Source organism: Oxyura jamaicensis, chromosome 1, assembly GCF_011077185.1.
Source record: "Oxyura jamaicensis isolate SHBP4307 breed ruddy duck chromosome 1, BPBGC_Ojam_1.0, whole genome shotgun sequence".
NCBI lineage: Eukaryota > Metazoa > Chordata > Aves > Anseriformes > Anatidae > Oxyura > Oxyura jamaicensis.
The window spans coordinates 113,864,646-113,936,218 of NC_048893.1; the positions used below are offsets into that span (position 1 = coordinate 113,864,646).

The 71,573-nt window shown below is 41.6% G+C and overlaps 2 protein-coding genes across 2 annotated transcripts; both read right to left on the reverse strand.

Annotated features, from left to right (window-relative positions):
* Positions 1 to 281: 281 nt before the first annotated feature.
* On the reverse strand, positions 282 to 32,433 carry LOC118160882 (programmed cell death 1 ligand 1-like). The gene is made up of 6 exons (XM_035315949.1): positions 32,298 to 32,433; positions 29,883 to 30,032; positions 9,121 to 9,204; positions 8,657 to 8,706; positions 3,759 to 4,103; positions 282 to 2,602 (listed from the first exon to the last, which is right to left on the reverse strand). The coding sequence occupies exons 3-6, from the start codon at positions 9,126 to 9,128 to the stop codon at positions 2,532 to 2,534; spliced, it is 474 nt and encodes a 157-aa protein (XP_035171840.1). The 5' UTR covers positions 9,129 to 9,204; positions 29,883 to 30,032; positions 32,298 to 32,433; the 3' UTR covers positions 282 to 2,531.
* A 13,211-nt stretch (positions 32,434 to 45,644) lies between these two features.
* Positions 45,645 to 59,447, reverse strand: ICOSLG (inducible T cell costimulator ligand). Its single transcript, XM_035315947.1, has 7 exons — positions 59,316 to 59,447; positions 56,394 to 56,434; positions 54,259 to 54,621; positions 53,447 to 53,731; positions 51,700 to 51,876; positions 50,513 to 50,548; positions 45,645 to 48,212 (listed from the first exon to the last, which is right to left on the reverse strand). The coding sequence occupies exons 1-7, from the start codon at positions 59,327 to 59,329 to the stop codon at positions 48,202 to 48,204; spliced, it is 927 nt and encodes a 308-aa protein (XP_035171838.1). The 5' UTR covers positions 59,330 to 59,447; the 3' UTR covers positions 45,645 to 48,201.
* Positions 59,448 to 71,573: the final 12,126 nt, after the last annotated feature.

The window sequence follows — 71,573 nt, forward strand, 5'->3', positions numbered from 1 at the left end:
GAACAACAACAACAACCAAAAAACTATAAATAAATTATAATTCCATACAGTGAGCCTGAGGTAGGTGTTTTGATTAAGAGTTAGTACCATTATCTGTATAGCAATGTAAAAATATAAAATATAAATATTTTATATTTATATAAATATAAAAAAGCAGAGGCCACAGAGACTCAGATGGCAGTAGCTCTTTGCAGTGTGGATTGGCATGAACCACAGAACAGCCTTGCCAAAGCTGGTACCTGCAACCCATGCTGAAGGCAGTACAAAGACAAAAAGAAAAAGATTTTGAACCCCTGACTTAAGCAGTACAGAGGTTTTTCCCCTATAGCTGTTCAGGTCAAAGTCCTTCTCTGGGAAGACGTTTTCTATACCAGTTTTTAGGCAGCTCCAATTGATGTGGTATCTCAGGACCCGCAGGCAGTGGCTTTCAGAGTGTTTTACTCGTCACCAGTGTGAGCTTTTCCTCCTCCTCTCTCTAGAAGGAGCATGATATATTAATGTTTAAAGAGCAAGTTAATGTCGGGAGTCCTCAGTAATGCTTTGAAGTAAATGTGAGGTGATAGCAAGTCTCCTGGAGTCTTGTGACCTCTGCCAGCCCTATGCACTTCCCTTTGTCCCGGAAATAAACTTAAAACACAGTTTCTATTAGCCCAGAGGGAGTCTCCCAAGACATGGTGACAGTAAAGTGACAGTAAAATCGGGCTCTGTAAAATAATTATGAAAAAAAAAATCAACCCAGCAAATAAATGAATAGAAAAGAAGCAAAGGTGAAACAGATCAAAATTGTTCCAGTTTTATTAAAAAAAATAATAATAATAATTAAACATCTGCTGATCTGGTCATAATGACTGCACAGCGTGAGAACTGTTTCTGCATACAGCAGCCTTTTTGCTCTCAGCAGGTCTTTAAACTTTTCTAAGTCCCTTCCAAAATAGCAACTAATATAGAACAAATTAATTTCCTGCCTTTCTTAAGAAATTTCCCCCGCCCCCCCAAAAAATACGCCTGTGTGCTGTGCCTGTTTTTTTTGTTTGTTTGTTTTGTTTAAAGTTTTAAAAAATAATGTTGACAACAGGAAATATTTTTCTTTTTGCAAAAACTTATGTTTTGAAAGTTAAGCTTTTGTTCTTTCCGCCATCCACAACATCCCCCCCTAAAATCCAACAGCAAAAAAGCCTTCAGATGTGTAAGGTTTGTGATTCAGTTTATCCTACTGTAGCAAATTTGAAACACTTTCCCTTCTCCTAATCTTTTTATTTATTTGTAGAAATATATTTTCATGGTGAGCAACTATTTCTATTGAGAAAAAGTTGTCAGAGAGTTTTCAGCGAAGCCAAATATATATAAAATTATCTCCTTTAAATATAGGCATTTTTATGCTCACCCTATTTGCATTTCATTTTGAAAAGGTTTCCTATTTCTGATGGAAGGTAACAGCTAGAGGTGTTCTAGCTCCTGTTCTGTTTGCTCTTATGATGTTCTCATGTAGTGTTGTGTCACTGAAGGCATACGACACCATCTTATATGTAATTTCATGTTCTATGAAGACCTCTAAGCCAGTGAGAGGAGTTATATTAGGTCTAAAAAAGACATTTCCTCTAACTTTTACAATTGTTTATGGCCCGTGAGGTTTTAAGCTGAAATCTTCTGCATGATAATGATGAAACACTTCAACAGTTCTCTTCCTTGGTTTCCATTTGAGTTTATTGCCACCCAGTCTTGTTGCAACATCCTACTGTGGCTGAACATACTACATTAACTTTAATATAATGATCGTCATGTAATTGATTGTATCTTTCAGCTACGCTAAGTAAAATACAAATTACAGCCATTAATTTTTATATGAGAAAGTGTTACAGGTTTGATGACACCAATTTAAGATTTTGTAGGGCTGTTATGAATAATTTGACTTACAAGCAGGATTTTTAATGGGAGATTTTCTTGACCACAGCATGTCAGGGCTGGACATGTGCTATATCTTCTGTGTTATATCTGCTCAAGAAGTGTTTGTAAATGACCTTACTACTGTTACTTCTCTGTAATGATTAAACCTAGAATTTAGCATATGCCTCATATTTCAGAATTTCTGTCAGATGAGATCTACTTAAATTTTCCTGAAGGACCTTATGTGGAGTCGTCATTCTTGTATTTTTAGCACATTTATTACTTTGTTTACTGAAAAATACCCCCAAATCTCTTGATTTAGTAGTTCATTTATACCAAGGTAATTTACAAAGGTCTTATCTCCCAGCATGGAGTGGCTTCCATGTTACTTGTGTTTTATTGATCCTTATGGTGCTCTTAATGGTGACTGGCTTTATGGACTGGGGACCACTGGCACTTCAATATTCCTCTTCCTGTGGTCTAGGTCTGTGCTGGTGGTAAAGGTAATTTTTCCCTATCTGAACAGCTGGATCTAAGTTTGTATTTTGCTAGAAGTGTCTTGGACTTTCTCTATTCAACACAGTTTATCAATCTACCAAATTCAAACTAACAAATTTAAATTAATTAATTTAATTAAAGGCAATCACTCAGACACTTAGCATGTTGAGGACTGTTGCCTTACCAGAAGCGGTATGTTCCTCCCCAGTGCTAGATTGAGCTGGGGAAAAAACAAAACAAAACAAAAAAATCAAAGTTATTTACTTAACCTGAGGAAAAGGGTGTCACTAATTGATCTAAGGGTTAGCAGTTTTTCTGAGAAGGAATATATTTAATAAATAAATTCAAAGTTTAAGTGTGATTACAAAATTAAATCAGAATAAAAGATGCTTTACTGCTCCCAAAAATGAGATGATGAAAACAATTTGGTTCTGCATTTTTCAAAAAAGGAAAAAAAAATTGATTTTGAAAACTACAAAACATTTCACTTTTAGATGTGCTGAACAAAAGTATATTGCTTTACATTTCAAAAGTATTTGTCTCTTGAGAATTATGTGATTTAGAACAAAGATATAAAGGGTGTAAATGTCTTGAAAAACAAATCTTTTCTGTTTTAAGCTGGATGAAAAGTGTGTTGTTGACTATAATGAAAATTTCCAGCCAATTTGTACAAACAACCTTAACAAACTATGATTTCTTTTGACTTTTATCCCCTTTTTAATTTTTTTTCAGTCAGTCAACTGGTCAAACCAAATACCCAAGCATTCTGCTAGCCATGCTGGTAATTCAAACATGTTAGCTCAGCTGTTTGGCATTATTCAAGTGGGTGTTATGGTCTTGGTCATTTTCCTAGGGAAGAAAAAAAATATTCTCACTTCATGAGTCCAGCCTTGCCACAGCTACAAGGCAGAAGGTAATTAGCACCTGGCTTCCTGTCATCTGAAAGGGTATTGGCCTGGACTTTGAATTGCCAGTGGTGAAGCTAATCCTGCTTCATGGACCCAGGTACAAACAACAAAATGAGCTCTCCCATCCCCCCCGGGAACAAGGTGGATCCAGAACAGTATGGCACACCAAGTAGCTAAATGCTTAAAAGCCTAGAGACCTCATTAATGTCTCCTGGACAGGGAGGGGGAAGAGCCAGGTGGCTTGCCCTCAGAAGTCCTACTAATTCTGTGGATATGCTGTGCTGAAGCGAAGATGTGTTTATTCTTCTTCTCCCATCATATTCTTCCAGTAAAAGCAAGGAACAGAGTGAAACTGCATGAAGATTTGCTTTAAAAACTGAACTCATCCAACAACGGCCGTTATGTATGGCTTGTCTGCAAGAAATGCTTCCCTCAACCCCTTCCCTTTGAACTAAACAAAAGTCTTACCTGATACATTGAGCCTAATTTTAGATTTCTGTGTTGGGGTGGGGTGATTCCCAGACTGCTTAGAGATGCAAGAGTATACAGCCGTGTCCTCTAGCTTGACATTGGAGAGCTTAAGGGAAAAGTTGCCGTGCTTCACCTGGTCCAAAAACAGACTGGTTCTGCCACTGTAATATGTATTCTGGAACTCTGGCTTATCTTCCCCATTGTGGAAAAAATGCACTATGTTAGACTCTATCTGCCAGTAGAGCATCAAATTGGAAACATCCAGTTCACTGGGAGAGGTGGTGGCACAAGGCAAAATGACACTTTCTCCAACAAATGCATGGCACATTGTGTCTGGTTGACCTGGAATAAAAACAGACAACTTTCTCAGCACACAACAAAGCTAGAGACACCAAATTTCCTGTACTTTTCCTTCCTCACATTGTTACTGCCTCTCTTCTCAGCCTTTTCCTCCCTTTTCTTCTGCCGGTGTCCTCCTCCTCCCAGCCAGGCAGGAGGCAGCACGTGCTGTGTTGGGACTGAGGGCTACTTGTGCTCAGTGACCAGCAGGACAGATGTTGCTGCATGCAAACTGCACCCACTTCATCAGCGTGGGTGCTGCTTGAATTTGTTTCCTTAGCTGGTGATTTTTCTCCCCGCTGTCTATGAATAATTTATAATATTTTTATTATAAATTTATATATTTTATATATATACAAATATATAAATATATTTTATATATTTATATACTTTTATATATTGAATAATCAGATGAATTAAGCAGTCATTTCAAAAGGGGAGGAAGGGATGTGGGGATGTGAAGACAGACAGATGTGTTTAAACAACTTCTGGTTTTGGAGGAAGTCTGGCTGAAAAAAAAGGAGAAGCATGAAAAAGGTGTTGCTGTTGTCAACAGTCCTGGAGGAGTTGGATCTCCCCTAGCTCCCCTTGTCACCTACCCCATCACGGCTCTAGACTCGTGAATAAGGTGCAGGGTCCCCCTTGAAGGAGACTGACCTCCTGAAGAGGGTCTGACAGAACAGGGCTCCTTTCTGCAACTCTGTCTGGGCGCACTCAAGGCTCCTGCTAACGCTTGTGTCTGGGCTTCTTGTACTCTTTGGGATATACTCCCAGCACCCCAAAAAGGCCTGCCATTCTCTGTCTAGCTCCTTTTCCAAGGCCTCAGGGAGACGGGCTATCGGTCTCTGGGTATGCTCTGTACATGTGGCCTGTGTGTGTCTGGCAGAAACGTTACCAATCAATTCCAGCAAACGCAAGAACCTCTGTGAACGTATCCTGCTGGAGAGCAAACAGGCAGGCAGAGCGGGAGGTCAGGTTTCTCTGCATTTCTAGCTTTTTTTTTTTTTTTTCTTGTTTGTTTTTAAAGAATAAAAGCAAGAGTTAAAGCATGGACAACTAGGTATTTTCAGCACAGAATTAAATTAATGCTTTGACCAAACCTGTTTCGCAAAACGATGTTATAAATTAAAACACAGATGAATTAATTTGGATGGGAAACTTTGGTCCCCAGCAGGGAGCAAAAACAAAAGCAGCATGAGTTTGGGATTGTGCCAGAAAGAAAAGCTACATCTCACTGTGAACCAGCTCAATCTGTTTTCATGGCCAAGGTTCTGAGAAGCATAAGGGGTAATTAATCAGACTAAATATAGAAATAAAATGTTCTTGGTGGCACTGTAGCCACTCCAGTGTTGTAGGCCTGTAAGCCTGCATGTGTTGGGCTGAAGACCAAAGAGAGCCCCAGTTCCCTCTTGAGGTCTCTGATACTGGCCAGGGCTCAGCTGGTTGCATGCTGAGGGCTACGTTTCCATATTTATCAGTGTCTGGTTTGAGGCTTGTTTGTTCTCACATTGTGTCCTTCCAGACAGACATAAAAGCAGAAGGAAAAGTATCATATGGATCACTAAATCACGGTGCAAAGTGAGTGTCTTCTATTAAAATTTTTTCACCGAACATCCGCTTTCCTTAGGTTTGCAGATTTTCAGCTGAAAATCCCAGTCCACTTTTGCCCCACAGTTTAAACCTTTAGCTAAAAAAAACCACAGGGACCAAAATTTCAGTAACATCCAAATAATCGTCTTATTATTTTATTTATAGTCAAATCCAGCACCCGCTGCACTGCATGCTAACTGCCAGAGGATGTATGACCCTGCTTTCCCCGAGGTGGTCACCTCGGCCCTGCGCCCTGCAATTAGCAATTAGTGCTGTACCCTGGCACTAGCCACCCTAGCCATACCCAGCACACCTGGAGGGCCACCACCAGGTGAGGAAGGGCGAGGAGGGGAGAGAGCAGCCTGAGACCCAACCCTCTGCACCTGGGGCCCCAGGCAGCTGAGCAAGGCTGTGCTTGGTGGTCTCTCCAAGGCAAAGCTGTGTCTGAAAGAGGGCTGTGTTTATTTCTGACCATGGTTGGCTACAGTGGGAGGATGAGTGTGTCTGGAGCTGCTGCAGGTGTTTTGTAAGCCCAGGAAGAAAACCTGCAGAGGAGCTTTTTGGTGGGGGGAGTCCTGTCCACAGGATGCTATTAGGAATGAATCTGCTAGCAGTGTACTTTGTTGCACATAGATGATGAAAAGATTATCCCAAAATCAGCAAAACTTCTTGCTTCATTTGGGAAAACAGACAAGCTTTTAATGAGGGAAAGAGTGGAAAAGAGTGCCTGTCTTATCTCTGGGTTGTGCTCACGTCTAAATTTGATAGTGGCTTTGGAAGTGCATCAGTTTACTTTTTGTCACTGAAGTCTTTTTCTGAAGACAGAGGACAGCAGTGTTCAGCACACCTAAGCCTAGAATAACTCTTCCTTTCTTGTGTGAGATGACACACAGACCTCTTAATGCTAGCAACGAGTGTGTAAACACCTATGGGGTCCAACCCGCCCTGCCCTAGGAGGAGGCTCTGGTGGAGTTGCCTGGGGCAAGAACAGGTGACTGAAATCTGGCTGTAATGAGTTAATTAACAGAGCCTCCCGGTTCATGAGGTCCTTCGTAGATGGGAAGAACTTCTTTGTAGATGGAAAGAGTTTTGATTACGAGCTGAATATGAAAGCCAGTCTTGAGAAGGAGGCTGAAGTTATGCTTAAGGCTGATGAGGTGATATTTGTTAAGCTTCTCACTAAACCCCTTGATACAGCAGAAGGCGTGGAAGCAGATTTTCCTGACCAGAAGACTGAAGAACTCGTTCAGTGAGCCCCAGGGATGGTGGCAGCCTGCTGCTGGGGCATATGGAGCGGGGTGAGCAGCACTCATCTATCTACCTGGAAAGCTCGGTGTGTGTGGCCTTGTGCACATCTCTATGCTGGCAAAAACTTGTGTTGGCACACAGCTTGCGCTTGCTTGCAGGTGTGGGACTCAAACACAAGGTGAGACTTGGTTTTATTTCATGGTTTTGTTCTTTTAAAAGCAACTTGAAGTTTAAATGCTGGCACATGGTTCAAGATTATCAAGGTGAAGTTAAGAGTGGTAACTTAGCCAATTCATATGATTTCCATGATAAATAAATACTGCTGCTTTGGTATTCAAGGTGTGGTACAGGGAAGCTCTTAAAGACATGGCTCTCCTTCCCCTCCTGAAGATGATCTGTGGCAACTATCTCTGTTTTCTCAGTTATGTATTGGTTGTACCAGAGGAATGTGAGATGCCGGGAGGAGATCCAGGATTTATACTTTGTGGAAAAGGGCCTGGAAGCAGAAGGCTCTTGAATCCCTCTCTTCCCTACCCACCTGCAAGTTCACTCTGGTAATGCTAGTGCAGTTTTGATGCTAGACAGAAAAAAAAGTTACAGAAGTAAAGGGATAAGCAGAAAAATGTTCTGGTGTTAGAAGTGTGGCAATGGGAAAATGCTTGTGTTTTGTTGAGTGAGTACTTATGAGTTCAAACTGAAACATGTTACCCTGACAAGGTAATCTTGTATGCTTCCTTACAGGGTAGTGTCTCACCTATATACCAAAGTATTTGAAGAGGGGTAGGAGACTGTTTGCAATCCTAGTTGCTTGCTTAGAAATACTGAATTTGAACACCCTTATTTAAAGGGGAAAAATGAGCCACTTCCATGGCTCAGAGTGTTTACAGGTGCACTCATCTACTGAAAGACCATCTTGAGTTGCAGTAGACTTTTCACAGAGCTCTACAGAAACATATGAAAGTTTTTTTCCCTAAAAATGCTAACTGTGCTTGTAGAAGAGAGGGAGAGACCACTTCCAGATGATGTGTAACCTTCTGGGCCACTACAGCACCTGGCAAATGGAGGGGCATTTCTGAACAAATGGAGGGGTCGACCCTGCACAGAGGTCTTAATATTGCTAAACTTAAGCTTCAGATACAGAAGTTACAGGGTGTTGCCCCTGTAGCTTGTGGAAAACTCCCTTACCAGCGCATGCTAACATATCTCTTTAATAGGGAAGGTCATGATATATAATGCCAGAAGCCCAACTCTGCTAGAACTTGGCAGTACGTGTGCAAAGATTCAAGGGGAGAGAGGTTTGGTTGGCTCCAGTCCTTTTACTTGCCCTGCTATCCCTGTAGAAAGCCAATTATGAGTTTAAATAAGGAATAAAAATGATACAAGTAATCTGAGTTTGTGAAGAATGAGCTTCCAAACCATCCTTAATATTACAGAAATGGTGGAGTGCTCTAAGGATGTGGTCAGGATGAACTTTATAGGTGGAGATTTGTAAGCCTGAAACACCTAAACCTCATAAACACCTATTTTAGATAAACTGTATCTCAAAGTTATTGCCTGCGCTTGTAAACCTTGCACTGTGATGAAATAAATCCATAGTAAAACATGGCACATACTTGTTCTGCTCAAAGATTCCCAGTGGATCATTATGATAATTGCAGTTTAAGTATTTATGTGTAAATATTTCCAGAACTCTTAGAGATGTATTATAGTATATTTACCTCTGGGTAGAGACGCAAACAGCAAGCAGGCAACTGTCCAGAGAGTCTCCCTAATAAAATGAGAGAAATAGGAATGCTGAAAACTTTGTTAGAATGCTAGAGAAGAGTTCAATGACATTTTCTTTGGCATAATTTATGCTGTTTCACAAATTCCTCAGCTGTGAAGAAAATTTGGATGCAGAACTGGATGGCTTAAAATTCCTGTCTTGCTTTGTTGTCTCATTTTGGTGTGTGTTGTAAATCCTGCCTGCAGATCTGAGCTTTCTCAGTGGTCATAATGGGATGGGGCTTCAGTTATAAGTGCAAGAACCACAGCACCCTCTCACTTTCTCATGTGGTCAAAGCTAACTGCATATATGTATCCATAGTTTACTCCTGAAATTATTCTCTATTGGTAATTAGGCAAAATTGTCTTTGCCCACAGACTTCAGCTGCTTTGCAATATGAGGAAAAATATAGCTTACCATTTCATTTTTGTGGCTTCCCACCTCTTAGGAACCCTTCCACGTCACTGACTTCACCAGGCTCTCCAGCTGCTCCTTTTGTCTCTACAAAAGTAAAAGAGTGAAACGTGCTGTAATTTTTGTTGCCATAAGCATTTCTCTAGAAGGGAATAGGATATTTAGTAGTGCTTGGTTTTCTGTGGTTCATTCTTTCTTCTTTCACTCTGTGTATACAATACCAGGAATTTATTTTCACATGTCGGATGGATATGAGTCATAAACCATGCAGTGACCTGCCCTGAGCTTTCAGCCCACTGTACAGGATTCTTGTTCTATAGCTGGGGAGATGAAAGAAGGTGGTGAAACCTAGTGAGTATCATAATGATCAAGAGCAGTAAATGCTGTACCTCAGACTCTATCAAGTATGGCCCAGGCAGCATATCTACCAACAAAACACAGTTTTACCCGATAAGCCTGTAGGGGAAATACTGATTAAAAGAGCTTCTTCTTTGAGGAGGCTGTTAAATAAGGTACTTGAGGGGAAAAAAAAAAGGGGGGGGGGGGGGGGGGCAAGGAAGAAAAGGAGTGTCATTTTTGGCTTCCTCACCCATCTTCTCAGCACCTTGAAGCTTAAGGAATACAAATATCTGATTGATGTTTCCTCTACAGCGTCCTCCAGAGATAATACGGTGAAAGTAGTGGCTTGGCCAAGGTCCTCTTCTCTTTCCACTGAGTCAGCTCTGTGAGGGAAAGGTGACAGGGCTGTTCTTGTACCTGTTACTTGTGGTGAAATCTAGTGAACCTTCTAGTGGAAGGTGTCCATACCCAAGGCAGGAGGGTTGGAATTAGATGATTTGTAAGGTCCCTTCCAACCCAAACCATACTGTGACTCTATGAAATGGTGCTTCTTGGGGTAAGAAAGATCCCAAATGCAACCCTGGGGGAATCCGCTAGTCCCACAAGGGCTGAAACTTTTGTGCTCATGCTCTAAAATCTAGTCTCAACGGCTGAACCTCTGCGCTTCTCTCTCACTCCTCATGACAAAGCCCTAGTTATGCTTCATTTACCAGCCATTTCCTGATACAAAGTGCAAGCCATCTGGCACCTTCTTTTAGAGAGCTGAAGATGAGCTGGGATTCCTGCCCTGGCCCTATATCCTGAACTGTGAAAGGTTGAGCTTGGGCTGTGACATCCTGATGGATGTCTTCTTTGTTGGAAAGCTCAAGGCATCTCCCAGGCAGGTCAATGCAGCTCTTGTTGTGGTGGAGGTTAGCTTAGAGTTGAGCTCAGCATGTATGACTGATGTTTGAGTGCTGGTGCATTGCTCCATGGTGGTTTGAGAAGAGCAAGCAGGTGAAGTGTATTGGCTGACACAACTGGTGCAGAGAAGGATTTTTTTCAGAAGTCTAAGCTGTGAAAACTGTGGGGAAAAAAAGCTGTAAACTGTGAAAATCTTCCCCGTTTGAGTTTTTCAAGGATTAAAAACAATGTGTCCTGCATATTTTGTGTGATCTTCTCCTGTGGTTACCTCTGCCTCCGCTGTAATGGTTATTATTTCAAGCCAGGATATGCGTTTATGCAAAGCGAGCTTATTCCATATGTGCTTCCTTCCTTTAGAAAATTACACTTATACACTGACAGTATCCTCACTCTCAGTTTTGTATGGGTGTTCTGCTCTACATAAGGCTGCTTTACAAAAACACCAGCAGCAAACTTATCCTGGCCCTGGGACAAGAACAAAGTGAACCTGGAAGGACTGGGGCCCCATGCCAACTTGCTGCTCTGCAGCCATGAGGTCTCTTGCTGGGCTGAAGGAAGACAGCTGGGTGGCCAGTGCTTAGCACCTGTGCTCTGCAGTGGTCCAGCACCTGTGCTCTGCAGTGGTCCTGCAGCTGTGCCCATGCTCTCAGTTGGCAATGGGGTGTCCTTATGATATCTCTTATATAGAAAGAACTCAAAACTTGGTAGGTGTGGCCAGCTAGGATGTCTGTGTATACATATGGTAGCAGCAGACAGGAATGACCCTAAAGTCAGAGCCCCAAGAAGTGATGTAGTTTTTTTTTTTTTTAAGTTAGTCCTTTTCTAACAGTTTTGATTTTTGACTCAATATCCAAATGAAGGCTGTTGTTCCAGCCAAGCCAGCTTGTTTTGCATCACTGGCTTTGGCTGGTTTACTCCCACAGAGTCCCCGTGGAGTTTCTGCTTCTCACAAATGTCTGTACAAAAGCCTTGGTTGAAAGAGAAGTGGGATCAGACCTGAAATACCAAACTACATTGGAGTTGCATGTGAATGTTAATCTTTCTTTTCACCCACGTGCTTTTGTTACTTCCCTATTAAGTTTAGGCTTGTGCATAAAGAAAGAGCAAGGAAGGTCTTATTCTATGTATCTTGTTTCTTGTCTCTAACTATGGGAATGTTTAAGACTGTTCCTGCTGGAGCACCTGGTCCTTAATTTATCTCAATATACTGCTGTTTATTTGAAATAGTACTTCTTTCTGGATTGAGCTGACACTGCTTGAAATGGAAATGTCTATGCTGAACCCTCACTAGGCTTATTCTCGGTATGCTAAAGAGGAGATCTCTTCCAGTCTGTGCAGTTAAGCTGGTGTAAGGTGTTTCAGTTATCACATGGAGCAGCATCTAAAGTGATTAGTTTGCTCTTTCATATCCCTTTCATATCCATTTCTTTTATTTTTAGTGTGGGCTTAAATGAGTTGTAAGAAACTAATATATAATATTTGTTTTATGACTTTTTTTTTTCAAATTTAAGTCAATCCGTTTGCTATTTACATTTTAATCTGACATTAATTATTTAGGCATGTTAGGCTAAAACAATTAACTGAGTAAGACTTTTCAATGAAAAATAATTTCCAGAAGAATGAATACCTCTTTTTAACATGATAACTTGCCTAAAGTAACTAAGGCATGTGAAGTGATTAAATCATATGATTAAATTGCAAAACTTGGAACTTCTTGGCAACCTCTTTGTCGTGACGTAAACGTTAGATGGGTGTGAGGCCGTTTACTGAACATGTTCACTCAGCCTGCAATAAAAAGAAATCAACCAAGTAGGAAAATAAAATGTTCCACATGCCCACAGACTAGCAGGGCTTTGTCACAAAGAAAAATGATTCAAGCTGCTTCTGTCCTCCAGGAGGAGGGGAAGGATACTCACTGCTGTAAGGGGGGGAAAAAGTAACATTTAAACTCTCCCGGTAAAATAAGGAAATTATATTTTCCAGGAGTGCTCTGTTAACCCTGGAAATAGCATTGCTGCAGTGTGTTAGGGATGCTTCTCTGTGAACAACTCTGCTGGCCAGGACAGCTGGGAGAGCAGGAGGGGAAAATGCCTTGGGTAGAAAAGCTGTGCATGAGTCAAGAGCCTGTGCCGTGTGCAGATGGCTTTCCTTTTCTCTATTGCCTTAAGCCTTTCTGTGAGTTCTGTGGGCAGCTGTTTCATCAGAGGCCAGCAGTGATGAGTGACACAGCTGGAATGTGACCCACCTGTGGTTGTACCATGGGGCAGCAACTCTGGTAGCTGAGCAGTCAGGCTATGCTACCAGAAAAAAAAAAAAAAACAAAACAAAAAACCAGCTGGTTTCAGCTGTGAAAGCTCTTGCTGTAGAAGTTGGTGATTTGGGATCTAGAGCAGAAAGGATGTTTGACCTGGGAAGTCGCTCTGGGAGGGAGGAAGGGTGGCTGGCTGGGGCAGAGAGGAAGATGCTGCAACTCTTTTGACACCAAGGAGGTACCTCTGTGAGGTGCTTGCTGGGTACGACACCTATTTTAAAGCTGCTGTGGGCTATTGAGAATGCAACATTTGCATGTTATATTAAAGGGACCAATCTGTTTGGCATCTTTTCCACTTGGTTCGCCAACTTCCAGCGCTGGCTGAGTAGCACAGGTAATTAATTCTGATGGGCACGGAATAGATGGTGGTACAGGCTGGGGCAGGCGCCAGCTGGAGGAGACGCCAGCAGTTCTGGAATGGTTGGCCAAAAGCACTTAGCAGATAAATGAAAGCCACTGCCAAGAAGGAAACAGCTCCTTATGCACCTGGCAACATTTTGCAGCTTAGTCACTGATGGTTTCTTCTGGTTTTTATCCCATATGCCTTTGGCTTTCAAAAATAAACTTATGCTAACTGACTGTTGCTACTCATGCTTGGGGGGGGGAGGGAACACCTTTCTCCCTGTCTTTGAGAAATCCTGAGAGCACCCTGAGCTGAGAAATGTCACCTTACTGTTCCTCATACACACCCAGGCAATCTTCTGTCGCTTCTTTAGATGTTGTCTATGTAACCATGCGGTCCTTTTACCTTTGCTAGTAGAAAGCTGATGAGTGATTTTTACGAGCAGAAATTGTGACCTGTCTTCTTGAAGAAAGTTCTTGTGATGCAACAGCCTGTACTGAAACTGCATGATTATTTCTGATCTTATCTGAAAGAAACCTATAAACAAAATGAGGCATCGTTTAGACAGCTGTCCTATAATTAGTCGAAGGAAAGAGTTCAGGGACATCAATGAGGGACATGCTAGCATGTATCAAAATATGACCATAGCTTTCTGCTTTAAGGTGTCAGCTGTTGAAGTAAATTACCTTGATTTAGAAGTCATTTTCTATGGATTTGTGAACAATGGCAAGTAGTATTTATGTAGCTGAACTGTTGTGTAATTCACCCTCTCTGATCAAGGCAGTACGGGAAAAAGTGACCTTTGCTACCTGGGGGAATGTCCCGACCTTCAGGCTACAAAACGTGCTGTGGTGACAGCCAAGTTCTGGAGGAAGATCTTGATCGTTAGAAGTGCTGTAGTAAATTTTGTGCGCTTGTGAGACTGCAGGCTGGTCTGGTTTTAAAGTTTGTTTGCTTTAGTAAGGTTTATAGATGTTAAAACTATCTGAACTTGTCCTTATCTGCTTCTCAATGAAGCACGGTGTACTCTATCCATGCGTCCTTTCTTTTCCCTGCCTGTGCCCCAGTCACACCACCTATTTGCAGAGGTGGCACGTGGTGGGTGGAGAGCTGGCTTTGGGCTTGCCTACGTTTTCCTGTGCTGCTGGAATTTCCCACTGCCAGTTTAATGCTTATCGTGAGCACCAGTCAGGCTCTGGGGACTGGAAGATTGTTAACAATTGTATTATCTACTCTGAAATGTTATTCCTTCTTGGTGATTCATTCCAAGTAGAGAGCTGTACCCCATACAGAGTCTTACAGCAGGAGCTTCCATCTATTCTTCCAACTTTGCATAAATAGAATAATAAATAAAATAAAATGTGGGGGGAAACAGGAGATAAAGTTTACATCTGATCTAAGCATGAAGGATCAAAAATTTCAAACATCTTACCAAAATTTTGAAGGAAAACAACAAAACTCTGGATGTGTCAGGCCAAAAAAATACCACAAGTTAGCACACTCTGTCTGAGTATTCCAATTTCTAGCCTTTAGTTTTAATTTCATAATAACATTTCTAATAGCTCTCAAACTAAAGTTGTTTGCGGCTTTGCAAAATGGGAAGGGTTCAGGTGACCCAGTGGGATTGATGCTAAATGTGGAATGTTTCATTTCAAGTTTCAGAAGGAAGGAATCACACTCCTGGTATGCAACTAAGTAGATATCAACACTGATCAAATGATGCTACAGCCTTGTGGTTATTGGGTAGTTTCAGGTTATGTTTGGCCTGACCGAATTCTCAGGGAATTAAGATCTGTGTAATCCCTATTTCCAGCACTCATTTCTGAGGAATTTTGTGTCTGCCACCTGTTTGCTTCCCTGGGGTGAAGGTCAATCCAGGGACCAGAAGGATGTCTGTACAGGGATCTATGAGGCATTTTGTGTCACTGGCTGTGTGGTCCTGTAGGTAGTTTTGCAAGGCAATTGTCAGTGACGTTTAGGAGTAGGCTTGCATCCTGTTCTCTTAAAACCTGTTTTGTCCTTTATGTAACATAACTTTTGTGCTAGATTTAGCAATGAGTTTGGCAAGAGAACACCAGCGCTCTGCTGAATGGCAAGGCAGCACCTTTCATTTGTCTTCTCTGGGTAAAGGCTCTTGACTTAGGGGGAGCGATTTCTGCACTCCAACCCCTGAAGAAGTGTTCCCAGCCCTGCCTTATCCCGTTTTGCACGTTGTAAGCCCTGATGGGTTTCTGAATGCTGCAGATTTGAATCTGTCCAGATGAAAGGTCAGGAAACACAGCCTAAGCAGCATGTAGTGTGTCCCACCCTTTGCCTGGCCTTGTGCTCGCTGGGTGAGGCTTATTCCCTGTGACTGGTGGTGTGTGGTGGTCTCATGCCCTTTTATGAAACTTCTGAAGAGAAACCAGAAAGTTATTGTTCCTTTTTGTAATGCCTTTCTGACAGCTCCCCCCAAAGTTCCTCTTTCTCTCAATTCCTTTTTGCTCTTCTGAGAGTTTCCAGTGCTCTTTATTTACCAGTTCCAACAAAATGATTTTCTCTTTTCATGAATAAATTACTCTTAGGAAGAATAAAGAACTGTTCTTCCAAGAGATTGCAGTTACACAAGAGAGGCTCAGATGTGTGGTTTTTTGTTTATGTTTTTGAAAACCTTAGCTTTAAAGAGCTACATCAGAATTGATGATGCATAGAGGTGAAGGTTCCTTCAGCTGACTAAATGTTGTGTATGTTTTCTTGTTTTGAAGGCAGTTGCTGTCCAAATATCTTATTCTAGTACTCTCTGGCTGATGTCTTATTTTACTTTTTTTTTTTTAATTTACTCTGAAGATAGCAGTATTGTGGAGTACAATGTTAACACAGAATAAGGATCTTAATTCTTCATTCTTGACTGTATGATCTTCCTCTGGCATTTGCTCAAACTGACCCTTATATCAGCGGCATTGCCTGATTCTGGATCACTGTTCAATGACCAAACAGCTAAGGTGATGCTTAGATTCACCTATATGACGAGTCATGAAGATATGAATAAGATAACAGATGTCAATAAAACTATTAATTGCATTAATAAAATACCGATTGATCCTGGTATTTCCAGACTGGGAGATGTGAAGCTAGTTGTGAAAATGAGACTTGATTTTGAAGAAAGAGATGATCCAATTTGTATTAGTAGCACTGCTTAGGACCTGACAGCTCAACTTCTGTGAAAGTAACTCTTAATATTTCCAAGTTTTTGCTGGTCATAAGCTGAGGAGAAACATTCATAGGCTGTGTTGGGGTAGGAGAGAAGGAGGTGAAATCAGGTTATCTCACTACCATTCTTCTCAAGTACTTGATTGCTTTTTTTTTTTTTTTTTTCTTTAGGCAGTGTGCCAAATGATACGAATCCCTCCATATAGCTCCTCATAAAACAGAGTCAAGAAAACCCAAGATGGATTGAAATATGGGGTTATTGCACACTGAGGGGGAGGGGCTGACAGGTATTTCTCCTTGCTCTTTGATGTCTGCCTCATGGTCTTTCTCTTCTGCTGTAGTTGTGATTTCTTTTTAAAGGGCTTTCAGCAACCTGGTTTAGAGGCTTTCCATGTGAAACAATTTTCTCAACAAAGGAGTGGTCATCTGATGTTGTTAGTCTGCCACTTGTAGAAACATCCCTACTCTGAAATATCTGCACCAGGTTTCAGTTTTGCAAAGAGTTTGCAGCTTCATCACTCAATGGGCTGAGCTCCATTTCTGCATCCACAGTGAAAAAACAGAATTATTTGAACTTACTTATCCTTTCTAAGTAAGCCCCTGCAGAAGGATGGGGATGCTTCACTACATGCACAGAGCTGGTGCGAGCTTCTTGGAAAAGCAGGCAGAGGAGAGTGCTGCTGCAGGACATCAGGGGCAGGACAGAGCAGGGCAAGCATCCCACAAACAGGAGAAGCAGGGCACTGCCTTTCCTGACGGAGGGACAGGCACTGTTGGAGCAGCAGCTGCTTCCCAGCCAGTCACCAGCCCTCTGGAACAGCGGGGTTCTTGGTGATTTAAGCAAGAGCACGCTTTGCCTGTGCCTCAAACTGTCCACTGATGCAGGTGTGTAGTCTGACCCCAGCACTCTGCCTAGCCTATGACTTGTCTCATCAGTCTTTAATTTCTTCCGTTGCTTACCAGCTGATAAGTCTCTTATAGCTCATGAATACAATTCCTTTTATCTTTGTTCTCCATCTCCTCTGCGTGGCATTGTGACAGAGTGCAGCTGAAGGGCCATAAAACTTAGAGAGGATGTAACTTGACAAGAGCCAAGTTCCTGAAGCTGAAGTAAGAATAATATTGGGCTTTTTATACTGTAAAGCAAGAAAGTAGTGCAAAAGTAGTAGTATACAGTACCAAAAAAAGCCTTTTTTTAAACAGTCAGCGTTTAATAATTTCATAGGTATTTGTAGTGATAGCCTTAGCTGTGTGTTGCTCAATACATTATATATTTACAAGGTTCTTTTCCCTGCTTCAGTCAGCAATTATCTTTCACACCAAGGCAGGATTATAAAACCCCCTCAGTAAATGTCATCAGTCCAAAGAAGGAAAGAGGAAAAATCCCTCACTTTTAACTTTCAAATTCATATAGTGGATAAAGCCTGGTCACAGGGTATAGGGAGAAAGGGAAATTCTGAGGGACTTTCCTAGGAAGCAGAAGGGAAACTATTTCAGGCTTGAGAGACTGCTTTGTGCTAATGGTCTAGTCAATAGAATGTCTTTAATTTCTGTTCGATGTCTTGTTTAGGAGGAAGTGCAACACACTTAGCTCCAGAGAATTTCCAATCTCCTAAACTACTTTCCAATTCGGTAGAGTGAGAGCTGGGAAAATCCTGCCCTTTAGATGCTTATATTTGTTGGCAACTGTTGCCAGCAACAGGCACAGGGTTTATGAAGGCTGCCAGTTGGTTTCCTGGAGTGAGTCCTCTCTCCTCTTGGTGGTTTTTAATTCATGTACTGTAGAAACCACCTTTCTTCAAGACATGATATTAGTGATGTGTATATATACAATTCCACACAGATACAGCAGGTAACTTTTTCTATCAGACCTCTTAATAGACAGTGCATCACCTTCCTGAATTGTGACCCTACCATACACTAGATCGTTTCCAATAGGTGAGAGAAAGCTGTAGAACAAAAGAAGTTCAGAAGATAGCAAAACTTCAAAAATCGTTGCAGCAAAACTGAGCGTCAGAGGTAAATGAGATTAATTGGTAGCTATAGCATTTCCACATTGGGCATGGAAGCGTAGGAAATGGTGGGTCTGAAAATGAAAGCTCAGCATGCTAGGGTGAGAGGAGAAAACGAAACTGAGGTTAACCAAGGTCATTGTAACACTTCATGGCCCTTCCCAAGAACATGGCGTTAATTTGTAACTGAAGTGGCAAAGCTCAGTGCTGGGCACCTCTTGGAGGTCTTGAGAACCCAGAGGGTGAACTCAATGATAAGTGGTCTTCTGAGCAGTGGGAACTACCTGAATCACATCCTGGATTATTTTCCTGAACTACAGAATACAACCTGAATGGTTGCTTATAAGTGTGTTCAACATCATAATTTTTTTCTAGTCACAGAACAAATTTCAGGATCAATCAAAGGTGTTAATTAACTCAATGATGTCAGAATCACTGAACCCGGAGGAGCTCATATTGGCCTGAGCTGTTGGCTCCGGGAACATTGCTTTATTAAAGCAACAGAGAAAGTGTGTGGGTTTATTTGTTGATTTTACTTTATTTCTTAATTGTTGGCAACAGACCTGCAGCTGAATTTATTTGTTTTGGGGAGGTAGAAACTGTTTACAGAACAAATTTCCCTTCGAGTAGTTCACACCATGTACCCAGTACCACCTGTTTCCTAAGAAAGTATCTCGGATATTCCTGCATGTTCTGGTGACGACTTTTCTTACACAAAGCGTAACAGGTAAGTGCAGTGAAAGCAAATAACTAAAAAAGAAGAACTGTTTTCTAGGAGACTCTTGTCACCTTCTCCATAGTTGCACAGTGAAATGCATAAAGCACTTGTGGTGTGTAAAGTTTATTCTAGTGAAAACATTAAGTTCTAGTGATTCAAGGACTCTTGAACCAATGACAAAAATTGTCAGTTGCCAAATATTGCAGGCTTTAAAACAAAACAAAATAAAATTACCTACCCAGCCCCTGTTTTGTGACAATATTTATGAATATTTTACTTTCAGTCAAAGCAGAAGTCTACACAGCCTTTTGAACCAAGGTTTTTTGGTGTCAGCACTGAATGTTTCTAGTTAAATGGCCCTGATACAAATGCAAGAATGTTGATGTCTGATTAACTTCTGTCCATCAGAGAGAAATAAAAATAAGGTTTCAAACAGGAGACCTTAAAAATGCCTGTGAACACTTTGTGCTTGTTTTGCTGTAATTTTTCCAAGTGGAGAGCAATCCTATATTGAATTAATTGGAAGAACATCATACAATATACGATGTAGAATAATGTTGAGATGCCCAAGTTATTTTGCACAGATGTTGGAGGAGAGGAATGTGGACTACTGGCTTGAGAACTGAGGTAGATGTATATAATATATACATACACATCTGTCTGAAGGAAATATCTTTAACAGTTTATATGACTAGGAAAAAGGTGCACTGGGGTCATAAGCACTTCGTGCAAGCCATATACTCTGGAATTTTTCTCAATCTTCTTAAAGCTTTCAGACTTTGTTGATGTTTGGTTCAGATCTAGTTCAGCCAAATCATTTTACAATCTAAAACCAGCATCTCTCACACATTGTAAACATCGCCAGATATTGTCTCATTCCTGTCCTCAAAGTCCTTTTGTCAGTTATCAATGTAATAGCATTACTCTCCTTCCTCCCCCTACATCCCTAATCATGACCACACAAGAAGGTACTGGGTTCTTTCCAAAGAAGCAAGGTTGGGGTTTGGAAGAAAAGAGAGGAGCTCCTTCCTTTCAAGGCACATTGAAAGACCATTTATATTTCTTTCCTGTAGATATTTTTATTCAGATCCTTGATACAGGAAGGAAGTGGCATCCTCCTCCTTCTCTAATAACAGCACTCTCTTCTTCTGATGGATATGTGTGGGTACAACTAACTTTCCGAAGTTGCCTGGTCTCTTCTATAAGAAATTGTGGGAAACCTACTGAAAGTGGTTTCACTTTCATAAATGGTGTGTGTGTGTGTGAGTGTTGGTGTGTGTGCTTGTTTCCCTCTTTCTGTGGTGGCTCAGTGTCTTGACACTCCTACTAGAGACTATGCAGGACTTCACCGGAGTTCCTGGTGAATGATTTTTAGGTGAGGGCTGTACTTTGCCTGGAGTGCTGCTTTTCCAGAATTGAGAGAACTCTGTTCTTGAATATATGTTTTTTTTTGTTTGTTTGTTTGTTTTTGTTTTTTTTTGTTTTTTTTTTTTCCAAATGAAACAATAATGCAAAACCACAGGGAATAATAATAATAATAAAAAAGACTGCTTTGCAATGGAAGGGTCTCTTCCTCTGGGGAAAGCAGAGGAACAGGGTAAGATGGAAGTCATGGTTTCTTGTGCCATCACATTTCCTACTGCAACACTTTTCTGTGACTTCATTTTCCCATTGCAAATCAGCACTGGCAAGATTGCAAACTCTGATATTCACAGGGCACAACTGACCTCCTGCTTCCTTGGCTCCCTGCTTTAATTTTCTGCCCTGTGGAACATCTGGCTGTTGGCTTATGCACTAACTGATAACAGGTTAGATTAATGTACTCCTAAACAGTGACCCTAACAAACAGTCCTATGACAGTTAAGGCAGTGAGATAGTGAGCTTAAGGTTTTTGGGCCCAAAGTCTGTCAGATCCAGTTTCTGTTTTGAGGCAATAACTTTTGCTGTGCTTTGGGAAGTAATACCTCAGACAAGTTTGGAGCTGTTACAGGCCAACAGAAACCAGTGTCCCAAGCCTAGCATGCTCTGAAGAAATCACTACTCAAGTGTTGGACTTCATGGTTTCTTTTCTTCCCCAGTAGCATGGAGTTGATTGAACTGCCAGAGATGGTGGCGTGGTTTAGCCTTGGACTTGTCTATGGGCTACAAAGGGTGCTGGGGAGGAGGATGAAGAATTAGAAGGGTGCTTTGCTTGATCATATAAGGAAAAAATATAAAGACTGAGAAACTAGCTTGTGAACTGTTCATTGCATCTTCAAACCATTAGCTGGTATTGATCTTTCTGGATTGTGAGAGCAGAAGAGAGTAAAAATAAGCCAGTCTTTGAACTCATGAATTAGAAGATGAGAACCCAACATGCAAATTAATTACAGGACTTATATCCCCAAGCTATGTTGAGGATATAAGTCCTGAAAGTTGCTCTTAAGGGTAGAGATATTTTAAAGCAGTCTCTGGTTTATTCTTCTATGATGATATAGCTCAGTGATAATGGAGCTCTTTTAGCAAATTGTTTCATTTTCTCGAAAGGAGCTTACTTCAGCTGTGGTGATATAACCCTTTCACCAGTTACTGTGTTTAATACTACAGAACATAACACTTGTCATCTGAAAGTAGGCCATAGCTGAAAGCAACCAGATGGTGTCAAGTATATGAACACTATCCAGATGTCTTGTCTACTGCCATCAGATGCTATTACAACACAACTGGGTTATCTTGAGTGTTGTGGTGGAGAGTGCTTTAGATGTGGCCCTGGGCCCAAACAAAGTGCCTTAGCAATGAGTAACAGGATTAACTTCATAGAACTCTGCTATAAAGGCAGCTCGCTGGCTAGGTAGCCAGGCTTCACCTATGCTGGTAGAGCAGTGCACAGGTAGCTGCTGTAAGGTCTCTCTTTCATGTGCCAAACTTAACTCTTCTCAGTGTCAGAGATACTGAACAAAACTGTAATGTGTTTTTGCAGTTTTAAATGTGAGGTTAAGTAGTAACTTGTAAAGAAAGAAGCAGTTTGTGCAAAACCACAAGCTTTCATACTGTGAAACACCAGCCTGACCTCTCTGTGGTTCTGCACTTTCATTATCGGAAACCCCCTGTGAAAGTTTAGGTAAACTTAAACTTACAATATATTTCCAGCCAGCCCAAGTCTGGAAACAGAGGGTATAAACAGCACATCCCAAACAAGGCTTGCAATTTCGTGTGTTAGCACTGACCTATATTCCGATCTCTAGACCTCACCTTTCATCACGGAAGAGGTAAATTCTGTGATTATATTATCAACCTCAGCAGACAAGAATTATAGATACAGACAAACATCTATGCAATCAATTAATTGGTCTAAAGCAAAATAATGTCAAATCTTGTAGGAATATAGTTTTTGAAGTAGGGCTCTCTTACTGAGCCCCCCAGTTCTGCAAACAACAGTATCTGAAGTAACAGCATTTAGCTTCACTAACGTTGGTGAGAGGTCTTGACAGTGTTCTAGCTGAAGTACGCCTTGTGTGGCATATTCCCCCCTTCCCACCACACACGCACATCCTTTAAATGCATACTCTTTCCCTTCTGCTGGCTACCACCTGGTGAAATACTTTCTGGTGGCATTTCACAACAGGTTTCCCCCTCACCCCTACGATGATGCAGGCCCAGTAGATTCTTCTGCAAGGGCTGAGCAGGCTGTAGATCCCCTGGATGGTGATCTAGAAGCCCTGGGTGTAGCCAGAGGAGCAGGCTTGGTATCTACAGAAGCATAACAAAGGTACAAGCTCTTCTGTACAGTGGCAGGTGCCAGTGGCACATCTATTTTGCCACTCTTCAAGATCTAGCCTGGAGTTCTGCACAATTAATGAGGCTTTGCATCACCCAGATAATAACTATGCTTAGGAAATCCAGGAATGTGTGGGTTGGAGCGTTACGGTGGTTAGTAGGTCTGTGCCACTGATTCTGGAAACATTAAGTATATGTATTGCCCACCAGTAAACTGCTAGCTGGACACATGATGTGCCTTGGAATATAAAGGGCACAAAGATGTGCTGTGGTGTTCTAGCAATTCCAAAATTCAAGAGGTATGTGCGAGTGGAAATATTTGATGATATCTCACAACTCTGTCTCCTCAGGTATCTTATTCTATAATGTCAGCCATTATAATTGTATTAGTTTATAATAAATACTACAATATAGTTATAATCTGGGAGGTAACCCAAAACTGAGCTGATAGCTAGGATTTTGTAGTTCTAGGGCTGGCCTTCTCAAGTGTTTCTACCATGACTTAAAAAAAAGAGAGATGACTTAAGAGCCATGACTTAAAAAAAAAAAAAAAAAAAAAGCATGCACCCCTATTGTGGTATTTTGTAAAAGTTGTGCATGCTCAGGGTCTTCTGACAGTCTCTGCCTCCGTGTTCTCATCAGGTGAATGTTGTACCCAAATCAGATGACTGAAATCTAAAATTTTGTTTATATTTACAGAAGACATGCTAAGGACAGCAACCATCAATGAACAGCCCTGCTTTCTGTAAGTGAGAGCAAAACAAGAAAAATACCAGTCAAAAGGATGACATTTGTTCTTCTGAGAGATTGTCTTGGTTGTCTTCAGGTTTCCCTAACTAAAATCTCCTGCTACTCTTGTGAAAAGGACTAGTTTCTTTATTTGGTCCTTGCAAGAGATTTATTTAAAATCATAGGGCAGATAATTAAAAATAGTGTTTATCCACATGCCAAAGCCAGAATCTAGAGGCAGGGCCATAGCTGGGTAGGGTCTTTGGCACCATGTAGTAAGCTGTGAATACTTTGATAGGATTGAAGGCTTGTCCAGTCTTGCACATCTCAAAGTACTTGAGTGTTTTGGGGTTACAGTCAAATCCTCCTAAAATGCAGTGCTATTCAACGTACAGCTGTTACTGCTAGAGTAAACAATTGCTTTTCTGATTTGTCATCAGATTCTAGGACAGTAGACCCTTCTAGGGACATGTCTAACAAAGCTGTAGCCAAGAGAAGTTTTGTTATTTTATAATACTACTTGGTTTAATAGTGACAGATGTAGCAACTAAATGAGTTTTCCTACTTCTGCTGGGAAAAGAGGTGCTTCCTGAAACACTCGTTTGCCACAGCTGGGCTTCCTGAGTAAATGACCTCTCTTGCCATTGCTGCTTCATAAAAGCCTATCGTACGTAGGTGGCCAAAACCAAAGTTCTGGGTATTCCTGGTAATATAAAACATGACATGAGGCCTCCTAGAAATAACTGAACTTGGAGTCAGAAGTTCACAGCAAATGATTTGAAAAGAAATTCCATTTGTATCTACTCCCTAGTAAAAAGAGCTAATGCATTCAGCAAGAACTTGTGTTGATTTGCCTCTGACGAGAATGCGGAGTTTGCCTAATGTTTACCCAAGCTGTGCCCTTTAATTTCAGCTGGGAAAGTGGGGAGAAGAGTGTTTAATATGTTGCACAGTGAGTCCTACTACATACCTAACTCCCACAGGAACAGGGATGTGATGTCTTCAATATGAAAGTACAACGTTGTGATTGATTAGATATGGCATTGTACTCAGTTTACTGGCAACTGCTATCCATCTCAAGGACTGGTTATGTTGCTAGCAAATGAAATACTTTTTTTTCAGATCTTTAGAGCACTTTAAAATAGCACTAAATATTATGGCTGCCCTTTTTGTATACACAAATGTCTGTTGTATGTGACAATGTCTCGGAACAAGCACTTCATCCCCCTTGTTGATGTGTTTGTTAAGAGCAAAGTAGCAGTTGTTAGGTCTGATCAGTACTGTGCCCTCTGCTTTAACTGGTAACTGTTAAACAAAGTGCAAGGTTATGAGATTAAACAGGAAAAATCATTCATAGAAAGCAGTCAAAGTATGTAAACTTCAGATGGCCTAGTTTTGAAGTACTTCCTCTGGGCACTCATGAGTATATTTGGATGTTAATGTGCTGATCTCATGCCTGTAGTTCAAAGCCCTTGCATCCCTGTCCCACCAGATGGGATCTGAAGAGCCTTATTATTTATGTATCTTACAATACCCCAGATTTTGAGGACCTCAGAGCTGACCTTGACATATCTGGGACTGTTTATTTAGAGGACTGAACTAAGAATGCTATATGTTGGTCCTTTGTAACCCTTCCTTCAAGCTGTAAACAGTTATTTGGGAAATGAAGTTGAAGTGGCAGCTGGAGAAGGAGTGTGTACTCTTTAGAGCAGCTCTGAAGTGGAAGCCAGAGCTTATAGGAACTGAGGAAACCCTGTTTCTAGCAGTAGTTCAGGGCAGGCAAAATGTATGAGTACAACCTTGCAGACTTAATGCTTTCCTGACTAGCCACCTGGGATGAAATACTTGTCCTGGCCTAAATGGGGTAAGTCACGAGGTGCCTCTGAACTGCACCTTGCTGGTAGCGAGCTGATGGTGGTTCCTTCCATAGCTTGCATTACCTCAGCTGGACCCTTAGAGTTGCTCTCCTCCTAAAATCTCGTGTACCACAAACTACATGGAGGGTTGGAGCTGGAGTAGCACTGTAACATCCACTGGAGATGACCCTTGACAGACAGAATTTCTGGTTTCTGCCTCTTCCAATGCGAAAGAGAAATAAGGAGAAGGGAAACAAAATGGTAAGAGCCTATCCTAACTTAAATCCTTCTCTTCCTTCTGAAGTGTGGAAGGGATCTGTAGCTGGGGTGAGGTACACACTGCCAGCCATTTTGAGCCAGCCAAGTTGCGTGTCACTTTTGCACCTGAATCAAGATGTTCAACTTCATCTATGAAACCACTGTTCAGAAGATACCTGTAAATTCACATGGTGATTTCATACCATGACTGTCATGAAACTTGCAGCTGTACTGAGGTCATCAAAGGGTGAAATGAATTGTGTAGAGGCTGAGTGGAAGATAGCCTTTGAGGACAAAAGCATGTTTCCCAAGAGGAAACTGGTTCCCTCAGACTGATGGGCCATACAACCTCCTTAGCATTTTAATTAGGTGGTTTTGCTCTTGATTTGAGAATATTAGGGCTTCATCTAGGGTGTGGTTCAGCCAGATCCTAGTGCCATGAAATGACCGTGTACTCAGCAAGGCACTGATGTACTCCTTGGACTTAGTAGACCCTAACTGCAGGCCCAAGAGTTTATATAGTTAGATCTCCCCAGAGTATACTTACTGGGTGGATGGTTCTAGTGCAAATGAATGCACTCTTTTCTGCTTCCATTCTCAGTGAGGAGGGAAGAAATGTGGGAGAAGGCAGTACAATTAGTCCTATAGTAAGGGGACCTACATGAGTTTTAATCACTGATGAAACGTTGCCCTCTCGCTCTCTAGCTTGGCCCAGCTATTTCCCAGACTGTTTTGCAGGGGAGACTTTTTCAGGGAAACTTTCTAGCTTTAAAATTATTGGTTTTGCCTCTCCCAGTGGAGGATTTGGGAAAATAAGAGATACAGCACAACATGGGTACAGCCAGGCAGCTTTCATTCCTGTCCTCTCACTTGCGTGTTGTTGCAGTCTTTTTCTTGTCAGAAAAGGGACTTTTCTCATCTCAAGGGAAGAAAAAAAAAACACAGCTCTGTAAAAGAATATAATTTTTGCCATAGGAGCCAGTAGAAGCTCCAGCAGCTTCTACTCTATAGATCCTAGCACAAAGAGGCTTCTAATTCCTGCTGGGTCATGTCTTCGTGACACAGTCTTTGAAAATCCCTTGGAAATACAACTTCAATATACTTTCTGTGGGATGTACAGATGTCTGAGCCAGTGTTTATGTCACTGCTGTGCATTTTGCTAACAGATCAGTGTGTGGCAGCACGCTGTTAGTGTGTGTGTGTTCAGCCTGTGCCAAACACTGAGCTGCCCTAGGGAGCTGGCTGTGCACTGCTAGCTAGCTGTAATTGTGCCAGTTGCAAGGAAAACTTAGCTTGCAGCCCAGGTAGATGGAAACATTAATATGTGTGACTGAGAGGAGTGCATGGGAGTGAAATAGCCAGAGATTTGCCCTTGCTGGGTATGTGGTAGAGCTGGAAGAGCAGCGACACTCCCTGTCACCATCTCCTCTCACGTCTGGGATTTAACAAATGCTTCTGGGCATCGTTGCCCTGCCTGCCCTCCCAAAGTCCTAAACGTGTGTTTCTGGCAGGGGATGTGGGGAGAGGAAATGTGAAGATTAGGCAAATTCCTTCATTGTGGCTAGTTAAGAGATATGCCCTTCCCCGGGTAACGAAGTGTATTGATGTTATAGGAAAATGTCACCTCTTGGGGAAGGAAGAGTTCACAGTAACTGCAAGACACGTGTGTTCTGGGTGCAGCTCAGTATTTGCATTGTTTGTCTGCAGTAACAGGGAAGGAAATGACCATGCCAACTCTGGCAAAGCTGGGTAGTTAAAACATGCTGGTTCTGCTGATCAAGCCAATAGTAAATTTGCATGCACTGATTCCCTACAGACCCTGAATATCTAGTCTTTAAAGATAACAAACTTAGTTCAAGCTGGACTGCCTCAGCAAGGGAGATCTGGTGAGTTCTGGATGCTCTTCCATTTCCTGAGGTCAAAATAATATAATCTTCTCTTCTCAGATATGATGGCAAGAATCAGCTTGGCTCTAGTTCTAATAACTCTCTAACCATGGTTACAACTGACACTGTTCTGGCAAGGCTGCTGAGAAAGGAGCAAGTTTGCTGCTACAGAAAACTGTTGGTTCAAAACTTAAGCACATGGCAATGCCTAACACAGGAAACTCGGATGTTAGGAAATGACATCTGGGAAGCCAGAGGTGAAGAGATTATACTCCTCCTTCAAACACAGTTGAGTAATAGATTTAGACTTTGAAACTAACAGATTCTATTCATAAACTTTGGGTTGGGGGGGGGGGAGGGGAATAAAGCAAATGGCTATCTCCTTAATCTCATTATGGATAATTCTTTAACAGTTTTGCAGTGAAATGGAAAGTGAAATAAAATAATATAGAAAAGTGAAACTTAATATATGTACAAGGAAGCATGGGGGGGGAAAAATCTTCATGCAAATTGAAGCTGTAGAAATAATTCAAAAAATTTAAAAAATATAGTATCCTCTAGATGAAGTAACTTGCTACTGTTCTGCATCCTCCCCTCCCTTCATAAAAATTGACACTTTCAGCTATGCCAGGCAAAAGTGAATTACAGCAGTCACCTCCCCCTTCATTTATAAAACAGAAGGGGATCTGGACTGGAAACATGTTAAACTGCAGTGACTGAAATGAAAATACTTGAAATACATCCTTGCAAATGACATGAAGTCAAATTGCTATATAGATCTGTATTTACAAGCCTTGATGTTAGCTCTTAAGGCCTCTAGATCTTCATAGGTGACATTCCCCTAACATCTGCTAGGAGATGGACATTGTGACAGTGTCTGAACTGAAGCAGCACCTGCTGCTAAAGCTCTCATTAAGCTGTAATTAGAAAAGCTGTGGTGGGTTGAGCTTTTCTGGTGTACACATGGGAATGTTTTGCTGTGGTTGCTTCAAAAGCAAAAACAAAGAGCGGTAACCCACAGATGGGAATAAAAAAAAAACCATGGCTTTAAGACAGTTAGCTCTGAGATGTTAGGAAATCCTAACTGAAATTAGAGTGTGGTCACATCCCTTATAAGAAGTTGCGTAACTTAACATGGGCGAAGCCAAAGCAAGTCTTCTGTGCCTGGAGCTTGTCTAGCCTGGAGTCCTTGAGCTAGCTATGTATGTATGTATTGTTCTTAAATTCCTTGTGCTGGAGGAAGGCAGGTTTGTTCTGAGCAGTCTGTGCTCCTGGGGCTTGATAGGCACACTGACACTTTTGCAGTTTAAAGTTTGTGTTCATATTAAATCTATTTCAAATTGTGATTTTTTTTTTTCTGCCTTCCTTTCTTCGTCACTCATTAGGCATTCTGAAACAGATAATTACTGTGGGATACATACTTCCTTCCTTCAATCTTACTAGGGCACTTGCTTGAAGACCATGTCCTACTACCAGCAATTTATTTTATTACATTTGATTAGTAACTAGCATAGGAACTGAGTGGTAGAAAAGTCTGGTGGTTGGAATCAATAGAGTTTAGAAAGAAGTAGATGCAGAGAAAATCAAGTGAAAGGCAGATGAGAAAACAGCCAAATCTGGAATGAGCTTCAGCCATAAAATAGGACTCATTTCAGTGACGCTGAAGGTATGGTTAAGATGCACCTGAAGGTGCAGAGATACTTTTCTATATAGAGAGAGATATGGGTAGACATGAGCTAAAATCATCAAAGTCTCTGAGGCTCAGATTGCTCTGAAAAAAAGCTCTGAAAAAAATGCATGTACCTCTGCAGTGTATATATATAATAGATTCATCAGGGCTGGAAAAGACCTGGCCATTCTCTCTAGTCCTGTCGCTGGTTATCTGTAAGAAGAGGCCAACTCCCAGCTCCCCACACCTTCCTTTCAGGTAGTTGTAGAGAGCAATAAGGTCTCCCCTGCACCTCCTCTTCTCCAGACTAAACAACCCCAGTTCCCACAGGACTTGTGTTCGAGGTCCTTCCCCAGCTGGGGAAGCCCTTCTCTGGACACTTTCCAGGGCCTCAATGTCCATCTTGTACCGAGGGGCCCGAAGCTGAACACAGTACTCAAGGTATGGCCTCACCAGAGCAGAGTACAAGGGCACGATCACCTTCCTGGTCCTGCTGGTTACACTATTCCTGCTACAAGCCAGGATGCTGTTGGTCTTCTTAGCCACCTGGGCACACTGCTGGCTCATGTTCAAGCAAGCACTGACCAACAACCCCAGCTCGTTTTCCTCTGCGCAGCTTTTGAGCCGCTTTGCCCCAAGGCACATGCTTCAGAAAACTGTTGATGCTCAATGAGATATTTCACTGAGGAGGCATTCATTACATGAGTGAATATATTTAGTGGACTGAATAAGAAAAGTACCTCATTGTTCAGTGGATAGTTTCTATTTTTTCCCCTCCTCCCCTTGTTTCTCTCACCTGTTAAAGTGAAGATATCTCTGCTGATGTATGCCTGCAGTGTCCTGCTGTCTGAATTGGACTGACACCTTCTGTGTATGTGTAGGAATGTTTGGCCCCTGGAGGGGAGGGGTGGCTCTATGGGCTCCTCTTGCTGAGCGGGAGGGGAGGCTGTAACACATTGCAGAAGAGGAATGAGATTGTGGGTGAGAGCCGGAAACGATTTTGACCTTTTCAGAGGATTCTTAAACACCAACTGGCACAGGATTTTTCCTTAAAACTGCTAATACTTCCCCCCAACTTCACTGAAGCTTCCAAACTTGGATATTGGTGGTTCAGAAATGGCAGATAGTGTCGCAATCTTGGTGAACTGGAGAAAGCAAAGACTTTCTGTTGCTTCCTTCTCGTCTCACGCAAGCAAGGGTTTGGAAATCAAGAGTCGAGGAACAGAGAGAAGGCAGGAATCAAAAGAGGAAACTTCTTGCAGGGAAGGGAAATTAGTGGGAGAGAAAATAAAACCACATTATTCTAATTGAGTTGAATTTTGGACAATAGAAAAGCTTTACGCTGTAGAAACCTTCTACAGTGATAAAATGGGAAAAAGCCAACAAGCGTCCTAAAGAGTTGGCTGTGCTGGTGTGTATGGTTGGAATTGTGTCTGGCTGTTTTCTTCTTCTTACTGTAGGAGTAAAATGTTTTTTTCCTCCCCTTCCCCCATCCTCTCTGGAGTGGCTTCTCTGGCAGATGAAACATCAAGAAGAAGGTGACTGTTCCATCATATCAGCATTACACATCCATGCAATCTTAATTTAGGACTTTCATAACTGAAGACTATATACTGGAGGCTTTCCCCTTCCCTGTGTTATACAGGTGAATATTCCAGTGGTCTTGTTTGTATTACAAGAATGAAGCTTGAAGATGAAACACTCCCACCACCTCTTTTCACCTTCTATGAATAGTTCATTAGTTTCTGCAGAGGAAAAATCTGTGCTGATCTTTGTCTTTACATAACTTATAGTCTTATTATCAAGTTAAACTCAAAACAATAGCAAGCTTTTTGATTTGGTGCAGATTAAAATCTGTCATTGTGTGGTTTCACTGTGCCCTCAGGATTCAGTTTCAGTCAACTGGTGAAATACTTCTGTCAATTTAGTCTTCACAAAAAGAAAATTATCTGGCATGAGTGGGCTCTTACGGGACTTGAATTCCATGTTCACACAGACAGGAGAAATTTGGCTTCATGATATCACTTGCTTTGCATTTTTCAGTGTTTATCTTCTACCTTCTCTCCCTGAGTTACCTTGGGGAGTACAGTTCCTTCTGGATAAGGGACAAACTATCAGGAGTAGAAATAGATTTTAATGGGGAAAAAAGATGTTTAAAGTGCCCTCCCGTGTGGCTGCTATGTGCATCTGTGTGTTTTTTTTTTTTTTTATTATTATTATTATTATTATTCATTTAATCTAATAAAGCTTTCATCAGAACTCAACTGCAACAAGTTCTGAAACCTGTCTGTACTGTAGTATCTTATCTTCTTTTTCCAAAGCCTATAAATGCTTGTCACAAAAAATATGTTCTCTTATGAACCGGGCAAATCCTTACCTGGTAGTTGCTTGCCCGCTTTTCTTGTCCTCTTGCTCTTGCATGTGACTTCTTCACCAGCTGCAAAGAGAGACCTTATGCTGCATATTTTGTGTGGCATTGACTTTATGCTTATGTGTGTGCAGCTCAGTGTAATGGGACTCCTTTCACTCCTTACATGAAGCTATTTAGGTTCTATTACATGCTGCAAGCTTGTAAACAATGACTATTCAGAACTTGAAAAGTTATGTGAGATTTCATTTTTGGTATGACTAATATGCTGAAACTTTTGTCTGAGCCTTTTCTCTTTCTTAGCTCATGTTTTGAGGTGTTGTATGTGTTCATTTTCTGAACTTCACTAAACTGAAATTCAGCATTCAGTCACTTCTGCCGGTATGTCACTTCAATGCGTAAAGAACAACAAAAGACAAAGAATGCTATTAAAAGCAAAACTGTACTCCGTGCCTAAATTAGATCAAGATCTTTTTATAGTGTTTGGTGAAAGCTATGAAAGCTGTCTTTTTTTTTTTCCAGTAGCGTTATACTCACTTTTCATTATTGAAGTCTGTAAGTGCACCCTGACTGGCTAAAGGGAGTGGAATTGCAGAGCAGGAAAGTTTAAACTAGGAGTCTTTCAATCTGTATCCTTCCTTTTCAGCAAGCTGCCATTTACGGGGGGGGGGGGCAAAAAAAAAAAAAAAAAAGCCACAACCAAGAACAACAGGCAATTGTCTTTTCCACTTTTCCCACACCCTCATTATCTGAAGCAATTGTAAAAGTCATGAGCCACAAGGACAGTCAAGATACTAGAGTTTTAGCACTTTCTAATACAAGACAGAAAACTTGATGTCTTACCTACGAAGAATTTCAACAAATTCAGGCAGGATATCGAGAAAGTACAGTCTACTGCTCCGAGGAGCCTCTGCTTTAAATGAGGAAGTGCTGAAGTGAGGCAGGATATGAAGCAATGACTCAGATATCTAGGGCTGTGTTTCTTGACTAGCTGAGGAGCAAAAGGAATTACTGAGGGCACTCACTATGGTATGTTCAGCTGACGTAAAACTTGCTAGCTACCACATTACCAATAGTAAAAGCTGAAGAGTATTGTTTTACATTTTGTCTTTTCCTTGTTTACCTCAAGCCTTATATTGCCCAGAAGAAGAAAGCATTCCTGAAGATCATAAACTTAAAGGTGCTACACAGACAGAGGGTCCATAAAATATGACATAGATCTCAAATGTAGCGATTTATCTTCTAAAGGTCAACCTGCAGCCTTTTAGTGGCGTGGAGTTGTCCTGGGATTTATTTTTCTTTAAAATACAGGGAGTGCATGATAGGAAAACACTGGGTGATTTGTGTGTAATGATACTTGTTTTGTTATTATTTTTTTGCTAATGGCCCCAAACTTTAGGTGCTTATGGTAGTACATTGTTCTGGTATTGCAGTCCTTTCTCAAAGAACTGTCTACCTCTTGTCCTATAAAACACACCTCTACCAAGAAGTATTTCTTAGCAAGAATGTGCCACTAGAAGATGTTCAAGTAAGGTTTTTGGTAACGCCTCAGACACAGCTCTTGTAACTTAGCTCCAACAGGCACTTGAGACTTCGCTTGGTTCTTTCCATTAGGAAAATTACATGTTTTGTATTGTTTTTTTGTTGTTGCTTATTTTGTATGTGTTTTTAAAATAAAACATACAAAAAAACAACAGGTTTTCTTACAGCGGGTTTTAACTGGCATCCATATATTTAGTGCCCTGTACACCTGAATATGGAGGCTATTACTCAGTTTCCAAACATGTCTTTTTCATTTCTATGGTACAAAAACAAACAAACAGACCACCCTCTGCCTCCTGCTCTGAAGTAGAGCATTTTTAAGCTTGCTTTCTGCTTTTTTTTTTTTTTTTTTTTTTTTTCTTCAGCCAAACCTGGTAGAATCCCATCTCTTCTTTGAGAGAGCTCTTGCTCACACCTTGCTGAGGTGTCAACTTGGATGGGGGTACCTGGTGCGCTCTGCTATGTTATTTCATAATGGAATTTTTCTTTCTGTACGTTTGCTAGCGTAGCCATCACTTCACTGAGGTTTTGTTGCACATTGTTGCATAACTGCACAATTCAGCACTTACCTGCTTTCATTTCTGAAGTGTATTAGATTCCATTCAGCTGTCTTCTCTGCCAGTTTCTGGGTAGTCCCTCTGGCATTGAATGTAGTCTTTCTGACATCTCCCTTTGTCTGTTTTAAAAAAGTGTTTGCATGACAAGGTTGTGTGTGTGCATATACCTATAATGCACTGCTAGTCTTGAACTCCACAGTGGAGAAATAAGCCATAAGAGGCATACCAGATTAGTTAAAATGATTAGCATTCTAGGCACTGCTGTCTGTCTTCTCAAATCCTCCACTGCTTGGACTACAAAAAGAGTTAACTATTTAGTCATATTGGATGAATTTAAACATTGATATGTAACACTAAACTTCAAAGCATTTTTTTTGTATAAGTTTGATTTTTTTTTTTTTCCAATTAAGCCAGAATCTAACTGAAGAAACTCTAGGAAGTCATGCTTCATTATACTAGAAAACCAAACAACAACAACAAAATCAACCAAACAAAAAAATGTCATACAATGTATGAGTTCTGAGAAGTAACACTTGATAAATAAGCCTTTTGCAGTATGTACCCTATTGAGTCCTATGTTAATAAATACTCCAAATTTTTCTTGGGTTTGGTCTTTGGAGAAATGCACTGATGTTGTGGTTAAGTACCTTCTAGCACAAAAATCCTAAGAACTGAAAGGCTACTGTATTCCAGCATTGCTCCTCATTATCCTGTCTCTTCTATTCCATCATTTTCTCACTCTATTACTCTGTTCCTGTCTTGCATAAGCAGGCAGTGTATCTGGATTACTAATACTTTTTTTTTTTTTTTTTTTTCCCAAAACTGCTCAGTGTATAAAAATACAGGAGTCATGGATGTATACCTTCCAGTGCTTTGAAATGAAGGTCCCATGTTAGGAGGGCATGGACACATATCTATTACTCAGTTTCATTTTCAGTGATTAAGACAAATTATGCTGATCTGTGATGAGTGCTCAGCAGGTTAAACCATACCAAAATGTACAGTGTTCTTTCAAGAACTCTAATCCCTGTGACAAAATTAATGAATTGATGTACTGTGATTGCTTGGTGTTCTTGTGTGCTACACTGAGTGTAGTTAAGTATAAAATAAAAAGAGTGGGCAGTAGCATAAAACTGGTTTATAATTATTTATCTTGACAGGGAAAAGATTGAACTATAGGATGGGGATGTTGATATAAATATGTTTTTAACCTTCCCTTTCTCTTTCTTCAATGTACTCCTGTTAAACTTCACATGGATTTGAGTCACTGGAAGGAGACTGCTGTTGCTGTGATTATACAATTTGTTAATGTTCTCTCAAAATCCGAGTGTAACTCTCTCTCCAAAAAGAACACACACCAGGATTAATGATATTGAAAGGAATCTCTGTAGTTCATCTGGTTTAACTTCCCTGCTCAAGGAGGACAACCTAGAACCGGTTGTGTCGTGTCCAGACAGCTTTTGAGTATATCTAAGGGAAGGAAAGTCCACAACCTATCCAGGTAACCTGTGCTAGTACTAGATCATCTTCATGGTAAAGAAGCGCTTCCTGATGTTCAGGTGGAGTCTCCTGTGTTTCAGTTTGTGCCCATTGCTTCTTGTGCTAGCACTGGGCACCACTGAAAAGAGCCTGGCTCTGTCTTCATTGCACTTTCCCTTCAGGTGTTTATGGACATTAACGAGACCTATGCTGAGCCTCATCCTTTCCACCCTGATCAGTCCCAGTTCTCTCAGCTTCTCTTAATAGGAGATGTGCTCCAGTCCCTTTGTCATTTTCATGGTGGCATCTCTCCAGTATGTCTGTGTCTGTTCTGTTGTGGAGAGCCCAGAACTAGACACAGTTTTACAGGTGTGACCTCACCAGGGCTGAGTAGAGGAGAAGGATCACCCCCCTTGACCTGCTGGCAGCCTCTGTATGTACTGGTGCCTTCGGTTGTTCCTCCCCAGGTGCAGGATTTGACACTTCACTTTTAACTTCATGACATTCCTGTCAGCCCATTTCTCCAGCTTGTTGAAGTCAGCACCATTCCTCCCAGTTTAGTTCCCTCAACCAACGTGCTGCCCCATTATCCAGATCATTAATGTAAATGTTGAAAAAGGCTGGAGACAGTATCAACCCCTGGGGTACTCTGCTTGTCACTGGCCTCCAACTAGACTTTATGCCACTGATCATGACCTCAGGGGCCTGGATATTCAGCTAGTTTTCAATCCACTTAATTTTTCTATTAATCTTGTCCATACACAAACAGCCTGTATATAAGGTTCTTATGGGAAATGGTGTTTAAATTCTTACTGTAGTCAAGGAGAATATTATCCGCTGTTCTCCCCTTCTCCACCAGACCAGTTGCTTCATTGTAGAAGATCAGCAGGTTGGTCAAGCTCAATTGCCACATGTTGAATCCTTGTTCACTACTGCTGATGACTCCTGTCCTTCATGTACCTGGGATTAGCTGCTCCATCACCTATCCAAGGATGGAGGTGAGGCTGACTTGCCTGTAGTTCCCTGTATCCTACTTTTTGCCCTTCCTGAAGGTAGAAATGACATTTGCTTTTCTTCAGTCCTCAGGCCATTTTCCCAACCACTATGACTAATCAAGGAATATTAAAAGTGGCCCTGTAATGACATCAGACAGCTCCCTCAGCACTCATGGGTCACAGGGCCCATGGTTTGCTTAGGTATGACATGATACTCTTCCACCAAGGATACATATTCCTTGCTCTAAATTTTTCCTGTGGCCTCTGGGACCTGTGTTTCCTGAAGACTGGCCTTGCTAGTAAAAACTGAGGCAAAAAAAGCACATTCAATACCTCAGCCTTTTCCATGCCCTGTGTAACAAGGTCTCCTATCTCCTTCAACAGTGGGCTTGTGTTCTCCCTACCCTTGCTTTTGTCAATGATGTGCCTACAGAAACTCTTCATGTTGTCTTTAGTATCCCTTTATGGATTCAATTCCAGAGAGTGTTTGACTTTTCTAACTTCATCCCTGCACACTTGGACAATTTTTTGTCTTCCTTGTAGGTTACCCATTCTTGTTTCCACACTTTGTATGCTTTCTTTCTGGTTTCAAGTTTTTCTAGGAGCTTCTTGTTCATCCATGCAGGCCTCCTGGCCTTTCCACATGACTTGATTGAGATGGACTAAATACAGAACTCAAGTATGGTTGTAGAATCATTCAGGGTAGAAGAGACCTCTAAAATCATCTAATCCAACCTTTAACCTTGTAGTAAAGTCTACCACTAAACCATGTTAAGTTCTACATTTACATGTTTCTTGAAGACCTCCAGGGATGTTGACTCAACCACTTCCAAAGTTGCACAACATTTTCAGTAAAGAAATTTATCCTACTATCCAACTTACACATCCCCTGGCACAACTTGAGGCCGTTTCCTCTTGTCTGAACTCTATGTGCTTGGGAGAAGAGCCCATTCATAGAATCACAGAATAGTCTAGGTTGGAAGAGACCTCCAAGATCACCGAGTCCAACCTCCGACCTAACGCTAACAAATCTTCCACTAAACCATATCCCTAAGCTCTACATCTAAATGTCTTTCAAAGACCTCCAGGGATGGTGACTCAATCACTTCCCTGGGCAGCCTATTCCAGTGACTAACAACCTGTTCAGTAAAGAAGTTCTTCCTAATATCCAACCTAAACCTCCCCTGGCACAACTTTAGCCCCACTTCACTGCAACTACCTTTAAGGTAGTTGTAAAGAGCAGTAAGTTCTCCATTGAGCCTTCTTTTCTCCAAGCAGAACAACCCTCAGCCACTCCTCATAGGACTTATTTTCTAGACCCTTCACCATCTTCTTTGCTCTTCTTTGGACATGCTCAAGCACCTTGATGTTCTTGTAGTGAGGGGCCTAGAACTGAACACAGTATTCAAGGTGTTGCCCATACTGTGTGCATTGGTATAGATGCACTTCAGCTGGGCTAGTGATCCTGCCACCTCTTTTTGCAGGGGGAAGCCTTAATTCATGTATGACCACTCCCGGGCGGTTTTGTGATTTCTAACCAGTCAATGTCCCTTGTGCCCTTGCTGCCACATGGCTCTTCATTCCCTACCTCTACAGGGGGAGCAGACTGATGGACCTTGCTAGCACGCCATCCTGTAACTATCGTTATACCACCCCCAGGCTTGTCTCTGTCAAGTCTGTTTTTATCCCTTTCCCCCTTCAAATCTAGTTTAAAGCCCTATCAATGAGCCCTGTTAACTGCTGAGCAAAGATTCATTTTCCCCCTTAGAGACAGGTGAACCACATCCATTGCCAGCAGGCCTGGTGTCTTGTAAAAACAACCCATGATTAAAAAAAAAAAAAAAAAAAAAAAAAAAAAAAAAAAAGAAAAGAAAAAAAAAAGTTTTGCCTGTGACATCAGGCTTGGAGCCAGATATTGATTTGTTGGTTCTTCCTGTTCCTCACCTCATCAGTCCCTGCAACTGGAGGCATAGAGGAAAATTCCACCTGTGTTCCTGACCTCTTAACTAGCTGTCTCGAGGCCCTGAAGTCTCTTTTGATTGCCATCGGACTTTGTCTTGAAGCTTCATCACTGCCTACCTGAAAAATCAATAGCGGGTAATAGTCCAAGTGTCAAACCAGGGCAGGAAGCTTTTTCTTCATGTCCCTAATCCAGGCCCCAGTGATGATGAGACAAGCTATGAAGCTGCCATCAAATCTTTAAGCTGATTCATGCGCTAAAGATCACTGCCTAATGCTTTGCTGGTTTTCAGTCTCTGGGGATGCTCAGTTCAGTGCCTAGAAATGTTCATCTGGTCAGTAGCTTTTTTTGTGCTGCTTTTAGATTGTATAAACATTATTTTTTTTCTTCTCTTCTCAGCTTGCTCTATCCTTATTTGCTAAAAGGCTTTCATTGAAAGTGAAATATGGTCTCCTATTCCATAGAATACGGAAATCCACTTTTTTTTTTTTTTTTACAAAACATACTTATGAACACATCTACTACTTTGAACACTGTAAATCAAATGCTTTTCAAAGTCAGAGCTAGACTATTTTCAGCACTTACAGGTGAATGGGTAGAAAAAGTGAGAATTTATATTACTTAATCTGCTGTATTTGGAATATAAATTTGGATTTAACTACATATTGCTTCAGACTGGATAAGGAAGTTTCTTTCAGTTCTGTGTAAGTGTGTTGTAACCTTTCAGTGTTCCTCTTTTAACTTTATTTTTACCCTCCTCTTCTTTTTATAGTCAGAATGGCTTGTGACCTTACAGGCATAGAACTCCCCCCAAAAATGAGTCACAAATTTTTGTCTGATATGCATAACTAATCATTAAAAGTGATAACCTTACCTGGTGTTATCACTAAAATGGATTTTTCCTCTTCCCACCCCCTTTTTTATCAGATGAACTAAATAATACAAACAGTCTTAATCAAGCTCACACCAGAAGGAAAGTACAAACTTCGTTTGTCAATATGAGTGGAAGACAGCAAAATTATTTTTTTGGGTGAGGCTGTATAGATTTATTCCTCTTCAGTCCAAGTGGAAAAAAAAAAAAAAAGACTATTTGCATCAATCTGGTGAGCACTGAGACCTATGTACTTTAACTGTTGTTTTGTGTTTGGCTATAGACTGAATCTTTCCATCCTGTGAGAAGCATTCCTAGTTGCAATGAGTTTCACTTGTTTCTACTTGTTTTGAGGTAACATGGTCCATTCATGACATGTGGGTAGGACTCTTAATCTAGAGTAAGAGAATATTTGGGTATGAAGAAATGAGCGCTTTTGTTGGCTTTTGAATCATTTGATCAACTGCTGAACCACTTTCATGGTGCAACTAGAGCAGCAAAAATTGAAGAAACATGTTTGCTTGCAAAAGAAGAGATGACAGGCAGCAGTGCTGCTGTCCAAGATGAAAAATATTCTTTTAAGTCCTGGCAATAGCAGACACTTGGCAAGAAGCACGCATACATGGCTGAGACCTAATGACCTGAATGTGCAAGCAGAAATGGGAACAAAAAATCGGCTCAACTGTGAGCAAAGAATGAGAGCAAAGATAATATTTTGCTACTTTGTCAGTCTGATCCCCTAAGGGACAAAGCTTCCAGGTTGATTGATGAGCCGCTTGTTCCTTTCTGAGATCACTTCTCTTTTATCACAAAACCTTGATGTGGGTGTCTGCCCACGTGTTCAGGCACTCATCAGTTCATGCTTTTTCTGCAAGAGTTTTCATGGCTGTATTTGCCACGAGGCTTCTGTGGGCTTTCCTGGGGAAAAGCAGGAAGCACTGGGAGGTGTGGAAGGTGTATGTTGCTCTAGGTATCTACGCTCTCCTACCCACTCAAGTGAGGCATGGCCTTGCCTGCCTGGCTGGGCAGGGCAGGGGCTGAGTGGGCTGGTGGTGATGCCTCACCTGCCGATGTGTGCATCGCATTCCAGCCAGCTAATTTACAAGTGTAATAACACTTTTGTGGATGTAACTGGATTTCTCTCTGGCCTTTCTAACTGTATAAGCCAAGAGTTGAGTGCCCGTGCTGTGCTCTTCATCAGAGGAGAGAGAAACGTACTTTGGAGATTCAGCGTAGTCACGTTAATGCTGTCTTCAGTTCTTATGAGCAGTTAGATCATTGCTAATTGGAGGAGTGGGTCTTTCACTCAGACATGACAGAGAAACCATGAGATCCAACAGCAACCCCCCTACTACTTGGTTTGTGCAACACTAGGCATGCCATGTGGTGTCTTGTGTGAGTTTTCCCAACCCAAAATATACATTTCTAAACACAAGCAACAAAATGGTTGCACACAAGAACACAGCCCTCCGCACATGACACTCTCCCTGTTGACTCCCTTATTGGGTCTGTAGCGTGTATGTGTTCAGTTTGACACTTTTACCATGGAAGAGGAACTCCCTGGGGCATTCCTATTGTTCAGGTCTTAGGCTGCTTTCCAGGAACATGTCAGCTATGCTTTCTTCTTACATCTTTTTTTGCCATAACTGATGGTCTGTGACTGCACATGGACCCTAGGACTTGCATGGCACCCTTGAATTACGCAACTGCTGACAGCCACAGTGGCTTGAGTGCTCCCCAGCCTTGCTTCTATTTGTGGTAGGCAGGGTGAAATGAATCATAGTACTTTTCTTAAGGTGCACACGTCTTTCTCCTTTGATCCGTCTGACAGCTTGGTTCACACCTTCTCTAGAGTGGAGATGCCTCCCTGGGTTGACTGAACCGTTAGTGTGTGGTGAGACAAAATGGTCTGACTTTGCTCCTTGCTCAGTGCAACTACTGATCTCACTACACAGGTGACCATGGTGGGAGTGCTCCTCTTCTCCATAGGGTGCCCCAGCCCCTGGGGCAAAGGAGCTCTGGTTTCTGATCTTGGAGAAACTTGAGCTTTGCAGAATATAGTGCTGCAACTCAATCAGTTCTTGATCTTTGCAGAGGGCTTTTTGTTACTAGAAGGATATACTCTGCAAATATTAACAGCAATTGAAGTGCCAATTTTGCAGATATTATGTGCGGTCCCCTTGACCTATCAGAAATTGGTTTAGTAGTAGGGAAATGTCTTGCTTCAGCAGCAGCTGCTATACTGCAAGTGTCCAAAGGTCCTTATAGCCCAGTGTCTTCTCTGTGACTGTGACCCAGACAGAGAGCAGGGTGAGCAGAGACTTTGTGGCTGGGGAAGTCTAAAGTAATCTTTATCCAAAGCTCACCCTGGCCTTTACCTAGGAGTGCTGTCAATTTTAGCTACGTTTTGAGAGAGGAAGCATTTTTTTTTTTTTTTTTTTTTTTTAGTGTGAAAGTTCAGTCAGGTTCTGATAACTACCTGTTTGTTTAATCTGTTGGCATTCTGCCAACACACAGGGAGCAACATCCCAAAAGGAACAGAACAAGAGTGTGATGTTTGGCAATGAACAGCAACACCAGCTTTGACTTGTTCTAGGGAAGAGGTGTGGGGTGGGAATAAGATAACAGATATTTCCTCCCTGAAAAGTAAGAAGTCTGAACAAAGCAGTGACATTGCGATAATGTTTGCATTCTGTCTGTGTCAGTTCTGCCACTCAGACAAGAATAGGTGTTCGTTGCAGGAGCCATATCCTTTCTCATCCATCTTGCAAATTCTGACCTTCATTTGGTACGTTGCTCCATTGCACCTACCTTTGTGCAATTGCACTGACTACCTTCATGGAATTTCCAGCCAAGAGATATGTTATATAGTTATTTGTCTACAGGCTGAGTGCTCTATCACATCCCAGCATCTGGGTGCACAATGACTAAAAATGTATTTATAAAACACAGTACACAATGTGTAAGAGGGCTGAGCTTTAGAGATAGACCTTCACAGGAGGGCCTTGGGGTCTGTTTCTGGCTACGCAAAATTCTTGCCATGTGTCTGTTTGGGTGCATGATCTCAGTGGTCTCATCCTGGCTGTGTGGAGCTGCTTTGCATGCAGACTAAAACAAACAAACAAAATCCTTCCCTCCAAGTTCACCCCAAAAGCATCTGAAAACCATACAGGTGGGGCATGGGATCAGTGCCTGGGATCCCACAGGGCTGGTCAGGCTTGAATGTACAAATCACCCTTGGGACAGCCAGTTTTTAATGCAAAAACTGGGTCTTACCAGGGGAAGTATGTGACACACGGACTACCTGCTCTCCTTTCCCAAGGCTCTGAAGGCCTGCTGACACAGTAAATATGGCCACAGGGCTTGTTGGTTGACAACATTTTCTTTTGCCAACATTTCTGTTTCTGAGGAACTGTTTGTTTGCCTTTGTTTGTTTAGAAATAATTTTCCATCCAGTTATGCTATGACGTGATAAGAATTGCTCAAAATTGAAGTTAAAACACATTGTATGAAGCCTGTCAGTAGTCTCTGCTTTGCCAAAAATGCTTGCAAAAAGCACTGGCTCGCAGTGTACATGCCTTGTGGTTTTTGTGGTTAATGATTCCAGCCAGTCAAGAGGATATGCTTGTTAATAAGAGCTCACTTTAAGCTCTGTTTGTATTTAAAAAAATATAATAATAAAAATTCCCACACAGAATTTCACCTCCAGGGAACTGGTGAAGTGTCACTGGGCTGGAGCAGATTAATTTATTATTATTAATTTTTTTACTCCTCTTTCTTCTCCTTCCTACTCTCAGCTGGATAAAGCTGTTCTGTGAGCAACACCTTGACAGGCAGCTGTCTTCCTCATGGTAGGCATTGAAAAATGCAATCCCCCAAACCAAAAGCTTAAAACAAACAAACAAAGCCCTGAAGTTAAACAGACTTGCTTTTTTTTTTTTTTTTTTCTCATTTATCTTTCTGCTTTTTCCTGCTTGAAGACACTTATTCCTCAGAGCTGAGCTGTGCCCTGACTTGCTATTACTCTTGATGGGGTTTCTGTCTCCTGAGGATGTAGCAGGGGCCTGGCACCATGGTTCACCCTGGTCAGGGAGACCCCTGGAGACCTGCTTGTCAAAGCAGAACAGCTGTCCTGCTCCCCCAGTCCTTCAGTTCCTGGGCATGCTCTTTGCCTGAGCTGATGCCAGGAGGCCTTCCTGGGGCACTGACTTTGGGCCTCACACTGTACAGAAAAGGTCGATAAATGTCTCCGGAAGGGACTGTCATTTTCTGGCCACATGTGTTGAGTGGTTTGGTAGATCAGGAACCACTACAGGGCTGAATTTTCCTCATTATTCTGATAAGAATGTTCAATAATATATGTCAACTTAGAGAGCAAACCCCTGTGCTGCAGATAGTGCCAGATACAGAAATATCAGCATACATGTAGATAACTAAAGAAATACCTTTAAAAGTCTATGTTTATGATGGAACCTCTAGTACTTCACTAACACAGAGCCCTAATGTAGTAGGCATTTCATCATACTGATCTGAGCTGACTGTCTAATGAGGTTTCCAATAGAGTGATAAAGATGCTTTATATTTGCCTTGTGTTATAAAGGGAGCAACTGCACTTCGGAGATAATTCAGACACTTTTTGCCTCTGCTCCTTCAACTCCTTGCAGTTACTGTGACTGAAATAAGTTGGGTAAAACTATAATGCTAAGTTTGACCAACAAAGAGGTGGATCAAGAGGAATACAACTGCCAGCATGATGCAGTGGAAAAGAAGGTTGTGCAAGCAAACATGATTTTGTTTCAAAACTACAAACTCAGCCTTGTGAAAGGGTTCATGTACAAGCTGTCTGTGATAGAATAGATCTCCTGGCAGAAGAAAATTTTAGCACTTACCTTTGGTTCATCTTGTGGCTGCATTAGCATCACTTCTTACTGACATGTCCTTAAAGGTTTTCCGGTCTCTAATGAAAGACTTCCTTTCATCTTCTTTCTCTTTACAACTTTGTTAAGGGCATTTTTTTAATTTTTTTTTTTTTTTTTTTGCGCAACACACATGAAAGTGTAGACTGGCAATTTATGAGCAGTCCTATTCAAAGTAGCAAATGGGTTTTGTTGATTTATGATGTCTACAGGGATGAATGCTGCAAGGAAGTAGACTTTCCGGTCCAGTAAGTGAGAGGAGGACAGAAAAATGTCTCTGCGTGCTGGATGTCTCAGCCGTATATATGACACTGGGGACATGACTTCTGTGTCCTAGTTTTCCAGTTACGAAAAGGCCTCAAACAGCACTTCTTGAAATGACTGGAAAGCAAATCAGTGTTTTATTAATAAACTATTAGGAACTATTTTGGGCAAGTTGTAAGGTCAGCCTAAGTCTCTGTAGATAAAAGAGCATGTATCTTTATGCAGGAATTTTCTAGGCTGGGCTAAAAGGAGAAGCTAAGGCTCTTTCCTAACAAAGTACTTAATTCTGTGATTAATGGTGAGGTCATGAGTAGCTCCTGGGGAACTGTGTTTTGCAGCATGGGGCACTGGTTCTGGTACACTGCTTACGCTTGTTAGCGGTGCCATTAATACATGAAGTGTTGGAAGCATTTTACTTGTGTTAGATGGCATTTGTACAAATCAGTTTTGTCATATAATTATGTCTTGAAAGATCAATGAGAAAGAGGTTGCTGGTTCACAGCTTGTACTTCCCCGGGCTGCTAGATGTAGAGAAGATGGAGCACGTGAAGTGCCTTTTTTTTGTTCTGCAATGGGCATCGGTTTACAATGATTTTATCCTGAATGACCCAATGGATGCGGTGAAGGTCCTAAAGCTGGATCACATGTTGAGAGGAAAGGGCCTAACATATCTAATCTGTATGTGTTGAGTCAGGGGAGTTTCCCTCCCTCTGAAGTTGAGCTGAACTCAGTAGTACTTTAGAGAACTTTTTCTTCTCCCTGGAAAAGAGGGGGAGGATAGAGATTACCCTTATGGGAGTAATGTGAACTTCTATATGTATTTGCCACATATATGAAAAAGATCAACTTTGCAATTTGAAAAAGCCATTTGTACTAAAGCTTCTTGGATGTAGTACAAGCAACTACTGAGAAAAGTGGTTGGAGTTAGAGTTGGTGAAGTGGAAAAAGGGAAAGTGTTTTTGAGTTTATAGCTCTTGCAGGTGAAAAAGATTTAAATAATAAATTTGACTACAGGAAGGATGGATTCAGACCACTAAGTAGCAACACATGTTTTCTCTTGGGGCTTTCCACCTGTGGTTTACCAGCCATCCCACCATGAGAGCCTTTCACTTTTCTGTAAAAGTCCATTTCTCAGAGCCTTCCCACAACGCTGCACCAAGCGGTGCTTTCCTGTGCAAGGTGTTTATGTCGCTTGAGACATGCGGTTCGTGTACACTAATACCTTTAATGAAAGGAAACAGAGTGATGCTGGTGAGCAAGGGCAACGCTGACCTGCGTGAGTGCAGTAAAATGGTTTCGGTTCTGGAGGAGGGAGGGTTTGTTGCACCTTTGCTCTGCTAGGGCGTTGTTGAGGTGGGCAAGAAAAAGATGTGTCCGCCTAGGCTTTATACTACCTTTGGGCTACCACATATCTTTCATTTCGTTTGTTCAAGGTGCAGTACAAAGCTTGTCAAGCCTCTGTGTTGTATCAGTCCCTCCTCATCTGAGGGCTTTGGAAAGGAGCACTCATACACCATGAGGAATGCAGCTGACAGTAAAACTCACTTTAGCTGGGGCAACAGTTTGGAGTGACTTGTCTTTACACGCTGATAGACTTAGTCAGACATTAAGGAGACTTAACAGATTTTATTTAAAACATATAAACATAGTATGTGATGAAAAAACCTGTTACTACAGAATTTCCAAGTCCTTTGAATGGTAACAAACAACTGTCATCTAGGATTTACTCACCTCCAAAAATAGCTGGAAACCCAAACCAATTGAAAGCATGGATTTTGCAAGAGCAAGCTGTTGCATTTAGATGTGTTCACTATGCACCATGAAGTAGTCCAGAAATAAGAACCCCTTCTGGTCTGATTAGCTCAATAACATACAGGGGTCACTTACATCTCTGAACAGCTACAGCTTCTTGCACAGACAGAATATAAAAAGGAAACCTATTTTTAGAAAAGGCTTCTGTCAGTTCTAAGAGCACCAAAGAGGCTGCACAAAACAACTTCATATGATAAAGAGTGAGGAAACATCTCACTGAACCACTAGGAAATGGCTACCCTTAACATCGGCATAGGCGACAGTCACATTTTTAAGGCGTCTGAAAGCTGGCATTCTGTCTTCAGGCAAATTTCATTTAGGGTTTACTGAAGACTAGATATGGACTCAATAGATATCTAACAGATTAATGGAAAAGGGAGGAGATGAGAAAAAGCTGACACTAAATATTACTGAGATGTTGTAAGTTACTTTATCTGACAAACACTGTGAGCTAAATGCCGTAACTGATGGCATATGTTACACTTGTAGATTGGAAGATAACACAGGACAAACATGGAATTAATAAATAAAACAGAGTAGTTTCACAGACATTCGAAGTTAGCAAATACACAATACATTTTTTTTAACGTTAACAGAGAAAACATCTTTAAAAACACTTCTGTACATGGCTACTTGCAATCTAAACAGGATCTTAATTACTCAGTTGTAGCTTGGCTTTTCTTTAACTTCTTTATACTATTTAAATTGGTGAATAAGCCTGGATTGCATCAAATGAGAGCTAAACTGACTTAAATGCCATAGAGGCTGAGCCTGTGAGACTCCCACCAAATACTGACACAGTGGTGGTATGCAGTTACCAAACCCTGAGCCTATGCGGGGGAATTGTTTCAACAAAAGATAATGGAATTATTCCCAAATGTCTTGGGATTTTGTGTGATGGGATAAAAAGACAACAAAATTAATCTTTACTTCACTCAGATTTGAAAGCTGATCTTAAAAATAACATCCTAACTCATGGTTGACACTGGAGGGACTTCTCTATGCAGAGCTAGGACAAACAAGGCTGTGACTTACTCATAAAAATGGTAGAATTTTAGTCTAGCAACTAGCGCAGAAGAAGCCCGGTCTCAGTTTTAAAATCATCACCAGCACCTGCCCCAACAAGCTGGCAAGAAGTGCCCCACCCAAAGAAGAACTAATATAGATTAATCCTCCTTCAAAATCTACAAAGTTCCATTGCTATTTTCATCCATTTTGCTCCTGGCTGAATCAATGCTGACCCAGTGAGGCACAGTTGCTGGCAAAAGAAAGTGCAGTTCTTGGCTTTCTTTCCCTTTCACTTGCTTTAGCCATGGAGAAATTGAGAACATGCATGGACAACACAGTGATACAGTCTGCACTCCTTTTTCTTTAGTGGAGGGATGAGAAACAAGGAGAGGTACGGAGAAATTAAGTTTAAAAAAAAATTCTCTGGAAGCTGCTGGTCTTAAATAACAACCAGCTGAACTGAACACAAGTTGACTATAGATTTTGTTCCGTTCAGCCGTTCAGAAAGGGTTGTGTTCAGGTAACCTGACATTAACATAGTGGAGAGCATTGTTTTTAATCATTCTGATTTCCATAGACTGTTCTTTCATGCAGTAAGCAACAGCTTCTGTCAAAAGTGGAAGTCCCCTTTTCGGTGGAGTATTTGGTAAATAATAAAATTTTAATATCAATTTCATCTAGAAGGTTTCCTTCTGTTAATACATTCAGTATTTAACCCTGTCATAGCAATGCACATTTCGGTATGGCTTGGTCAAAATGCTATAGCTATTTCTGTACACAATAACATGCATCTGGTGAAACCAAACAATGAAAGGATGTACTGTAGAGAGTGAAAGGTGGAAAAAGTCACAGTCTCCATTTGCAGAAAGTCCTTCAGTTACTTTATTTTATTTTTAGCTGCCTCTCTTCACATTCAGTAGTCATCGTTAGGTTAAGGAGAAGGAAGCTCTGTGGGAAGAGAGAACTTCCCATGCTCCTGAAACATGGTTGCTTCTCCTTGTAACAAATTCCTCAATGGTGATGACAACAGACTGGGTGCTCATCAGCTTTCAGTGCTCTGGCACAGAGTACCTAAGTCGTAGGCTTACTGCTTTCCCCAGTTCAGGAGCTCAAAATGCTGATGGACTGTCCAAAGTGGTTAGCTGGTGTGGAGACGTAACGGCTGGTTGGAACAGAAATCCAACAGATTTTGCTTTCTCTTTGTTGGAGAAGCTTTTTGCCATCAATCTTCGCACACTGCAGAAATATGCCACTTGTATTACAAGTAATGCTGCTGCTGAGATAGAGGGTGATGCTCCTCTTGACACACCTCCAGCTGCCCAAATTGCTGGCAGACCTTCTCTTTAGACAGGTGCTGTGAAAACAAAGTGACTTATTTTTAGAAAAAGAATAGGGGAAAAACAACAACAACAAAACACACTTAAATTATCACATCCTAGAGTTGTTTTATACTTTGTAACCAATGGATCGATTGAGCTGCAAAGCTCTAAGGGATGTCAGTGGCACCTTTGGTTTCTTTTAAGCTACTTCAGAGAAAGAGATGCAAAAAGCCTACTTGTGGTTACGGGAAAGCATCTCCCTGAGGCTCCTCTACAGGCAGTGGAGGGATCCTTCCAGAGAGCAATTAATAAAAGCGTCATTAGCTCCAGCTCTGCATTTCTTCTCAGTGGAAGCATCCTGCCCCACCAACTACAATGGGCAGCTGGAGAGACTAACACTACCGAGATGAAGCTATTCTTCTTTACATCCTTCCTTCTCCCAGTTTTCAACTTTTTTTTCTTTGTAACAGCAAAGCTAGTCTCAATGGGTTCTTCCTGTTTTTGCAGTATTTGGGATTCCAACCCCCCAAAAGCATCTGATCTTCATAAAGTCAAACCACTAGAAGCACACAATTATTTACATCTATGTTGAAAAACAGAACGCCACGGCAGATCTTCCCCATGGGTGCAACCTCTGCAATGCTTTACTCCCTGACCAACACACAACTCACTCAAAAATCTCTAGTGATCACTCAGTCAAGCTAGAATTTCCCCAAGAGCCTATCTCCTTGCCCCAAGGTGGCAACAGCTATTTTGAGACCATTTCTGACAGATACCCTTTTCTTCTTTTGTTGAAAGAAAACAGGCTAGCAATGAGTCTGGACTAATGGGAACTTGACAGCCTGCACAGACTCCCTGAGCCTTGGTGCCGAACTACTATGACCCATAGAAGAGTCGCTTTCCTAACATGCAGTTTAAATCTCCCTTTTTTAAGCCTCTTGTGCTTTAAGTGTTGTGTCTGTGGGGTTAATACAATAAATAACTTGTCCCATCTTCTATAAGGACTCTCCAAAGAGGGTTGCTATTGTGTCCCTGCATGGCCTTGCCTTTTCCAGTCTAAACAAACACAGCCAATCTTGCATCAGTGATTGCATTCCCTAAATCTTTTGATTTCTCTGGTTCTGGGCTCTTACCCTTAAACTGGGTCACCCCCCAAAATTAGGACTGTACTGCCTTTTGTGTCTCCCATGGCTCTGTTGGCAGACAACAGCCTTCAGAAGTAGGTCAGTTTCTGACAGCAGCAAACCACCAATGCTGCTGTCCCACCTCCTCTTCCACAAATGGTGCAGACGTGCAAAGGAAAACATAGCGTCTGGAAGGCAAGTGTCTTTGTTTTGTTTTTAACAAACAAACTGTGCTATAGTGGCCTTCAATATAAAATAAATATTTACTCCTATTTATGTCACAGAGATTTTTCTACTTAGGGGATAAGTCCAGAGATCTGATCGTACAGGGACTGGCATAAGTCAGGCGAGGAAGAAGTTGACATTTAATAAATTGCTAGCATTATGTTAACGAAACTCATGGGAAAAAAAGAAGAAAATACTTCCTTATCTGAAGGACAAAATCTATTCTTCTTCCTACATTATCCTCTACAAAAAACAGTGTAATGTCTGTTGTTGTTTAGCAAACAAAACTGTTGTGGGGCAGATTGCAATTGCATGACAGGTCTGGAAAACAAACGACCATTAATCCAGTTTTTATGACACAAAAGCTCTAGGCATTTTTAAGGGTTGTTTTGCTTCTGCTTGATATTATCAGTTGGGTTCATTCACAGCATCTCCTAAAGCAGACTATGCTTTCTCTTGCTTTAACTACTACAAGCTGTGGTAGAGTCACAGTGTTTTCTGTTTGTTCTGCAAAGACAGCTAGCCAGATAACAGTCATTTGCCTCAGCAGAACTACCAAATGAAACATAAAATAGGCAGGAATTTCATCCTCTATGTACTTTCACAAGTGCTCTGTGCTGAGCTTGTTTTTCCAAAGGTCCTGGACTTTTTTGTCCTTTTTTTTTTTTCACTCCACTATAAATGATAGATGAATTGCTAAACCAGCTGGTCTGCAATATTGCAGTCTTGCTTATAAAAATGTTGAAGGTCTAAACTTTTTTTTTTTTTTTAATTTTTTGCTTGGAAATAAGAGTACCCTTTTTTTTTTTTTCTTTTTGGGGGGGGGGGGGGGATATGTACAGGCTGAGGTTCATTAACATAAAGTGTTTATAACATCCAGTAAATCTAACCCAAAGATTTCATGGTGAACGTGAGTACTAAAGCTATTGTACTGAAAAGTTAAGTAATTTTTGAGACAAATACAGTAATATATTTTTAATACTTACAGTTGAGTTTTCTGTTGTCTTCATTTGGTTGGACATCTGTTGAAATAAATACAGTGTTTTAAGTGTAGAGCATAGATAACCAAAGTCTTTACACTAGCAGGATTAATATTAAGCAACATCCACCAACGCTGTAGGGTTCAATTTTCTAAATTCTTTTTGGATCGCAAAACGGGGTCCATATTCTATTTGCCTACAATCTAGGTCACTGTTTCAGCAAGGATATATTTTGTGCTTAAAGCAACAGCACTGCTCCATGTTTTGGGACAGAGTGCACCTGCACCACTCTTGGGTTGTTCCTGAAGAAAGAACATGGCCCCTGCCAACTGCTGCAGAGGCTGGGCAAGATCATTACCTCACTTTCTCCAGGTCTTCTCTGGAGCAAATGTACTTGCTAGCCAGGAAGAAGAGGGCATGGTTTGAAAGTGTACCTTGTTCTTGCCTGTGAAAAGTGTGGCTGCCTCCTCCCTTTTCTTAGATGTTAACTCTCATACCTGTAAAGTGGCTTACACTAAATACTCATGTATATCAGCAGACTCAGTCTGGTTCACAAGGTATCTTTTAGAGCTACCTTTTCTGTCTTGCTGAACATTAAGAGTCCTACATATGGGCAAATGTAGAAATACCATGTGTACACGTGTATGACATGAAGTGACAGCAAGAACTTACAGCTATCAGATTTAGCAGTGCTTTACAGCTAACTTGTAGGAAATTGCTTAGGAAATTCCCAGTGGGATCTTGAATCATCAGTTGCCCAGTCAGTGACTCTAAAGCTATCTGGACAGATTTATCTTGATTTTTTACTTGGGATTGGGCTAAGCAGAACCAGTTACTAACCCCAGTCCTGTTCCATGGAGGAGCATCCCTTCCACCTGTGCAGAAGCAGCCTGCAGGAATTGCAGCTGAGAAACTATGGCCTGAGCTGGCACAAAGTCTGAGCTACTCCTATATCTAGCAGTTAATTCCTGTAAGGTTCAGGTGCATTAGCAGAAAAGCATGCGCAGTAACGTGCCCTGGGGCATTATATGTCCTCCCCAGGGCACCCCAGGTATTTCGTAACAGTATGATTTCCTGCTGTTTTATGCAGGGAATTTATTTTCCTTCCAGCAATGTGCTGGATAAAGTTGCATATTTTGGCAAATGAAAAATAACCCTTCAGATCTGGTCACACAAATGAAGGTCCTCATTACCTGTGTATGACACTAGTTTGGAGGACCGATGTTTCCACAGCCAGCAGATTAACACAGCTAGAAGAGCTATCAGAATTACAATAGAAATGATGCCAGCTGCTTGAGCACCTCGTCCACTTTTTTCCAGGTCTTTGTGACTTTCTGTATTAGAACCATTATTTCGCTTCTCCTGTGTGTCTAGAAAAAAAAAAAAAATAGAAAAAAAAGATGTAATAAGGTATAAATTTGCACACTTCATACCAGGCAATTATTTGACCCCACTTTATGTACATAAATACAAATTCTGAGGGACTAAATATTTACGCTATACATATCACTGTGATTATGGTGGTATTTTTTCTGAGCAAGGCATGTTTCTAGTTTGCGTGGTTTGCTAAGATAATCATACAGTGCCAGTTTATTCCTCCCTATCATCATACTACACACATGGATCCTTCTTCATTTTCTTTCTTCTTTGCTGCCACCTGGGAGACTGCATATTTGAGCTTATATCTAGACTCAGCGGGAGATAAATCTATACAGAATCTATAATACAAGTCTGATAGTATCATAAAACTGGGTGAAAACCTCTTTCTCTTAAGTTAATCATGAATTCTCACTGACTGCTGAAAACGTAAGACTGCTGAAATCGCATCTCTTACTCTTTCAACAGTGATAGTGCCTTTAGAGCAAAAACTAATAAGATAAAGGTTTTTTTCCCCCAGAATACAATATGACAATATCAATAAAAAACTAATAACAAGGCTACTTAGTTTTCCTTTAATTTGAGATGACAGCAAGGGTATGCTACCATATAAACACTCTATTGTTCAATTTTTGCTCATGCATGATTTTTTTTTTTCAATGAAACTGCATAATCTATATTGCTTGGCTATGTTTGAGGGATCAGTCTTCTTAAATCCAGAATATGCAATTACTTGTTCAGGTAAACTAACTGCAGATATCCACCAACAGTTACACAAATGACCAAGCCTCCTTGCAGCAGATGCAGAAACCTGGGAAGGAAGCAGGACCATGCCAAACATCTTCTCTCCACAGCAGGTTAGGGACTGTGACATTTACTATTGGTATTACAGATGTAACTTCTTACGGCTTTTTTTTTGTTAATAGCTGTCCAGTTTAGCAAAGAGCTCTGAGGCTAAATATTTGTTCTTGCTGTTGGTCACTTGTATCAGCAGTAAATATCTTGTTACACTTGTGATATTAGGCGAGTTGTTCTACTGGGCTAATACTTATACCTGTTTGTTACAGGCCTACTTCCAGCAGTGTGCTGAGTTAGGCTGAGTTAGAACTAAAGTTAAACTAACTTTAAGTTAAAACAGAACTTTAAAACCAGACAGAGCACAAAGCAAATATGAGTGATGCAAAGCCATGGGGCAGGGGTTCAGGAATCCCATTTACTGCATGGCACCACTTGAAAAATAACTTCACCTCAAGCGGTCATGTTCGCAAGGAACCCAAGGTTGGAGCCTAGTGACTGCCTTGGGATCTATAGCTGCTCACTGCTGTTGTCACAATGCGCTTGATGGGGTGTTTGGTAACGTGGATGAAATCAGAAGTAAGCATTAATTCCATGGCAAAGCAGACCTAGCTTGAGAAAAAAACTGAGCTTTCTCAGCATTTTTTAGAACCACTGAATTTTTGTATACCCCTCATTAGAGCATGATAGAGGTACTACGGATAGAGCCACACTGGTTGATATATCTGCTACCTAGAAAACATGAAGATGTATCATGGAGGAACTTACAGTTGGCTGATATATTTTCCTGTAGTCTTTTATTTTCTATGAAGCACTCTATTTGCATATCAGAAGTTGCTTTAACCTTCAGTGTGCTAAGAACACTGTAAGTGCCATCGTCATGGGGGGTGATGTTTAACTCTGATGGAAGCAAGTGGCTGTTGTCTGTTCTATTTATCCAGTAAACATTCGGTTCCGGGTACCCATTGTCAGAACTACAGCTGAAAGTCACTTCTTCTCCATTGCTGTTACTGTTTCTTACTGGTCCACTGAGTATTGGTTGGCTGTAACTAGCTGGAGAGAAAGAGAAAAAGAAATGGTTGTCAAAATTTTGAAATGTATTGAAAAAACAGAACTTTGACATGGATTCTGAAGCAGAAGTTCTGGGTTTCACATCTTGAGAAGAAAACATATACAGGCTTGGATCATAAGCCAAAGATCTGAAAGAACTGCTGGCAGGGCGGAAAGCTGAAGCCAAACCCAGAGGAAGAGAGCAACTTAAGCTGCTGTCACCCAGTCATGTGCAAGAACATATCAATGAATTATTCATTAATTTAATTTCATGTTAATGAAAATCATTCCATATTAATGAAAGTCAAGTTGAGAAAAGGCCCAACACTGGATAAACAGTTGTTACAGCTGCTCTCCCAGTTTTAGATTCTCCATCTGTAGCATTTAAACCAAGCAGATTTCATTTCAACAAAGTACTAAAGAAGGTTTCTAACTTAAGGGTGTATTTACATACAGTATTGAAATGGCACTAACTGGAAAAAACAGAGTTAGATTTTGGGCAAATACATGCAAGTGGCAAAAGTTCTTACCTGCTAAGCTGAGAACCACTTTTGCCTGGTGAACTACTTTGGTATATTCGTTTGTCTGCAGCACTACACATTTGTACTTGCGCTCATCGCTCTGGCTGACATTTAGTAGTAGCAGAGAAAAATCGCCTTCTCCCAGTCTGTCCCACAATAACTGAGTCCTGTTTTTAAAGTGAATACATTGTTCACTTTCATTGTCTTGACCGGAGATCAGCGCATGTACTACTGAACACTGCTCTTGATCATCATCTATTTGCCAGTATACCCGTAGATTATTCAAGCTGAATTCTTTTCCTGGATAAATGCAACTCAGTGTAGCATTATCTCCACGTTTACTGATGACAATCTTCTCCTCCAATGCAGTAACTACAAAGATAAAAAGAGGGGGAGAACAAAGGGAGTTAGTATTTATAACAGGCAGGAGAGCATGCTCACTTCACGGTCGTTCTTACGTCCTGACTTGCTCCTTTTTGTCAGCACCCAATTCTCTGTCTGTCTGTGTACTTTCCAAAGGGACCTTTTACAATACCAAGCCTCCTGATTATTTCTTTCTGAGGACCAACCAGTCTAAGCGTTCCCTGCCCCACGGCTGGAGGACAGACAGACTAACCTGACTGGGACTGACTGCAGACACATATTCAAGACCTAAAGCATTAATAATCACTTAAAAATAAATAAAGAAAAGAAAAATGCCAAAGAGAACTCACAAAGACTGGAAACCCTGATAAGAAAGAGTGCTTCCATTATTTTGAGACCAAGGTAATTAAAAACGTGGGTAAAAAAACCCAGCGTGTCTCAAAGTGGGCATGTCATAGCAATAACCTTTTATTATTACCAAGGGTGTAACCCTCTCAACAAATATACTAGGGAAACTAGCATGCCCACATAGAGATAGTGACACATCCATTAGACATGTACAGCCTCTGAGAACCAGCTGATATAGGCCAGCACACTATCTGGCTTTCAGAGCACTTTTCCTGATCTCTGAGGAGGACAGAGGCAGCCTTTCACCTCTCCTCCACCACAGCATCTGGAAACCCCGCATTGATAGTGGTTGCTGAGCCCAGAGCAGTATGTGTAAATGCTGGACTGGGTAAGGGAGGGTGAGGCGTGGTGCTGGGCGAGAGAAAGAATCATGCTGCGGAGTGAACCAGGGAGAGAAAGACGATGGCAGTGAAGGTTTAGAAGGGTCAGAGCGCAGTGTGGTGGGAGGTGACAGCTTGTTAGGTAAAGGGTGATAGGTCTTTATGTTGATGCACTGAACTCTGAAGGAGCTCACCCACAAGTCTGAGTTGGGCACTCTAGTTTAAAAATACCACTGAAGTAAGTGCACTGCTTGCAGGGAGGAAGGTTTTATCTGTTCTCCCGGCACTTATCTTCTGCTGGGAGCAACAAGAAGCAAGAAGGTTGAGCTGCAACAGGAATGATGCAGCTTAGGCTCAGGGAAACCCCTTGTAGCAGCAGGAAAAGGATGCTGTAGAAAGCATTGCCTGAGGACACCTCCTTCACTGGTCTTCTTTAGGACAGGCCAGCCAGCATCAACTGGGACGAATCTTGTACAGTTTGTCCTAATTTTGGCACCAGGGAGTTTTCTTGATGGCTTTGTTGAGGTTCTTCTCAGTCATTAAGCAAGAATGGAGGAGAGCCTACTCTAAAAACACTTAAGTATCACCAGGTGATGTCCTTTAACCTTATCTTTGTTCTGAAAGGTATTTTTAGAACTGTAGTAAGAGACTTAGTAATATCGGGCACTGAGATACAGTGATGTATAATCCTAGCCATATTATGACTACTGACTTTATATAAGCATGTTAGATCTGTCTATCAATAACCACTTCTATGGCTTCTCGCTGGCACTCAGAGATAAGGACAGGGGCATGTCTGTGAAGCAAGCAGAGCAATCTGGACAAGAGCATCCATATGATGCTTTGCTAGTCTCCGTATGGAAACTCATAGAAATTGATTTTTTCTTTCTTTTCCTGATGCATGCCACAGGAACATTTCACATTGAGGAATTCTCAAGAGTCTTGCTGAAAACATGCAGGTGCTTATATTGCACATATTATGACTAATCTGCTCATTTGCCAAACACTTTTAAGGAGGGCAAACTTAATTTAATTGAAGTGTTCTCAACTTACCAGCTCTCAGAATATGAAGGGACAGTAACAGAAATCCACAGCTAAAAAAAAAAGTAAACAGAGATGTTATACAACAGATGTTAGCTTCTCTATTGTTTACATAAGTGATAAACATAATATTGATTGTTTCAGTATAGTAGCAGAAGTAGATAAATTAAGTACCAGTGGCAATTATGCAAATCCCCATTAAGCATTTGCATTTTTGACAGCTGCAAAACTTCTTGTTCAAATAACCTAATTGTGGGTGGGTGGTGAAGGCCACAAATAGAAGCAAAACACACTAATATTGGAATCAGAGCACCAGACCTGACACCGGTGTTGTGCCCATCTTTCTTGCTAAAAACAAGCTACGGACTGGAGGTCCTTCAGTCCCTGCCTGGTACTGTGATCACTGGGAAGGCGAGCAGCTGCACAGGTTTAGGTCCAGGTCAAGCCCCGCATCCCGCTGTTGTGCTGGTAATAAACGAGTCACGATTTTGTTTTGTTGAAGGACAACAAGCAGCTGACTGTTCTGCTCACCATTTCTGAGCTCAGTAAAACACATAAACAGGAAATGTGTGATAGCACAGAGTTGTCCGAAGGTTTTGTTGGAAAGAATTTGGTGCATTTTATTACTCCAGAGGGGAAAATCAATGAGGGGGTTCCCCAAGGGAGTTACAACTGATGGTTGCTATAGGAAAACCTAGTTTATCTGTAAAGCCCAAGTGATTTAACTCTCATCCCGCAGGGCTTTGAGAAAGATAAATGTGCAGCACTTTCCCAAAAGTTACTTTAAAGTATCCCTTCAGTGACCATGCCTAGCTCTAAGTTGTGCTCTCCAGACTTCTGCGGGAAGGAAGATGCTGGAAAGGTCTGGGGATGGAGCTGTGTGCCTGTTTTCCCACCTTGATGTTGCCCCAGGTTGCAAACCCGAGCCGAAGGGCAGCAGGACACCTGCTCATCTCCAGTTTCCCCAACTTGCTTTTGCGAGCTGGAGCTTATGCTGGAGTGTGAGCCCACACCGGTGACCTCCTCTCAGCCCTCAGCCAGGTCCAACACTGAGCCAAAGGTTGGGAGCGAGGGGGAGAGCCCCCAGCACCCCATGCCCAACAGGAGTGAGCCCCAGATTCTTCCACACAGGAGCATTGCTCCTGCCCAGCTCTGCTCCTACCAGCTGCCAGGGCCCAAATTGAATCTCCTCTGCTGGGGAGAAGGGTCTCTCACTCATCCCTGACCCTAGGAAAATTATGGCCTGCCCAAATATATCTGGCTACCCACAGAGAAAGCAGAGGGTGTCCTGACACAAAGATCAACCTACGCTTGAAGCCCCACATCCAGAGAATGAGATGGGCAGAGATTAGGGAAGTCAGTATAGCTTTACATTAGGAAATATATATATATATATATATATATATATATTTTCCTTTTTGTGTCCTGTGAAGTGGTTTCATAGTTGAGATTAAAAAAATTTAAGTGGATGTTTAGTGCGCAATATTACTACTCTAACACTTATTTTAGCAAATCTGCAGTTAGCTCTAAAGTAAGCACACCTAAACACCCCAAGGAGGCAGCTCTGCTCCTTTTTGTGGCAGCAACTTTTGGTGCATGGGGTTTTATATTGTAGTTCTGCAGTGTTTGTATTCTGTGCAGGAAGATTTGTACACTTTTGTGCCAGGCTCGTGAATGTCTGCCTTGAAAAGTTCACCTGAATGGAATCTTAATCCCATGGCTGTGTTTGTTTTGCTCTTTCCTGCCTAAATTAGAAAATATTGATATAGCAAGTCATTTGAATGAAATAGAGAACAACAATTGACTACTCGTTAGGGGACTCTGCAGGGAATTTCCCAGGCTAGGCATTTGCTGATGCCAATGAACTTTAATCTAGTCAGCCAGAGCTGATTATTTGATGAATGTAAACAAAGAAAGTCTTGATTTGCTATTTTAATAGATTATGTCACAGTCAAGATTGAAAAGATCTATAGACGCTCATCCTCCGACTAGCACTTTGCAGCTGTGATAGTCTAGCTGCCTCAGTCCAAACATTCCCAAGGAGTAGCTTTAATGCCAAGCTCCTAATAGAAAAGGGGAGAAACTCTCGCCTGCAGAGAAACCTGTCTTTTGTCCCATATGTACGCTCTGATCATGTGTTCATCCCACTGGCAGTGAATTCCACTAAGCCCAGGTGTAATTGCATTATTTTCCATTAAAAAAAATAAATAAAAAACACAACTTTAAAAAACTTTAAAAAGTTTTAAAAACTTTAAAAAGTTTTTAAAGCTTTTATTATTATTATTATTATTATTATTTATTATTTCAATTCTTTCCCACACCTTCCCCTGCTATTTTTCTTTTTTGATGTCATGCGAAACGGGAGAAAGTTGCACTTCCTCTTTCATACATTCTTGCTCAGTGAGATTATTCTTACTACCACCTCAACTTTTTCACGCGCTGCTTATTTCAGACCCAGACTAGCCGGACAAAAGATGCCCTGACGCTTGCAGTAATAACTCTGGGGCTTTTGCCCCACAGACTCGCTTCATGCCCAGTCTCGCAGCAGCACAGCTCCTCTTGCATCCATCAGCAGGTGCCCCAAGCGGCGGCTTGGAGCCCGGCTTTCCCAACACCCGCTTCAAGACAGCACCAACTTGGGCAACACAAGCTCGACTGCTCCCCACAACCCCTTAAAGGAGAAAAAATGTTCCTAAAAGTGCCAGCCAGCCCCGCGCAGGGGGGGCTTTGCCACCACCGACCCGGGTCATGTCCTAGCAGCGCAGCCCGGCGCCCCCCATGCTGAGGGTCCCCGGGGTGCCCAGCCTGCCCACCGTTTTCCCAGCCCACCCCCGGCACAGCATGCTGCCGGGGAAGGGGAGCAAAGCCCCCCCAGCCGCTGCCCCCCGCCCCATCGCCCCGCAGTGCTTCCCACCCCGGGGCCCCTCCGCTCACCCCCGCGGTTCCATCGCAGCCGCGCCGTGTCGAGCCGATCCGCGCCGTGCTGTGCCGAGCCCGCTGTGACTTGAGCCCGCTGTTGGCCGGATTTAGGCCATTCCCCTTTCCCTCCCACGTCTCCTCCCGCCGGGGATTTCCGCCTGCAGTGCTCAGCCGGGGCCGGGGCCGCGCCCCGCGGGGGGAGGCTGCTGCTGGGCGCCACTCACCGTCGCCTCGGGGTTGGCACCGCAGCCGGGCAGCCGTCGGCCGGTCGAAGCCGCGAGGCGAGGGGTGACGGGGGTTGCGCCCACCCGAGTGGGCTCTGCCACTGAAATCGGGTTTCGAAGCGCGTTTCAGAAGAGATTAGGTTTGTTACTGCGTGGTTAGTCAATAGCTCCGAGCACGGCTTGATGCGGTGCGCGGCCGTGCTCTGTGGTGTAGAAGATAAAAGCGGCTATAAAAGCGTGTCGATGAGGGGACTCGTAGCAGGAGTTGGGCGTTTCAAAGCCGTGGTTCCCACTTGCCAGCAGTTTCGCTTCTGGCTCCCGATGGGCGGCCGCATTTGGCATCAGGCACCCCCGCTGGCTGGGACTCTGCCACCAACACAACAACACACAAAGCTGCACAAATAGACACTGAAAAAGGATTGCCACCTTAACTTGGTCTTGGTTTCTTCGTCAGCCTGGGCATACCGAATATTTTGCTGCGGAAACTCCAGGATTGTGCAAAGCCCATAGGTCTAAATGTGATGTCTGTTGCCAGCCAGGGTCAAGAAGGAGGACTCTCGGCTTCAGGTGCCTAAGCCAGCATTGCTTCAGCCTATCTGTGTATCGCTGATAAGCTGCAAATCAGTAACCTGGCCGTGGGTGGGTAGGCTCAAACTTGAAGGAAGATAAGAATTACAGTTGATACAGAGCATAGTGGCAGCAGCCGACTTATGTCTTTCACTGAAACATATCCTGATGGGGTATCCTAGTTTGGGAGGTACCCCTTGGGTATTTTAGGGGTGATATTAAGAACAGTCACTCAGTGAACAGGGATGCTCACGGAATTGGTTCTTTGTGGCTAAAAGTTTCCTGACTTTAAATGCTTGTGGCTCAATCTTATGGGTAGAGTTTTAGACTTCTAGATATAAAATTGTGCTTACCAAAATGCATAGTTTAAATGCACTCTTTTGATGCAGTCATTTCTATCTTCCATGCTTTTTTCATACATAGTGGGTAAAAGCATTCTATTGGTACACATGCATGCCAGTTTTGTCAGAAAGGAATTTCAGAAAGAGAGAAGAAATATGCAGAAAAGGCAAATGTGGCTCAGTGGGTGGGAGACTCTCTGGGATCTAGATAGGTCAGGTGCCAACATCTTCTTTGCCTGCATTGGGCTTTTGAATTGTTTTGCCTGAATCCCTGAGGAGTTTTTCATTTACAAGGCAACTTCATATTCTCTTCTATTTCCCTTCTAAATGGAATTTCATGAACGCCCACCTTTAGGCAGGTACTGAGTTGTTTCTACCGACAGATGTTCCCAGCAGTCCTGAAACATGAGGATGTTCTTCTGCCAGTGACTCCATTCCTATGGCACACACTGAAAGACCCAGTGATTATTAATACAAGCAGGCACTCACTCCCAAGTCACTGCCATTGGATGCAAGGTGCTCTTTAGAGAATGCTCCCCTCTCTTGTTACACAGCCAAAAAAGGAGAAGGAGCTGCAGTGGAGGATCGTTGTAGTTCATGTGGTTCCTTTGTTATATTTACACAGAAATGCGTTTTTATTCTTTAAGATACAGTTTTGTTAATGTGTCACTTACTTGCAATTAGGATATTTGGCTTTGTGTCAAAATCCAGGCCTGAGTCATGAGCTTTCCCCCACAAATGTCTTTATATCATACCATACCATATCATATCATAGATAGTGTGAACAATAACAGGCAAGGATATTTGAAAAGCTTGGGTGAAAAGTTGTCATCAATGACATGGTGTTCCTCATCTCTGATATCATATGCCTATAGAAAAAGTCAGGTAGGTAAGAACTAGTGAAGGTTATCTGGTACAACCTACAACTCAAAGACAGGCCAACTTCAAGGGTATGTGTTAAAGCTACTACAAAGATACAATTTGAAATTACTGCTGCTGCTTCTGCATGGCTCTGAAAGCTATGAACAGATTTCCTTTTTGTCTGATAATATTTTTTTTTTATTATTTTTATTTTTTAATCAGCAGTTGTCTTTACTTTCCAAGGTCTAGTTTTAGTAATGTGAAATGTATTTTAATCCCTTTTCTTTTGTTTAATAAGTTGCAGTATTGGGCAATTACAAAGAAAAGCACATGCAAAGCCGTCTGGTTAGACTTCTAAAATTACTGTTGAATTTAGATCAGGTCAGGGAAGGTGTATCTTGCTTTCAGAAAATCAAAATGTTTGAAACTGGTGAGGCACAAAGCCCATTCCAGTTGTAGTACATAGGTGCAGCCTTAGGTTGCCGCTGACCTCTCATTGTAAGACAGAAGTGGCTCAAAGCCAACCCACGATCCATTTGATCACTCCTGTGTGCGTGTGTCTCAGTCTGTGTCTTGAGAGACAGGCAGAGTGTTGAGATCATAAGGTAAAGTATTTGTAAAAAATGAAAAAAAAAACTACTGTTAACAGTTAATTTGTCCTATCTTATGTGTGTAGCACAAATTAAAGCAATTAAATGAAGACATCTAAGGTTGTCAGAAGAAGAAACTAACTCCTATGGCTTGTGTGTGGCAAATAAGTGTGACAAAAACAAGTATTTCGAAAACTGACAGCTGACCTCAAGCCAAAGTGGTCTTCATCTTATGTCAGAAAGAGTGGGTAGTACCCTGCTATTAACAGCGACTGGCTCACTGACCTTGGTTGGACCAATTCATCCACATCCAGTTGACCATTCATCCACTGTAGGGGGAGAAGTCAGCGCTAAATTCAGGTACAGGAAAAGCATCAAAATCTTCAGTGGCATGGAATATTTGTTTCAGCAGATAAATTCTGGGATAGAAAGCTTTAAAACCATGATAAAAATTTTACTGGTAGAGGATTGTGTAAAAATTGTCTGGCATCTGTTTTCCAATAATATTTTTACTAGAGAGGTTTTCTACCAAAAATATATCCAAACTCTTTATGACTGCAGTGTTACTCATACATGAAATAGTTGCTGGGTGGAGGTTCACAAGGCGAGAAGCACACCAGTGCATCAAGTGTCAGAGCATCATTAAAAGGGTGGAAAAACCCTGGAAGTGTGATTGCAGTGGAGGAAAGAAAGCAAATGTTGATCATTGATCTTCAAAGTAAAGCAATCAAGTGAAAGTACTATGGTATACCCAGCATGGGTTAGGGTGCTTGTATGTTCTCTGTCACATTTGGTTGGTGCACTAAACACTCCTTTTTGGTCAAAAACAGCCACAAATCACTTTATTTGCTTTTTGGTATTCCACTTGCACAGAATAGATGGCAGAAGAAGGAGCAGAATTTAACAGAATTATCTCTATCAGTAATTACTTAAGCATGTCAGCACTCTAGGAAAACACCCAAAATCTAACAGTCCAAATGCCAAGTTGCAGAGAATGCAATCTTGAGCTTAATCAGAAGAAAATAAATTGCAGAGCTAGTGAGCTAACTTGATAGCAGAAAAGAGGAATGAAAGGCAAAATCTAAATAATGTAAAGGGGTAGAACAATCAAAAGTATCATTAGAAAATGGATTGAACACTACTCTAACGATCACAGTTCTCCTTTCTTCTTGGAAACATTACAAATTAGCACTTGAAGCAGAAGATTGCTGCTGGAGAAGAGTGGTCCTTACAGAGCATACTGATGCCAGATAAGCAAGGCCATGTTCAAATGGAATAGGGGTCCTGTGTCCTTGTTGTTCTTTCATCCATAAATATTTTACTGTACTGTGACATTTGAAATACACCAGTTCCTTGTGGAATGGACTCCACAAAGTTCTGGCTTTTGTACTGTGGAGATTTCAGTGCTTGAAATTAAAGCTAGTAAAGTATGCCTCGTAACTGAGAAAAAAAAGTCAAGATTAAAATTACAGTAGCACTGGCTACTTGTTCAATTTTATGTACGAGTAAAGAGCAAAAGAAAGTACAGAGCATATTACAACTCTGTTGTGGTTTAACCCTGGCAGGCATCTCAGTCCCAGACAGCTGTTCACTCACTCCCTCCAACAGTCGGATGTGAGAGAGAACTGGAAAGGTAAAAGTGTGAGAACTTGTGGGCTGAGATAAAGGCAGTTTACTGGGTAAAGCAAAAGCCATACGAGCAAGCAAAACAGCAAGGAGTTCATTCACTGCTTGCCATCATCAGGCAGGTGCTCTGCCACTTCCAGGAAAGCAGGGCTCATCATGCATAACGGTTTCTTGGGAAGACAGATACCATAACTCTGAATGTCTCCCCAGCCTCCTTCTTTCCTCCAGCTTTTATTGTTCAGCATGATGCAATGTGGTATGGGACATCCCTCTGGCCAGCCTGGGTCACCTGTCCTGGCTGTGTCTCCCCGCAGCTCCTGGTGCACCCCCAGCCTCCTCGCTGGCAGGGCAGCATGAGAAACTGAAAAGTCCTTGGCTCTGTGAAGCACTGTTCTGCTACAGGTAAAACATCAGTGTGTGATCAAATGCTTTTCCATGTCTAAAGAAAAATGAGTAGAAGTAGCCAAGGGAAGAATGACACTGCATCGTACAAGATAAAGGACAAGGTGAACATAGTTTGCAAAAAAGCAAATAGCTTTGGCTACTGGAAACCCTTGGCTACTGGAGACATAGGGAATAAAACAGCAAAGCTGAGTGCTGAGAACAGACTGGTGATGAAATGAGAGAAAAATGTGACTCCATATAAAATGTTGTGTGATTCTAAGAACACACATTGAGATGACAAGCTTGGCCTCATACTGTGGAAAAGAACTGCCAAGAAATACATTTGGTTAAAGTGAATGGACTAAGAGAAAACAATAGTCTATCTGTCCTCTCTTTATGTTCTCTGTTTGACAGTTTGTTGTCACACTAGTCACTCAGAGCATTGGCCAAAAAGATCACTTCGAACACCCTAAATTTCAACACTGCCCTGGGCAAAAACGGTAGCATTGTAAAATACCAATGTCAGAGAAAGATGCACTCTGTCATCATGGCAGCAATGACTGTTGATTTATTTATACCAACAGAAGGAAAGGACCATAATATATCTAATTATGTTGTTAGAAAGGAGTGCTAGTATTAATGTCTTTATTAGTCATGTGTAATGGGATAGTTGATTTCCTGTTTAAATAAAAGCAAGGGAATAACTTGGCAATAGTTTTACCTACTCACTGTGTGTGAGTGCTTTGAAAAGAAACAGTATTGAGAACAGTATGTAATTGCTTAAAATGTCTCTTGAGCCTCTTCTACTTAGTGTTCATTGTCCTGTGTAGACCTCCTGTGTTGTGAGTGATCCAAAGCAAGAGTACTCTTGTTGACTGAGTTGACCTGGCTCCTTTAGTTAGTTTCATTTCTGCCAGATATCTTCTAACTATGCTAATAGATGCTAATATAATCATAGTATCTTATTGGTTGGAAAAGACATCCAAGGTCACCAAGTCCAACCATCAACCTGACCTCCTGAGTTCCATCTAGAGTGGTATCCAGAAATTATTATGAAATTTGTTCAGACCAAAAGAATGGCCATCACATATCTAAAGGATCTAGCAATTTTTGCAAAATATTCTCTGATATGAAAATATTGCTCCTTCAAGAAAAACATTTCTGTATTCTGGATACAGTAGTATCCAGAAATTATCCAGAAATTTGTCCAGACCAAAACAATGTCCATCACATTCCTAAAATAACATTTTAATGTTGTCTTTAGAATTAACTATTAGAAAATTTAGAAAAAAAGCTTATTTCTCCTCACAGTACAGTAAAATAGGAAACCATGTAACACAACAGGATGTGATATGAGTGCCAAGTAGTGAGAACAGGAACTGAAATCTATATGTCTTATGTTGTTTATTTAATTATTTGATCAGAAATGTTACCACTACTAGGAGCTGGTTTGATAAGAACTATAGTTCCATTTTGTTGTAAAAAGTTGTTCTGCTTAAATGACTCAAAAAATTCCCTTGGATGTCACCTGCAATACAAAGCATAGAGAAAGTATACTGTGACATACAGGCTTTTAAAAATATGTTTGTAGGACAGATGAGCAGTTTGGCTGAATTCCCCTAAAAGCCCAGTCTTTTAGGAGATGTAGCAGTCAGAATATTAAGACCGATTCCATAATTGGTATAAGACAGTGAATAGTGTTGCAATTAAATGCACGTCATTAGCTGTCAGTCTTCCCAGGTGGTGGATCTACCTGGGGACACTGTCTGGTTTTGTATGTGCTGTCAAGAAACACAGTCATGGTCGTGCAGTCCTCTTTCTTCCATTCTCAGCAGGGCAGTGCTTGCACCAGAAAATAACAAAGAAGCAATACTGCGTGGCTCATCAACTGATGATCAGCTTCTCCAGTGTCAACTTTCAGCAGTGAATACTGAAATTTCTTGCATCGCTATTTACAAATATGCAATCTTTTGTAAGATTTTAATTACAGCACTCCTGACCAAATTTTTTTTTTTCCCCTTGCACATGTCTCGAATATTGCAATATAGTCTCCTTGTTCTTTTCCCAGCACTGGTATTGGTATGATGTAAAGCAGGCAAGCTTTGGTGGAGCAGTGTAGGCTACTTTATCTGTTGCAGTGTGGATCAAGACAAGCGACTTTTTACTTCTCCGTTCTGTGTTGCAGAACATTGATTGTAACTTTATTTTTCCCTTTGAGGTCAAGAGTTCAGACCTGCAAGTATAGCTTCATCCGATGTATTGCTTAATAGTGGAGGTTTAGCAGGAAAAATTGAGAGAGAAAGAAATAAAAAGAGACTTAGAGAAGAACTATATTGCAGAGAGCTGGTAAAAGAGCTTCCCTGATGGGTCAATACAATAATGTGATTTTTGTCTAGCCACATCTCAGAGAGAATTCATCCTGACTCATTTCTAAAGGAGAAATTTAGAAGACCCTGATCTTTTCTGCTAAAGGAAATCATGATCTGCCATACCTTGATGATATTGAAGATGATTATTTGTCTCTGGTCTAAAGCAGGATGTGAACTGGCAGGGTGTCAGCTACTCTGTGGACACTGCCCTTTCTCATGGTATTTCCCTGAAGTCTCATGGAAAGCAGTGAAAGACAGAAGAGATTTGTCACGGGACATTGCGCTGTTGGGCAGTTCTTCTTACGCAGCTGGTGCACAACAAGTTCCTATGCTAGTTTACCCCAGTGTAACTTTCTCATTTGCCCAGACCTTGTCAAAGCAGAGGGGGGCAGTTGCCCCAGATCCTGGGGCCACATGCTGAGCAGGGACAGTCAAGGGACCGAGTGCATGGACTTTTGCAGGGGCTGCACTCTCCAAAAACTCATGCAGTCCATGTAAGCCTTTATGGGTCTCCGGTCTTCTGGTCAGAGCAGTTCTGGGTGTGGGGACTCTATCCAGACCTGATGTTGATCTGTACTAGAGCCTGTTTCCAGAGGAGACTGGGACTCCACCATTTGGGGCAATGCAGGAATGTGGGGTTCTGTCTCGAGCCAAAGAGCCGACACACCAACACTTGGTTGGTTTTGCTGCACAGCCAGACTGCAAAGAAAATGTTGATCCCTGACTTTGTGATGATCAAGGCGACTCTGCTCAGGAAAGGGCTGGCTACATTTGCACCTGCACTGGGGCTTGGCTCCAGCCCTTCAGCTTCCTCAGACAACAGTGCCTCTGGAACCTGACCCAACCACTGCTCCTAGGCTGGAACTGTTTGTTTCAGCAACAAAACTCCCTTTGCTGCAAAGAAGAAAAAAAAAAAAAAAAAAAAAAAGGAAAAAAAAAACACCCTGAATTTCCTTTCTGAATGCTCTGTATGAGAAAGACAAGAAAACTGGCTGGTCTCCAGGGCTCACATAGTTCCCGGCTGCCTCCACACAGACTCCTTCAGATATGGTCACTCTGTTCCTAAAGGCAGTAACAGAGGCAGCAGCCACTAGGGAGAATCTGCTGTATTTGCTTTCATAGGTATTCCACTCATCACCTGTCTTTTTAGGGACCTGTATTTGATACGGTGACTTTGCAGAGGCCAAAAGGACCATTAAAGCTGCTATTTTGACTCCTGTAAGTCACCAGAGTCAGAGGGCCCTGGGTTCTCCAGCATTGCCTCCAGAAAGATGTCCTGGTTTAACATACAACCCTCAAGAGAAGCAGATCCATTTGGTATTTCATGGTAGTGAGTGATTTGTTCTCTGAGCTCATCATTCTTATTCTTAAGAACTTTTTCCTCACTCTCCCGTGGCCATGGCCTGGATTTGCTTTTAGTCTTTGTCTTCCCTTCTCATTTCTGTGCTAAAGAGCCATGTTAGACTGGCTATATCCCCTCTACTCCTCCTTAGTCAGCCATATTCTAGGCTTTTTGCCATAGCATTGCTTGGAAGTGCATTTCAGCTGCTTGTGAACATTGACAATTCATTTTGTTTCTTACTCTTCTGCAGTTTGATGAACTACTGACATGACATGCTGTACCTCAGCTATACACCATTGCACCTAATGGTGGAATAGAAACCCAATTTAACATTAGTACATTGAATAAAAAGAATGAAACGCTATAAAGAGGAATAAATATAGGACCTGCAGAATCAGGTCCTTTACTGCTCTTTCATCAGAGGAACCTAACTTTCATTTTTCATCAGCCTACTTTTAAGGCTGTGAACAACGTCCTTGTCTCTTCTTAGCAGGACATGCAAAATGCTATTTTCATTGGACTGATGTTAACAGACTGGATCTTCCCCAAAAAAATGTTAGGTTGAAGATGTAAAAAGAACAGAAAGGCAGGCAGGCAGACATACAAAACCCTGGTAAGCCCAATTTTAAGACTGGCTGACTTACAAAAAAAATAAGCTCCAAGTTAAACTTTTATAGGAATTGGTTTTGTGAGAAGAAAATAAAGATGGGCAGGAGTTCATGCCTTCCCTCTTTCATCATCTTTATATTTGTACCATGTCCCAGAAAAAAATCCCACTACAGCTGTGTTTGTGATAGTTCCCAGTTTTATTATTTAAAAATACAGATAATTTGCTCTCTTTGTGAGTGGGTCATTTTTTAAAAGCGTCTTAAGTTTGTAAATTGTAAACATTCTTGGCTGTACAGGAATTTGTTGTTGTTGTGTGCTAGTTTGTAACACAGTTAATGTTAGCACAAGTGAAAGCAAGGAAATACTGCCTTTGAAAGACAAATATTTATTTTAATGTCAATAGCACTGTGCAGTCATTCAGCTTTTGATTTGTGAAGACACAAGCATGTGCATATTTGTGTACACATGCACAGGACCGAAATGTCCACATTAAATTACAGCCAGGCTATTATTTTTCTGGATAATTTTTAGAAAGTGGTGCATTAAACACTAAGGCCATACAGACTACAGAGACTTTCTATATCATCGAGACATGTCTAAATGATGTGACTTGTATCAAAGAATTTAAGATCATTGTCCAAATATGTCAGAGATTTCAGGTTTAGTTTTCTACAGCACTTGTTAAGAGTCGTTTCTCCCTAATGTGAATGAATGCCCATGTGCGTCTGTGTGTGCGCGTGTGTTTGGCATACAGTAAGACTACAAGTAAGGCTCTGCTGATATGTTTGCAGCCACGTCCCTCTTCCGTCCTTCCTCTCAAACCGGTAGGAGGCAAGAGCAGCAAAGCAATGTTTGGATCTTCTCCGACTGACTGTTTAAGGGACTGACACATCTCCTGTCAGCAGTGGTCATTTCCCTTACCTGATACAATTCTACTTCATTTCAGAAAGTAAGACAGCCTAGCTTTGTGCTGTTACATGTCTTCCTGAAGTCTTGCATATGTTTTAGGTTTGTTGCTAGGATTTAGCATGTTTTGGCTGTGGGGAAGACAGCAGATGTTCATGGAGGTCCAGGAGAAGTTTACAAGGCAACTATTCTGTAAAGTAAAAGAAAGGTTGCGGTTATTTTTCTTTCCCTAGTGGTTTTCAACCCCCACTTGGTGTTTAATATGTCATCCTTGGTATAAAGGAACATTGTTCTGACAGCATATAAGACTGTCTAGAGAAAGGTTTTAGGCTTTTCTTTTTTTAAAGTTTTAATAATTTTTTCATTTTAACATGTAGCAGGTTGCGTGTTGATTATATTTTAGGGGAAGGAAGGGGTCCCAGTTTTCCTGCACGTCATTCATATATCTACCCAGCAGATGCAAATCTAATTGTTCTCTGCTTTCAAAATAGCAGGACTATGGAAAGGGAAACACACATATGCATACATGAACAAGGCCAGCATGGCTCCATAAGAAAGGAAAGCTGTTGCTTTGTTACAAAGCACTGGCTTTCTCATGTCCATTCCCTTTATGGGAACTTCCATACATGAGTGTGGGAGGTTAGAAAGGAAAGCAGAGGGAATGAAAACCACAGGAACACAATGGTCACACAACATGCATCACTGAGGCAACTCAAAATTCAGTAGAAATTTCTCTCTTACGTTTTTTGTATTCTGTACAGAGATTTTCAGTAAGGCTTTAACTCACTGGAATAAAGTATAAAAGAATATGTGGTAAGAGTGTCCAGCTTCCCTCTACTCACTAACTTTGCCATCTAAACACCTGTTCTTCCATCCAGGGGCATGCAAGATTTTCCTGGAATCACAGTTGGAAGGGTCTCAGTGGAGCATGCATGCACAGCGACTTCCTCTGCCTGCGCTCACATGCGTTCAGTGAGGTTCCTCACTGTGACTCGCGTACACTGCCCATGCCTTTCCACCCACACAACCACAAAAGCAGAAGAGAGGCTGTGACAAACACAGACAAAACTGGTGTAGTAGCTTCTCTGTGACAGAATGGAAAATACGGTGTGGAATATTGCGTACTTCTGAATAAGTACAGCCACTAGTTGCAAGTATCCAACATTAGTGCCAAAGTGCGCAGGTCAGTCATTGACTCTCATGGACAGCATCCATTTTTAATGTGAATGTTTTTAGGTTTGTCAACAAAGGAAATCATTGAACACTATTTGGGATATTTATGTCCCTGAAAGTTCTGCTATTCAGACCACAGTATAAGATATGCATCTGTTATGTATTCCAAGCATTAGCAACTTTGCTACATGCTTGGGATTATTAAAAGCATTACTCTCTAAATTTCTGAACTATACCCGTAATCTATACCCGTGAATCTATACCCGTAACTTGTTTTTCCAGCCAACTACAAACTTAAGCAAAGACACCTGGACCGCTTATATCCCCATGCAGAGGTCCTATGGCTGCTGGATGTGTTTGTTCTTATGGAATCAGAGAATATCCTGAGTTGGAAGGGTCCCGTAAGGATCATCAAGTCCAACTCCTGGCACCACACAGGTCTACCCAAAAATTCAGACCATGTGACTTAGTGCACAGTCCAAACACTTCTTAAACTCCAACAGGCTCGGTGCAGTAACTACTTCCCTGGGGAGCCTGTTCCAGTGTGCGACAACCCTCTCAGTGAAGAACCTCTTCCTGATGTCTAGCCTAAACCTCCCCTGACTCAGCTTGACACCATTCCTGCAGGTCCTATCACTGGTGCCTAAAGATCACCACCAGCCCCTCCACCTCCCCTCGCGAGGAAGCTGTAGGCCACGATGAGGTCTCCCCTCAGCCTCTTCTTTTCCAGGCTGAACAGGCCAAGTGACCTCAGCAGCTCCTCATACATCTTCCCCTCTAGGGCCTTTACAATCTTTGTAGCCCTTCTCTGGACACTCTCTAACAGTTTTATGTTTCTTTTTTTTTTTTTACTGTGGTGCCCAGAACTGCACACAGTACTTGAGGTGAGGCCGCACCAGCACAGATATAATATCCCCCCTAACAGCATGATTTAATTTTCACTGAGAACCTTATCTCTGGTTCATGTTTCCAGCCGCTGTTTGGTGTGGAGTGAGTCCAGGAGGAAGATATCCATATGGCATTCTTCTTGCTTCTGTTGGAGAGAAAAAATCTATGGAAAGTCGTTAAAAGAAAAAATAATCTGGCAAGGGATGATATCTGCCACTCTAGTACTGTGACAAAGAACAATTTTTGTCTAGTAGTCATATTTCATAGATAAGATTAACTTTCTGCTGACAGGGGTAGATGGAGAAAATATGCAAGAAGCTCGTTTTGAGGTCACTATTGAAATTGGTAGTGCTGCACTGAGTTCAGCATGATGTGGCCTGAATTTGTGAAGTA

What these genes read in the sequence shown, in the direction of transcription:
- LOC118160882 (XM_035315949.1), bottom strand. An exon ending in GTTTGCGTCTCTACCCAGAG is followed by an intron (nt 4,104 to 8,656) that starts GTAAATATACTA and finishes TTTTTATTCCAG; the next exon opens with GTCAACCAGACACAATGTGC. An exon ending in AATTAGGCTCAATGTATCAG is followed by an intron (nt 2,603 to 3,758) that starts GTAAGACTTTTG and finishes TTTTTTCCCCAG; the next exon opens with CTCAATCTAGCACTGGGGAG.
- ICOSLG (XM_035315947.1), bottom strand. An exon ending in CCTTCATATTCTGAGAGCTG is followed by an intron (nt 54,622 to 56,393) that starts GTAAGTTGAGAA and finishes TTATCTTTGTAG; the next exon opens with TTACTGCATTGGAGGAGAAG. An exon ending in AGTGGTTCTCAGCTTAGCAG is followed by an intron (nt 53,732 to 54,258) that starts GTAAGAACTTTT and finishes CTTTCTCTCCAG; the next exon opens with CTAGTTACAGCCAACCAATA.